Source organism: Solea senegalensis, linkage group LG20 (genome assembly GCF_019176455.1).
Source record: "Solea senegalensis isolate Sse05_10M linkage group LG20, IFAPA_SoseM_1, whole genome shotgun sequence".
Taxonomy (NCBI): Eukaryota; Metazoa; Chordata; class Actinopteri; order Pleuronectiformes; family Soleidae; genus Solea; species Solea senegalensis.
In genome coordinates, this window is record NC_058039.1 from 18,411,260 (window position 1) to 18,483,348 (window position 72,089).

At 40.2% G+C, this 72,089-nt stretch overlaps 3 protein-coding genes across 5 annotated transcripts in view; 2 read left to right on the forward strand and 1 right to left on the reverse strand.

Moving 5' to 3' along the window:
* The first annotated feature begins 22,123 nt into the window (after window positions 1-22,123).
* cacng7a (calcium channel, voltage-dependent, gamma subunit 7a) lies at window positions 22,124-43,348 on the forward strand. The gene is made up of 6 exons (XM_044053118.1): window positions 22,124-22,213; window positions 35,050-35,245; window positions 38,559-38,645; window positions 39,079-39,219; window positions 40,946-41,091; window positions 42,762-43,348. Exons 2-6 carry the CDS (start codon window positions 35,050-35,052, stop codon window positions 43,296-43,298), a joined length of 1,107 nt encoding a protein of 368 aa, XP_043909053.1. The 5' UTR covers window positions 22,124-22,213; the 3' UTR covers window positions 43,299-43,348.
* A 6,785-nt stretch (window positions 43,349-50,133) lies between these two features.
* LOC122786653 (voltage-dependent calcium channel gamma-4 subunit-like) lies at window positions 50,134-58,620 on the forward strand. Of its 2 annotated transcripts, XM_044053106.1 has the most exons (6): window positions 50,134-50,193; window positions 50,426-50,724; window positions 52,692-52,946; window positions 53,037-53,120; window positions 55,628-55,768; window positions 55,896-58,620. In XM_044053106.1, exons 2-6 carry the CDS (start codon window positions 50,694-50,696, stop codon window positions 56,738-56,740), a joined length of 1,356 nt encoding a protein of 451 aa, XP_043909041.1. In that variant the 5' UTR covers window positions 50,134-50,193; window positions 50,426-50,693; the 3' UTR covers window positions 56,741-58,620. The 2 variants fall into 2 exon arrangements, with proteins under 2 accessions (XP_043909041.1, XP_043909040.1); XM_044053105.1 differs by having other exon boundaries at window positions 52,692-53,120.
* A 10,095-nt stretch (window positions 58,621-68,715) lies between these two features.
* The window catches only part of LOC122786664 (voltage-dependent calcium channel gamma-6 subunit-like), a 12,225-nt gene continuing 8,851 nt past the window's right edge, over window positions 68,716-72,089 (reverse strand). For both annotated transcript variants that reach the window (XM_044053124.1, XM_044053123.1), the window contains 3 exons: window positions 71,191-71,265; window positions 70,152-70,289; window positions 68,716-70,083 (listed from right to left, as the gene is read on the reverse strand). In XM_044053124.1, coding sequence (XP_043909059.1) covers window positions 69,863-70,083; window positions 70,152-70,289; window positions 71,191-71,265 — 434 coding nt within the window. In that variant the 3' untranslated portion in view covers window positions 68,716-69,862. The remainder of the gene's footprint in view (window positions 70,084-70,151; window positions 70,290-71,190; window positions 71,266-72,089) is intronic.

Consider the following 72,089-nt stretch of genomic DNA (forward strand, 5'->3'; position numbering starts at 1 on the left):
CGACGAGACGGAACAAACACACACAACACACTCAACAGGCTGTGACACTATGTTAACAACACTATCTTTAGCCGCTTTAACTTTGTCACAAAGCCAGATTGTGTCCGTCTGTTTCCCTCGGTCAGTGACTCTCTGGAATAAAGATGAAGGGAAGTTAATCAAGACGTGAATTTTACACAGATAAGACTTATTTTCGTTTCTATAAAATCAGTTTTTGCAGCGTAACGTCCTCTTAAATAACATACGTATATGTATGTGTGTGTGTGTGTATACACATCCGTGTGTGTGTGTGTGTGTGTGTGTGTGTGTGTGTACACATCCATGTGTCCTTTCAGCAAACATGTTTTTGTCTCTGTGTTTTCATGTTCAACCCTCTCTCGCTCTCTTCTCCAGCACGCACACACTCCAGCTGTGCGTGCCTGGAATACGAGGCAGTTGCATGATGGGAAAAGAGGAAAAGATCGCTCTCCGTATCCAGGGGCAACGCAGGTAAAGGGAGAGGAGACGACTCCTCGTGAAACACGTTACACACACACACACACACACATGATTTATTCATGTCGCATACAAACATTTATTCATGCGTCCACATTTACATAGAATCAAGAAAATGCTGCGTCACTGTCACTTTACTGCAGGCTCTTTTGTTTCATTATTATTGTTGCACATGCAAACACCAACCGCTGATTAGTTACTTTTTTATTAAATATTATTCCATTAAAGCTAATTTTCAAGTCAAATATTTTAATTAAAAATGGCTGAACGTTGTGTCAGTGTAAAGAAGGACCAGGCTACACTGTAAAAAATGATCAAGACACAAGTGAGACACTTTCAGTAACTTTATTAGTTACGTTTTCCATAGATTTATTGTTTTGTGTTTGGTACAAGAAATGTACTATTAGGAGACATTTTTATGTCTCAGAAGTTGAAATGTGGCGTCCCTTAAGGCTCCATTTTAGGGCCCATACTGATGTTTTAACAGATTCTTTATTTAGACCGTAATGTGAATGTGTTTGACAATAATTTTAATCTCTGTCAGTACAAAGCACAAAAAAATATTTCTCTTTTGTTGGGAAAAGACAAAGTTAAATTAAAATGACGAAAGTTTGCTACATTACTTCTTGTGTCGTATTTACAAGTTCTTGAGTAATAATCGTGCTTCCTTGTCACATGAGGTATTTGATGCATACATAATGTTTTTATGATCGGGTTAGTGCTTGCTTTTGCATTTGTGGACTTGGTCATGTCAATTGATTTATTGCAGTGTCGCTTGTTCTTCTTCTTCTTCTTCTTCTTCTTCTTCTTCTTCTTCTTCTGTAGTGTTTGTTTGGCTCATCGATCACTGCGCGCTGGAGTTTTAAGCGAGATATTAAATCTCATTTATCAAGCACGCGTTGGGACGGATGTTTCCGCTGCTGCTTTTCCGGTGTAAAAACTCTCCTGTAGATAAGAAAGTTGTTTTTTTTTGTGATATGAAAAATAATGAAGGCGAAGTCTCGCTCCTTTAATGTTAATAATATTCAAAACTAAGTATAAAAACTGTCGAGGACCTCGTTCTCAGTTTGTGTTTGAATAAAATGTAAAACAGTTAAAGTTGGATCATTTAACCACTGACCCTCGTCTTCAAATATTTCCTCCAGGGTTTGATTCAGTTAATGTTGCCTCACATGATTTTTTCTCCCCATGTTTATTATATTTTATTTATTTAATTTCTGTGCCGCTCTCATTAATTATTGATGTCATTCTCAGGGCAACTGATTCTGAACAACAACAAAAGTTTACAGTAGGCTGTGGGAGGTGAAGTGTGAATGTTTTTATACGCTTTTATTACATTTATATACATAACGCATACATTTTCTTTACCACGGCTGCCACTGTGGAAATATTCCTGTTCCGTTTGTTCATTTGAGAAGAAAAACTCAAAAATTAAAGAACAGATTTGGATGAAATATTCTGAGAATGAAGTTTATGGCCAAAGACAGAATTTTTTTGATTTAAATAAAACAATTATTTTCTTAAATCTGGAATTTTGATGACACCAAATGTTAATAAAATCCTCAAATGCATTCACTGTAAAAACAGCTATACCCATGAGCCTTGAGTCAAATATCATTAAATTAATTCACATGTTCTTGTTTTAAGAAAATTCATTTGTCAATAACCTTAAGTTATTTATTATAGTTAAGAAAAACTGGACAAAATGTAAAAAAATATTGAGCGAAAAAAAAAAAGTTATTTTACTTGATGGAGCTGAATTTAAGAATTTATACCTTTTGAATTTCTTATAGTTGCACATACACCAATCTGTGAGAGTGAATTTTACTTCTGTGTTTAACACAAACCGGTGTTTTAACCTCTTACTGATAATTAAAGTATAAACTCTAACATTAGATATTTAGTTTTACTTCAAATTAAAGCAAAACTTTTTTAGGCAAATCAAATTAAGAACTATTTCATCCCAAAAAAACTAAAATAATTAAAATATTTTTGACCAAAAAAAAACTCTGGTTTTCTTTGCAACTAGAAAATGATTCAAGGCTGAAAACTCATGTTCACTAATTTTCACATCAGTTGATTTAATTATTTCAGCCCTACCTTTTAAACATTCCTGTGCTCAGATTGCTTTATTATTCTGTGTATAAAACACTATGTAGTAAAACACTAAATAAGAGACACTTTCTATTTCACATATTCATCCAAAACCTAGAAAACCTTGAAGTGTGGCGTCCCACAAGGTTCAATGTTGGGGTCTCTTACTTTTTATTTAGACCAGGAAATTAATGTGTTTGACAAAACCTGAGTAAAAAGAGAATTAGTCACAGGAGACAAAATGTTTGCTGAGGAAAATCAACATAAATCTCACACACAAATCAACGAGTGCAACACAAATGACACACACAGCACATTCTTCCAATTCTTCTTTCTGCTGCTGCAATTCTACCAAACTCCTCCCTTTGGCTTTCAGTGATATTAAGTGATAAATTCAAACATTAGCTCTTATTAAAAACCCTAACTCGTGATATTCGTCACAACAGCTGTGACAAAAACCACAGGAGCTGGTTTTTATATCCATGATTAAATCTTGAAGCTCAAAATAAAATGGAGTTGTTGTTCATTATTAGATTAAACTTCCGTACAGGTTGAAATGAAAAGTTTTTCATAGATTGTTTGCTGTTTTGTATCTGGTACCAAAAGTGGAAGTGTGGCGTTCCTCAAGGCACAATTTTAGGGCCCATACTTTTTTATTTTTTTATTTTAACAGACTCTTTATTTAGACCAAGAAGTTAAAGTGTTTGACAGAAACCTGAAGATTGAAAGTATCAAGGTTTTATGAACCTTTAGGAAAGTTAAAATATTTAAATTCCAATAAAAATTCCATGAATAATTCTCCCGTAGTAATAAAAGTCAACTGGTGGAAGTGAAGTTAATTTTCTCCAGCACAAATGTAGAGCTGTGAATATAAAGAATAAATGTTTGCTGGTTCAGGGGAAGTTAATTCAAAACCATTTTTCATTTATTCTGGAATGGAAGGAGAATAAAAATCACACTGAATGTCGTAAATATCGCACAACATCTGCGTCTCTTTTTCTTTTTAATTCCACTAAACTTCTCCCTTTGGCTTTGACCTGAAAGTGATTCAACGTGATATTAATTGATAGATTTTTCTTATTATTTTCTGTTTCAGTTCAGCGATAATCCGGCGATTTGAATTAATTCATTTGACTTACTTTATATTTCACTTTTCATACAAAAACAGAAATGAGAAAACAAAAAATAAAGATTAGTGATTCATGTACCTATATTAGTAGTATACTGCTTATATAGTATATTATATACTATTATGTTTATGTTATTTTTTTCTCTTTTTCTGAAGATATTTTGTCAAAGGAATATATTTTTAGTTTAGTATATTAGAAAATTATCAATGAATGAGTGAATTAATGAATTGATAAACGCTAAGCTTAAAATATGTAAATTATGTTGAGTTGTGGAAAAGAGGGTGGGAATAAATAAGTTTATACTTCCACTCTTTTTTAAACATGTGAATTGATAAATGTTGTGACTGTGGTTTTCTTTTGTCTGTTTTTGTTTTTTAAATGTTTGAAATAAACAAAAACAGACAAAACAACATATGACTGGGTTAAAAATCAGAAGGATTTAAAAAAGAAATTCAAAAAAAGCCCATCGGTGTAGTAAAATGAGCTAAAATAAAGAATGGTTGTATATAAAATAATTAAAACAAATGTAATAAATGAATATACACAGTCTAAAATGTAAAAAGGTTTGTGAATGAGTAATAATATTTTCATCAAATTAAATGTGGTTGAAGAAAAATGGACGTAAAACTTAAGAAAATATTCAAATATATGGAAAAATAATCAAATAAACTCATTCTCATAAGACACACAACAAAACTAAAGAATAGAATTTAAAACCTGCTTCAGATTTGAATTATAGCTGTAACTGAAGATGAGATTAAAAAAGAATGGACTGAGCTGCTTTTCCACAAACTGTGTTGCCTCTCAACACTGAATCAGCTGAAAAATGTCTCTCGGCTTCTTCTCCGGGTTCATCTGTGAGTCACAGATTTGTTTCTGCTGACGCGGCGACTTCAGAGACCACGACCACGGAGGTGAGAAACTGCTCAAGAGTCTGTGATAACGTTTGAAGTGAAAACTCATTTAAACCCGACTTGTTTTCATTAGTCTGATCTAATAATGAAACGTTCATTTCATTTTGAGCTCCAGGATTTAATAACCGATATAAAAAAACAGCTCCTGTGGTTTTTTGGTGGAGTTATGGTTTTTAATAAAAAGCTAATGTTTGAATTTGTCACTTAAAGCCAAAGGTTTGGTCGAATGAAAAAATACATCAGAAAATAGTTTTCTTTCTTTAGTCTTACTTTTTTAGATATGTTATATTCACATATTTGTGTGTATACGTATATATATATGTATGTATGTATGTGTATATATATGTATGTATGTGTATATATATGTATGTATATATATATATACGTATATATGTATACATATATGTATATATGTATGTATATATATATATGTATATATGTATATATGTATATACATATATATGTATATATATATATGTATATATATATTATATATATGTATATATGTATATACATATATATATATATATATGTATATATATATATATATATATATATATATGTATATATGTATATACATAGGGACTCCACACTCCAGTTTTGGATGAATATACGAGATTTTATGAGAAATAAAATTTCGTAAAAACAGAGCCTTTTTAAAAATAATTTTAGATGACTGCAATCTACTTCTGTAGATAAGTGATCATTCTTTTTTTTTAATAATTTTTCATCGCTAACTAACTCGGTTAACCCTTATTTCATGTTTCTCAGGTTTATGACAGTTTCACTTTCCAAATCCCTGCAAAGATAAATGTATGCAGCTCTGTTTTTAATCCTCTATCCTTTCACAGATTCTCCTCACGTCACCCAGACTCTGTTAATCTGATATTCTCTCTCTCTCTCTCTCTCTGTGTCTGTGTGGCTCTATCGTCTAACACTAAAAATAGATGCTGAGCTTCTATTTCTCTGAGCATGAAAGATGTTTTCTGATCATTTTTTCTCTGCTGAAGGAAGAGAAGAGAAGCAAAAATTAAGATTTGAAGAAATGATGCATCGATTATGACGTATATATTTCCTCTCTGCACCTTTAGCTTCTGTTGCTGTTATTTATCTTCATCTTCTTCATCTTCTTCATCTTCTCCACGCTCTCAATTATTCTTCTTGCCAGATTTTTTTATGGCTCCACATTTTCTTGTGCCGAACAAATGAGACGTGACGTTTGACTTTGGCTGCTTTTTCATCCTGGGGAAGATGAAAGAGCACGAAATGTGTCCTCCTGCTTTTATGTTTTATACATTTTCCTCAGCTCGTATTTTTGCCTTTCTATCCCTCCAGTTATGATACAATATATTTGTCCTTTGAGGATTTTCTGTACTTTCTGAAACAATAATTCTCTGAAAAAGATTCTTCAAAGTGGTCAAAAGAAATATCACAAACAAATGTTATAGTTATGAAACATAATAGTTATGTAATCATAAAATAATAGTTGTGATCAAAGTGACAAAGAGTTCTCAAAGTAAAAAGTTCATCTGAAACCTGTAATTTCAAACATGGCGTTCCTCAAGGCTCAATTTTAGGCTCAATTCTTTTTAATCAAACGCTGATTTCGACTACTGTTTTCCCTTCTTTTTTAGGTTTCTTTGCAGTGTAAGCAGTTGTTACCACAGCTGGAACTGTGACCACTAGAATATCTTATAGTTCTGATCAAAGTAGATTTAGTTTAGTTTAAGGCCAGCTCAGTTGATTGGTTCATCTAAAACCTATAAGTTCAAATGTGGTGTTCCTCAAGGCTCAATTTTGGGCTCAATTCTTTTTAATCAAGCTCTCACTTACACTACTTCTTTTACTTCATTTTCCTTTCCTTTTTTTGCTGGAATTGCGACCTTTCCACTAGAATTTCTCATAGTTCTGATCAAAATAGGTTAAGTTTTGCCAAAAAATGCAAATGTTACCACATTCTTTACCACTAAAGCTATAGCATGCACACGTTTCTCTCTCTCTAATGTCTTGATTCTCTTTAAATTCATTTCATCTCAGGATTTAAAGTGTAAAGTATTTAACTTAAAATATTGAAATTCTACAGATGTTTAGTCAAATTTGATGGAGCACACATTTTATGTAAAATGAGAGTAAAAAAAATCAACTTCTAAATCTTTTTTTACGTCTCAAATGTGTGTAAAGGTCGAAATATTAAGGGAATAGCAGTTTTATATTTTCAACGTGGATCGAAACACAATGTGTTTTCATTTTTTCAAATCATTTTAAAGTTGAATTACTTCAATTATTAACTGACAAAAGACACAAAATTCTCATCTGTTTCTCTTATTTTTATTCAGTTGACTGTAAACCTGAAGCACAGCTGTGTGTGTGTGTGTGTGTGTGTGTGTGTGTGTGTGTGAGAAGTGAAGTGAATGGGAGAGAAAAAAGTGTGAATGAGGTTGAATGAGGTTGAGATGCAGAGACAAAGATTGTTTCGAGGACCTCCCTCTTTCACACAACGCGTCTCTATGGAAACTCTGAGAGAAAGTGATGGAGGCAGATCTCCATCAGCTGCAGCTGCAGATGTAACTTTACCATCAAACTATAAAATATAAGCGCTCTTATCACTGACAAATAAATCATTATTCTCTACGTTATATTTAATTATCAGGTGTCGAAAAGGCGATTGTTTATGTCTTTGCTGAAAAACCTGAGGTTATGAAAACTCTTCAATCTTATTATTTGTGTTGGGTTTTATTTTATTTTGGTAAATTCAGAGCTCTATTTATAAAAAGTAATCCCATCGACATAGAATCTTGTGTAATCATTAATGACTGTTTATCTAAACAGCCACTAGGGGGCGCCCTTTATCTCCTCACTGAACTGCTCTGTAATCAGTCAAATTCTCCCGTCAGGGATCAGATTTCAACAAGACGGGAACATGGAAGTCTGGTCCTTTATCAGATCACGTGATTTATGTTAGAACGTGAGGATATTATGGAATTATTTACATCTATGTTACCTACTGCAGCTTTAATTACAGTAATCCTGAGGGTAATTCATCTGAGAATGATTTATCTCATATTTGCATCTAAATTACATTTAATCTTGTATTTAATATTTATTGAGACTATAATTTCTCCTCCTACTGTAACACACAACATTTACATCTTTGGAGATTAAGAAACGAATTCTGTTACATTTCTGCACATGCAAATGTTGTGATTTCAGGTTTAAAGGAAAATGATAACATGAATTCTTCTTATCACACACACACACACACACACACACACACACAGCAGAACAACAACAGTGTGTGTGTGTGTGTGAGAGACGTTGTTCTTCATTTACACCTTTTCTGTTTGATTTATGAGCCACAACCACAGGCCCTGTCACCTCCTGCTCCTCCTCCTGCTCCTGCTTCTGCTCCTCCTCCTGCTCCCCTCCTGCTCCTCCCTCCTCCTGCTCCTCCTCCCTCCTCCTGCTCCTCCTGCTCCTGCTCCTCCTCCTGCTCCTGCTCCTCCCTCCTCCTGCTGCTCCTGCCTCCTGCTCCTCCTCCTCCTGCTCCCTGCCCTGCTCTGCTCCCTCCCTCCTGCTCCTCCCTGCTCCCTGCTCCTCCTGCTCCTCCTCCTGCTCCTCCCTGCTCCTGCTTCCCTCCCTGCCCCCTGCTCCCTCCTCCTGCTCCTGCTTCTGCTTCTGCTCCTCCTCCTGCCCTCCCTGCTCCTGCTCCTCCCTCCTCCTGCTCCTGCTCCTGCTCCTGCTCCTGCTCCTGCTCCTGCTCCTCCTCCTGCTCCTGCTCCTGCTGACCCCGCAGCACTAATGTGTCTCTGCTGTGGTGTCATTTACAGTCAGAGTGTGAGGTTTGTGTTTTACAGTGTACACTGAGAAGATTAGACAGAACACAGTTGTAATATGTTGTTGGTGTTTCATGGATTCCATAAATGACTTTGTTTATGTCATATATTAAGTTATACTTATATATTATATATTAAAATATATTAAGAAGTAATGTAATAGAAAATAAATGAATTATTCTGGTTTTGCAGTTGTGTTTCATGTGTAACAACTGTTTCCAGTGTTTGCAGATAGAATATAAAGTAATAATAAAGTGTCTTTGCTCTGCAGCTGGGGTCATGATGCCGTCTCTGACCAGCAGAGAGCGTATGCACTAGCGTACCGTGGGGTTTCAGTCAGGGCCTTCAGTAAATAAAAAAACAAACACGCACAAACACAAGCACATACAAAACACACTAGTATGCACTATATTCACCAGACAGTTGATCTGCAACAACAACCATAGCGCACACGCACACCACTGCGCATCTACAGGCTACTGCATCATTAGCACCACATGTTTTTTTCACAAGCCACTATGACACAAAAACAAGCTTCCACATGTTCACGGCTCTGTTTATGATCAACAGTTTTGTCATCACCAGATGCAGTGATCACAGTTTACTTCAAAACCCGCCAAAGGTTCACACGTCGTTGATGACATCACTGGGGGCTAGCGCCAGACGCATCGCTGGGCCTGGGGCGTTCTGTCACTATGATATCACATTTTGATTGGCGGACGACACACGTCAGTCAAAGTTAGAACCAAATAGGGTTTGGTGTATTTTGGTGTATTTGTACATATACAGATGTATCTTCATACACCTTGTTTAGCACTGGGCTGGGTTTAACCTTTGACCTCCTCCCACTCCGGGAGAAGTAGCAGCTGATTGAAGGATGGAGCAGCTGATGAGGTTCTCGAGTTTCTCCGGCGACGACGCGGTGAATAATTCATGTGTAAATACAGAGGAAACAGCGTGTGATGGTCGACAGTCTGACACAAAGAGACAGGAAGAGGGAACAGCTGCTGTGCTGCCAGCAGGTGGCGCTGTGCCCCTTGACTTAGATTCCATGTGCTGATGAATCTCTGGCTGCGTCTCTCGTGTCAGATATGAAGTTTTGAGCAGATCGGTCGATGTGCGGTGAAGTTACAGGGACGCTTCCTGTTTCGTGGCAAAACGGTGCAAAACGAAATTCAAAATGGCCGACTTCCTGTTGGGTCAAGTTGGCGTGGTCGGGGGCGGTCTCTTATGTCACGTATGAAGTTTCGAGCAGATCGTTCAACATATCAGAAATAATGTGAACGTCCCGTTTTGAAAATTCCGATGGTTGCCGTGGCCACGCCCTTTTGAATCTGCAACTCCTCTCTCTTAAGTTTTCAGAGTTCACCTTTGGGGGCGCTACTGAGCCATTTTGTGTGTGTGTGTGTGTGTGTGTGTGTGTGTCTTCCTCTGTGCAGCCTGACTTCATAAATGTCATCACTGTGAGCAGCAGTGTAATTACTGCACAGCTGTTGCTCCTCTTCGTTAGCTCCGGACTGGACTGGACTGGACTGGACTGGACTCAGCAGACTGGAGGGCACATAGATCCAGTGAAGTGGACTGAACTTGGTGAGTTCGAATGAAAAGAGAAGGAGAAACAACCTTGATTCAGAAACTGAAGTCTGTCAACGACTCACTCTCCCACACCAAAGTCCACAGAGAAAATCAGTGATTTCCTGTTGGAAAGTGTCTCACAGTGAGACGTGATCATGTTCTGAAGACATCACAGACTTAATCTGACACAGGTGAGTCTTTCATTCAGAGGCTAAATTCAGTTTTTCAGCCACATTTTCAGTTCAGGTCTCACGTGTGTGTCAGTTCTTCTTTTATTCAATGACTGTTTGACAGAAGTGATGACGACGCACAAAGACTTTGTCCTGGAAAATCAATGAGATACAATGAAATGTGAGAAATAACGTCACACGCACACACACGCACACGCACTCACACACACACTCACACACTCACACACACTCACACACACACACTCCACACACACACTCACACACACACACACGCACACACACACACACATACACACGCATTACACGCACACGCACTCACACACACACGCACTCACACACACACACTCACAGTCGGCCGTGATCAGCTGACGATTTATGGCTTTTCTTGTATTTCTTGAAAAAGCGAATCGATTGTTGACGACGTGAGTCAATAATCACCTCGTCTGCTGTTAATGTTTCACTGTTAAAAATGGCAGCAAATCGTTGTGATTTTTTTCATGAGACGCCGACTGTTGTGAGCAACAACAACAACAACAACGACATCGTGTTTTTCATCGTCAGTCAATCTTAAAGGGCGACTCTGTCTTTTTTAGGTTGTGTGACACTGTCATACATCGCAGCTGTGATTAAGACATGGTGATTAGAGGCGGAGTTAACGTTTTATTCTTATTATTTAAAGCACTTACACAAAGGTAGATCTTTACAAATGTCACATACTGTCCCTTTAATGTGGTTTTCTGCAGCTCATAAATTCAGACACAGACTTCACTGAGGACTGTGGACATGACCTGCACATCAATAGGAAGATACGCTGCTGACATCTAGTGGTGAGATGGTGCAACTGCACATTTATTTATTTATTTCCTGTTATTTATGGAAATGTAAAATAATGGGACACACACACACACATGCACACACACACACATGCACACACACACACCCATACAAAACACACACACGCACACAAACACACACACACACAGCAAAATAAGTATATTTGAGTAAAATAAGCCTAAAGTTTTGCACCAGTAAAATCTTAATCTTAATTTTCAGTAGATTGACCTTTAAGAAGAAAACAGTGGTTTGTGTAGTTTGTGTTGAATCCACACTCACAGATTGGTGTGTGTGTGTGTGTGTGTGTGTGTGTGTGCAAAAAAGAAGACGTTCTTACAGAATTCAACAACAACTTTCTTACATTTTGTCCATTTTTTGCTCGTTTTAAGGAACATTAGAAAACAACATCTGTTGAGGAATATTTACGCACTTTTGAGCAGTCGCATCATTTATTTATTTATTTATAATTTATTTCATTATATTAAATTAACCAAAGAGTTTTATGAATGATTCATATGTAGATAGTTTTTATATCATGGAGGAGGAGGAGGAGGAGGAGGAGTGGGAGCACTTAGAAGCTCCTCCTCCTCCTCCTTTCATCACTGATACTGAAATGAAACTCACATAATTAAGAAAATGAATGGTTTAATTTTACACCACACCAAACTCCATGGAGAAAGTGATCAGTGATTTTAGGAGCTGCTGGTCCTCTGCTGCCTCGTGTGGTCACTTTGTGTCACTGAGGTAGATCTGAACAAAGGATTTTAAAAGAAGATGAGAAACAGTTATATGTGAGACTTCTGGCTAAAATAAAGTCTCGGTCTAAAGTCTCTGTCTAAAGTCTCGGTCTAAAGTCTCGGTCTAAAGTCAGAGTGAGAGAACAAAGTCTAATAGTCTGTGTTCAGATAAAGTCTGAGTCTAAAATAAAGTCTAAAGTCTCGGCTCCAGTCTGGTCTCTCTAAAGTCTCTAAAGTCTAAAAAAGTCTAAGTCTCCGGTCAAAGTCTCTCTCTAAAGTCTCATTCTAAAGTCTCATTCTAAAGTCTCAGTCTAGTCTCGGTCTAAAGTCTCAGTCTAAGTCTCGTCTAAAGTCTCAGTCTCTAAAGTCTCGTCTAAAGTCTCAAAGTCTCAGTCTAAAGTCTCGGCCCAAAGTCTCATTCTAAAGTCTCTCGGTCTAAAGTCTCGTCTAAAGTCTCGGGTCTAAAGTCTCATTCTAAGTCTCATTCTAAAGTCTCAGTCTAAAGTCTCATTCTCCAAAGTCTCAGTCTAAGTCTCAAAGTCTCATTCTAAAGTCTCAAGTCTGTCTAAAGTCTAGTCTAAAGTCTCAGTCCTCTCTAAAGTCTCGGTCATTCTAGTCTCGGTCTAAAGTCTCATTCTAAAGTCTCGGTCTAAAGTCCTCTAAAGTCTCGGTCTCTAAGTCTAAAGTCTCTGTCTAAAGTCTCATTCTAAAGTCTAGTCTAGTCTAAAGTCTCTAAAGTCTAAAAGTCTCACTAAAGTCTCGGCTCAAGTCTCAAGCCAAAGTCTCAGTCCAAAGTCTCGTCTAAAGTCTCATTCTAAAGTCTCATTCTAAAGTCTCGCCAAAGTCACGGTCTAAGTCTCATTCTAAAGTTCGTCTCGTCTAAAGTCTCCAAGTCTCATTCTAAAGTCTAAAGTCTCTCTAAAGTCTGTCTCAAAGTCTAAAGCTCAAAGTCTCGGTCTTCTAAAGTCTCGGCCCAAAAGTCTCAAAGTCTCATTCTAAAGGTCTGTCTCTCTCGGTCTAAAGTCTTCTAAAGTCTCATTCTAAAGTCTCAGTCTAAAGTCTCAGCCCAAAGTCTCTAAGTCCAAAAGTCTCGGCCCAAAGTCTCATTCTAAAGTCTTCAAAGTCCTCAGTCTAAAGTCTCAGTCTAAAGTCTCGTCCAAAGTCTCGGTCTAAAGTCTCATTCTAAAGTCTCATTCTAAAGTCTCGGCTAAAGTCTCTCTCTCAGGGTCTAAAGTCTCAGTCTAAGTCTCAGTCTAAAGTCTCAGTCTAAAGTCTCGGCCCAAAGTCTCAGTCTAAAGTCCTCGGTCTAAAGTCTCATTCTAAAGTCTCTGGTCTAAAGTCTCATTCTAAAGTCTCCCTAAAGTTCAGTCCAAAGTCTCGCCCAAAGTCTCATTCTAAAGTCTCTGCCCAAAGTCTCTAAGTCTCGCCCAAAGTCTCTTAAAGTCTCGGCCCAGTCTCGGCCCAAAGTCTCGGCCCAAGTCTCGGTCCAAAAAGTCTCATTCTAAAGTCTCTGGCCCAAAGTCTCAGTCTAAGTCTCGTCTAAAGTCTCATTCTAAAGTCTCAGTCTAGTCTCGGTCTAAAGTCTCAGTCTAAAGTCTTGGTCTAAAGTCTCATTCTAAAGTCTCGGCCCAAGTCTCTGAAGTCTCTCAAAGTCTCATTCTAAAGTCTCATTCTAAAGTCTCTCAGTCTCCGGTCTATTCTAAAAGTCTCGTCTCTAAAGTCTCTCAAAGTCTCGGCTCTCTAAAGTCTGCCAGTCTTGGAAGTCGCCCAAAGTCTCAGTCCTGGTCTAAAGTCCGGTCTTTCAGTCTCGGAAAGTCTCGGTAAAGTCTCATTCTAAAAGTCTCGTCTCGCTTGTCTCGCTCGTCTAAAGTCTCAGTCTAAAGTCTCGCCCAGTCTAAGTCTCGGGTCTAAAGTCTCAGTCTCCAAAGTCTCGGCCCAAGTCTCAGCTCCAAAGTCTCGGTTCAAAGTCTCGCTCCAAAGTCAGTCTAAAGTCTCAGTCTAAAGTCTCGGTCAAAGTCTCGGCCCAAAGTCTCGGCCCAAGTCTCTCGGCCCAAAAGTCCCGGCCCAGTCCTCTAAAGTCTCAAAGTCTGAAGTCTCGGTCTCTAAAGCTGGGTCTAAAGTCTCGCAAAAGTCTCCAGTCTCGTCTAAAGTTCTCGCCCAGTCTCGGTCTTAAGTCTCGGTCTCGCCCAGTCTCGTCTAAGTCTCATTCAAAGTCTTCTAAAGTCTCTCTTAAGTCTCGGCCAAAAGTCTAAAGTCGGTCTTAAGTCTCACTCGGTCTAAAAGTCTCGGTCTAAAAGTCTCATTCTTAAGTCTCGTCTAAAGTCTCAGTCTAAAGTCGGTCTAAAGTCTCTCTCGGCCGGTCTAAGTCTCGGCCCAAAGTCTCGGCCCAAAAGTCTCGTCTAAAGTCTCGTCTAAAAGTCTCAGTCTAAAGTCTCATAAAGTCTAAGTTCGCCCAAAGTCTCGGGTCTCTCAGTCTAAAGTCTCATTCTAAAGTCTCGGTCTAAAGTCTCGTCTCGGTCTAAAGTCTCGGTCTAAAAGTCTCGGTCTGAAAGTCCTCAAAGTCTTCCCAAAGTCTCAGTCTCTAAAGTCTCGGCCCAAAGTCTCGGTCTAAAGTCTCGGTCAAGTCTCGGTCTTAAGTCCTCGGTCTTAAGCTCGGCCCAAAGTCTCGGCCCAAAGTCTCGGCTCCTAAAGTCTCGGGTCTCTGGTCTAAAAAGTCTCGTCTTAAGTCTCGGTCTGGTCTAAGTCTCGTCTGGTCTGTCTCGGTCTAAAGTCTCGGCCCAAGTCTCAGTCTAAACTCTCGGCCCCAGTTGGTCTAAGTTCATTCTAAAGTCGGTCTTAAGTCTCAGTCTAAAGTCTCGGGTCTCAGTCTAAAGTCTCGCCCAAAGTCTCCAAAGTCTCAGTCTAAAGTCTCGGCCTTAAGTCTCAAAGTTCTCAAAGTCTAAGTCTCTCAGTCTCAGTCTAAAGTCTCTCCTAAAGTCTAAAGTCTCGTCTAAAGTCTCGTCTTAAGTCTCGCCCAAAGTCTTGGTCTAAGTCTCATTCTAAAGTCTCTCCCAAAGTCTCGGCCCAAAGTCTCGTCTAAAGTCTGCCCAAAGTCTCGGTCTAAAGTCTCAGTCTAAAGTCTCATTCTAAAGTCTCGTCTAAAAGTCTCGGCCCAAAGTGTCGGTCTTAAGTCTCGGCCCAAAGTCTTGGTCTAAAGTCTCATTCTAAAGTCTCCAAAGTCTCGGCCCAAAGTCTCAGTCTAAAGTCTCGGTCTAAAGTCTCGGTCTAAAGTCTCAGTCTAAAGTCTCAGTCGTCCTCTGTGATGTTGAAGACTCTTCGTCACCAGCAGCTCTTCCTCTTCCTCTTCCTCTTCCTCTTCCTTCCATTGGTGCTTCTCTTATTAATCGTCGTTCTCACTGTTTTATCACAGTGGGAACAAATGAAGACAATTGTCTCTTCTTCTTTTTGTCCTGCAGTGATGCAGAGACAGAGGATAGGAGACGATTCACAGAACGATCCTACACACTTCATTTCCTCTGTCCTTAAACCCACTTTCCCTCTCTCCTCCTCTGTGTCCTTGCATCCTTATTTCCTTCTTTTCTCAGTGACCCCCGGGTCGTCAGCGTCCAGTGACGAGACGCTGTCTTTACGCTCGTCCTGCTCCGTCCACCAGGTGTCGCCCTCGAGCATGTGACACATTTTTATCTCAATGAATTATACTTTACTACAGCAGGATAATTAAAGAGCCTTAACAACTATTTTAACAACAATAATAACAACAAATAAAAGTGAATATTATATTATTTATAATGACTAAATTATTCAAATGTTTGTTTCCAGTTTTTTGTCGTTTGTTATTTCCTCCTCTCGTCTGATGAACACTCTCGTGTCTTCACCTCAGCGTCATACTCTTCCTCCCTGCTGCTCTTCATCAGCCTCCTCCTGCCGTCACATCACCATCATCATCATCATCCTCTCCTCTCCTCCTCTAATCCCGTCACTGACTGCAGACGTTTTTTCATTTTATTATCATCTTCATCATCTTCTCTCTCTCTCTCTGCTCTGTTCCCTCCATCCTTCTCCTCTTCCTCTCCGTGTGTCTTCACCGTTTTCCTGGTGCAGTTTCTGTGAAATCACTGTTGTCACGGCAACCACGTCATGACACAGTGAAAGTATTCAGAGCGCAGCTTCAGCAGCAGGAGAAAAAAATCCACCGCACACTTTTTAAAACTCAAACTTTCATTTTTACAAAACGATTCTACATAAATGTAAAGGAAACATTCTGCTTTTCTAAATCACTATTTTTGATTATTGCAGGAATAAAACAGTAAAATGACAAACATACACACAACATGTTCTCATGTGTTTAAATCCATAATATTGTATAAGAACCTGTTGTTTGTAGGATTGTGATACGAGTGTGAATTTGTGGCCAGTGAAGACGCCCCCTGATGGCCATGAAAGGTAATACATGATATAACTTCACTTTTCTTCCTGTCCTAAGTCTTGTTTTCATGAATAATAATTTAGTCTAGAATGTTAAGAAATGAGAACATATTCACATTGAAGAAGCAGTTTGTGCAAAAGTTATATTTCCTCAGTTTGTTGTTCATCACATGAAGACGCAGGTGTAAGAAGGAGAAACTTGTTTTCATGGTTTTTCTTCATGATTTAGATTTGACCTTCACTGGAAACTATTTTCAGACGTTTGAATGAATCTGATTCATTTATGAAAACAAAAAGAGATATTTACAGAACTTCTCTTGAATCTGCAAACTCCACGTCATCTTCTCTGTGTTTGTTGTATTTCGGTCACAGCGCCACACGCAGGCTCAGCATGTGCACTACAGCCTTTAGAGTCATTTAAAGACAGTCGAAAAAAACCTTTAAATTACAAAGATCATATTCTGTGTGGATTTGTTCGAAAAGAGATTCAAATAAAAAACATGATTGAACGTACGTGAAAATGGGCGGAGCCTCTCGGAGATGAAGATCATGTATCAGCGTTTATTTTTCTGTTTTTCACTTTCAACAAGATTTATATTTTGCTTTCGTCAGAATAAAGTCAAATCCACGCTCGTAGTCTTCAGACCGTTGATGTCAGAATCTCCTCGTTTCAGCGCCATCGCTCACACGTGCAGATCAATGCACGGGCGGCTAAATATAGCTCTGCTGGCGTATTGGATTTCCCTGGCAGGGAGCTAAAAATAGAGCGCGGGGGCGAGAGGAGCCCCCCCAAAGGAATACGACAAAGGAGGAGGAGGAGGAGGAGGATGTGTTTAGACTCTTCTTAACTGTACGTGTCGCATCATTCTTACCCTTTTATAGCTGAAAACAAATGTAAAAATGCACAAACAACACAAACACATACGAGACATAAGAAATAAGAAGCAAGACGTGAGATGGATGAGGTGCAAAAATCCTGAATTACTGTAGACCCTCGTCTCAAAAAATGTGCATATTAAGCTCTTTATTGAGGATTAGGTTTCATCCAATTAATACAAAGTATTTCCCTTCACTGTCATCAACAAAACATGCGATAGATAGCTCTGGTTTGGAAAGACATCCAATAAAAACAGTGTAGGGAGGTCTACTGTCACGACTACATTTACATGGTTTATCTCACTGAGATAAACAAATACAGATACAAATAAAAATGCTTGTGTTTTTAAACAACCCTGCATGTGACAGAGACGTAAGAGGAAGCAGAAAAGACAGAATCACAGAGTTCCTCCTGCAGCGCGGCATCCTGGGAGTTTTGGGCGACAAGGTGCAGCTTTTAGAGCGAAGCCTCGGGGCTGAAGTAGTGCTTTTTTTCTCCTGGTCCTGAGGGAGATTCTGTGAGTCGATGCTGAGCAGAAGCTGCTGCTGCTGCTGCTGCTGCTGCTGCTGCTGCTGCTCAGGAGCTTCCAGCTTCCTCCCAGGCTGAGGGGAAAAACAGCACTCATCCTGTCATATTAACTGATTCACTGGGGAAGTCATGTTGAGAATGAAGCAACCACTCGTGTCTATATTTGGTACCTGGCGCATGGTTCGAGTCCAGAGTTTAAAGAGGCTAAAAATAGTTCACGATAAAACAAAGCAGCACAACTATTTCTGGTAAACAGTCAAAGATAGACGACTATAGTCTACAGTCGTCTATAGTCGGCGTCTGCAGACGCTTCAGAGACACATTAGAGAATTTAGCGGAGGCTGAACACAGATCTGCTGCTGTCTCCTGACCACGCTGACATTTGAAGCGTTTTTGTACAGTGTCCACGTTTCCCCTTAAGCTCAACTCATCAGAAGTAAAGGATTAGTTTCTTAGTTGTCTATTAAGTCCATTAACGCCTCGTCAACAGGACTGCTTATGTTTTTGGGGGTTTACATACATTACACTAGAGAATCATCAGCATAACATTCAACTCTCCATCCACACAACAAACACACCAGGCCAGTAGGTGGCGACAATGGTAAATCACCACTATTGTTGCTTTTGCAAACTGTATATTTGTCTTTTATTGTATTTTAAGTGTGTTTCATGTGCATTTTATCTCTTATTTATCAAATATTTGACCGACAACAAAAAGGGCTGAACTTGACTAAAAACAAAATTTCTGTTGATGCTTTTGTCAAAGCTCCACCCCCAAAAACACTAAAAGACATTCTCTGTCGATATAAAAGTTGTTTGTGTAATAGAGTCAAATTCCCCTCTCTCGGGGGCGCCACAGAGGATGATCTAGATCACATGTGTCAAACTGGTGGCCCATGGGCCACATGTGGCCCTCCAATCGATTACATGCAGCCCCCCGGCCCACCCACCACTGTGCGAGGTGATGGAATAGAGACAGAATATAAGACTAAATGTATTTGCCAGCAATATTTTTATAATAGTAATAAGACATTGGGTTGTAATCATAGCTTTATTAAATGTATTACACTCAACATGAAATGACATATATTTAAGCTGTTTTAATCACAATTATCCTCGTCATTATTTGCTAAATTTTCAATTTAATTCTCCGTTTTTGTGTTTTTATTGTGAATCATTTTATATCAAAACAAGAACTTTTACTTTGCAATTCTTTCTAATATTATAATGAATATCTTATATTGCCCACCGGCGACTTTTTTTTAAAGGTTTAGTTTAAAATCATCATAAATCCATGATATAACTTTGTTTCCCTTAGTTCTTCTTCTCTGAGGTTGATCTGCAGTGTTAACGTCCACCTTCAGGTGAAGATAAATCGCTGATGCAGCGTTTCTGATTGTGTCTCTCTCTTCAGTATCAGATCAATGATCACATTAACCCACCCCCCACCCCCTACTGTGCTACAGTATCCCCCAACCCCCCCGAACTCTTACCCTTTGAATAATTATTGATTATTGCTTTGTCTTTTAAAACAGACTCTGCTGCCTCTCTGACGGACGTGAGCATTGATTCTGTGATATTTACAGTTGCCGTCAGCACAAACCTTTTCTTTAAGTGTACAATACCAAGTCTGAGGGAAGTCATCAGAGAGTACTAAAGAAAAAGAGTGTTGTGGCTCCTTTGATTCTTGAGTGGATGGAGTCAGTGTTGGACTTTGGATATGAACCATCTTTGGTTTTGAGGAAGTATACTCATCAAATAAATACAATAAATCCTGTGAGAGATATGTTCAACTTCAATATTTCAAAAAATACCACAATCATCGGGTCCCTTTACATTTAAACTTTACATGCTACCAATCGCTTAAATTATCAAAAATAACAATATTTCTGATCATTTCCTTAAGAAGGTAAAACAGAGTATCATCTGCATATTGTCTAAACTAGACAAGTCTAAAAATGGCCGACCCATCTGTGCTAAAAGAGAGAAAAAAAGATTGAGAATCGAATCAAGGATTTAGAGAATCATGACACTCTTAATAGATAGAGACATAGATTTAAGTAGGGAAAACAATAGTTTAAAATACCAACATTTTTGACAGTTTTGAGTTCCCTCCTGGGACCGGGACTCATGGAATCTGATCACTTCCCTCTTTGGTGCTGAGTTGTGACGATGACCCATTTTGAAGCCCAAATAGAGTTTTTTTTTTCTTTTCGAAAGTGAAGTCCTTTTTGAATCACATGTGTGAATGTAGGTTACTGCCTGTGAACATAATTACACAGAATGTGTTCCCTGCAGACGCCACATGGCACACGTGAAGATCACAGGCTCTTGTCGCACTTTAAAGGATGACGATGTGATGACGAAGTGTTTGATTTAAGATGCTGTCTCTTCTTCTTGTATCGTGTTTTTTTAGCGATCCTTGTCATGGCAGAATCCTCTGACTGCATCTGTGACACATAAGTCCTGCAGGAAATGTTCGTCTCTGCAGGCCGTAATTATATCAGTGTCGATGCAGTTGATGGATAAATGGGAAAAGCTCCATCTGTAAGCATGTTAGCATACTTAGCTTCAACTTAAGGTTCTACTTTATCTACCCTTAACCATTCTGTAGTTTCCCTGCAAAAATATTGTAGTAACTGCAGTAGCATACCGTGGGGTTTCAGTCAGGGCCTTCAGTAAAAAAAAACACGCCATAGCGCACACACACACACACACACACACCACTGCGCATATATAGGCTACTGCATCATTACCACCACATCATCACAAACCACTATGACACAAAAACAAGCTTCAAAACTATTTATGATCAACAGTTTTGTCATCACCACTAAATGTTTTTATAAGTTTATCATTAACACTCAAACTACCGTAAATGATGATAATTTCCTTCTTTTCTCCAAACGATCGCCGTGAAAAGTGCACACGAAGGAGATCAGAAACATGATGGATCAGTGGTGTTAATGCAGTGATCATAGTTTACTTCAAAACCCGCCAAAGGTTCAAACGTCTTTGATGACATCACCATCGCTGGGCCTGGGGCGTTCTGTCACTATGATGTCACATTTTGATTGGCGGACGACACACGTCAGTCAAAGTTATAAACAAATAGGAAATGGCAGCTTCAACGAAAGGCCAGCAATACTACTAGAGCAGGGCCACGGAGCTATGATGCGTTTAATGACATCCAGGAAAATCCAGCACAGCTTCACAAAAAATTACCATATTCTTTCTGGAAATATAATCATAACATACTGAAAAAGTTATTGAATTCAGACACGTTCAGACACACATTAATTGAATTATTAAAAATAATAATAATAATACTTTTTTGATATTGTCAGGGCCAGCAGAGAAGGCCCTGCTGGCCCTGACAGCCCACCACTGAGTAACTGTAGTAGTAGTAACTCATTTGTCTGTTTTATACTGAAAAATGAAAAAGGGCCCATGATTGAACCTTGAGGTACTCCACAGTAAAGGTCTAATCAGTTTGTTGACCGTCAATGACTAGTTTTGTTAAATCGATTATATTCTCTCTCTCTCTCTCTCCACTGACGCTTCCTTCTATGACACTTCTCTGCGTTACCATGGAGACTAAAACCAGACTTAACATAAATACATATAAACATGTTAGTCCGACTGAAATTGTGATAACGTCTGTAAATCAGATTATCACCCGGATCATGTGACTGGGGCAGAATATTATAGTTATTTATTACAGGACGTGTGCCAACATTCACCCTGTCACCCTGTTATGAGTGGATGAATCAAAAATCAAAATAATAATTCAAAGTTTGAAATCCTACATTGTATCGCTTTATTTTAAAAGTTAACGGACGATGGAAAGACTCAGAATGGTCATCCACGTGCTAACAATTAGCCACCGGCTGTATTTACTTGTACATCACACTTATGAGTAGCACTTTATAGTTTGACTTACTTGTAGCTCGTGTTTGTTGTAAGTGGCTTTGGATAAAAGCGTCTGCTAAATGACATGTGATGTAATGTGACGTAAACCTGAAAACACCTGATACAAGATATCCAGATGAGAGAGTGAATGTAGCGAGGCTGTAACCTGCTTTAAAGTTTGTTTCCCTCATGTTTTCACTGCTGTCAATCATTTGTCCTTCAGTGGACACGATGTGTGTGTTTTGTCCTTTAATGTCTCACAAACTGCTCACTGTGTGTGTGTGTGTGTGCACAAGTGTTTCCTTCTCCAAGACTACACACTGTAACACACTGTAACACACACACACACAGTAACACACACACACAATAGTCCCACCTCCCTAACTACAGTGAAGCTCATTCAGTGGATTCTCCGCCGCAGTGCTGAAGAGAGAGTGAAGTACAGGAGAGGGAGGGAGAAGAGGGGAGGGGAGGGGAGGAGAAGGGAGGTACTGGAGTAAAAGAGAGAGAGCGCGTGCGTGCGTGTGTGTGTGTGTGTGTGTGTGTGTGTGTGTGTGAGGCTAGAGAGAGAAGAGGAAACCTGCAAATTGGGAGTCCAGGATTTTCCAGTGCGCACAGAGATCTCGCGTCAGTTGCTGCACCGTCAGAGCAGCTCTCCTCTCCTCGTGGTGAGTAAAAGATGCTGCTGCTGCTTCATTTTTCATTTTAGATTTAATCCTCTCATATTTTCCATCATCTTTTATTATATATTACTATTATTATTATTATTATTATTATTGTTCTTGTTATTATTTTTCATTTCCAGCAACTCTGTCCTCCCTGTTCTGTCACATTTGTGTCAAAGACGCTCAGTGCTGCTCGTCTGTGGCTGCGCACGTCAGGACTCTCAGTGATGCACGTGTGTGTGTGTGTGTGTGTGTGTGTGTGTGTGTGTGCGTGTGTGTGTGTGTGTGTGTATGTGTGTGTCGTTCCTCTATACCACCCAAAAAAAACAGAAGAATCCAGTGATGTTGTGTAAGAGAGGAGCATCCACTTCTGCTGCTGCTGCTGCTGCTGCTCAGGGATGGAGAGGTGTGTGTGTGTGTGTGTGTGTGTGTGTGTGTGTGTGTGTGTACAGTGATCATCAGTGTGGCGCATTTTGGAAGGAAGGAGGAGCAGAGTTGTGTCTGAAGGAGAAAACTGTAAAAAAACAAAAGAAAAAAGAGGAGGTTCTGTGCTCTCAGGGTGTGTGTGTGTGTGTTACTGTGTGTGTGTGTGTACAGTGAGTGTGTGTGTGTTACAGTGAGTGTGCGTGTGTGTTACTGTGTGAGTGTGTGTTACTGTGTGTGTTACAGTGAGTGTGTGTGTTACAGTGTGTGTGTGTGTTACTATGTGTGTGTGTGTGTTACTGTGTGTGTGTGTGTGTACAGTGAGTGTGCGTGTGTGTTACAGTAGTGTGTGTATGTGTGTGTTACAGTGTGTGTATGTATGTGTGTGTGTGTGTTACAGTGTGTGTATGTGTTACAGTGTGTGTGTGTTACAGTGTGTGTATGTATGTATGTGTGTTAGAGTGAGTGTGTGTGTGTGTGTTACTGTGTGAGTGTGTGTTACTGTGTGTGTGTTACAGTGTGTGTGTGTGTTACTATGTGTGTGTGTGTTACTGTGTGTGTGTGTACAGTGAGTGTGTGTGTTACAGTGTGTGTGTGTGTTACTATGTGTGTGTGTGTGTGTTTGTGTGAGTGGCGTGTGTGTGTGTGTGTGTGTTACAGTGTGTGTATGTGTGTGTGTATGTGTGTGTGTGTGTGTTACAGTGTGTGTGTGTGGTGAAAACTCTTTCTTGGGGAACCCAGCCTGTGACACTGTTCCAGCAGACTGCAGCACTTCTTCTTCTCTCTCTCCATCACTGTGGTCCCCACAAGGAGGATAATATTATAATTCAGGTCTGAAGCAGCTTTATCTGTGGTGGCCCCTCCCATGTTTGCTCTGGGGCCCCTGAACCTGAAACCATGTGGGACCTGTGTGATGTGTAATGTGCCAACTTCAAGCTCATTCTCACTTATGACGCTTTTCCACGACTCGGTTCCATCACAAACTTGACTCAGCTTTTCCATCAGTGATAGAACCTGGTACCTGGTGAGCTGAGCCGATACTAAACTGTGATGTCATCACCGTGCCGGCCTCTGATTGGTCAGAGAGTGTCATCACTGAAGCGACGGCAAAGCAACATTGTCCAACTGTAGATCAAAGTGAAAAAGAGTTACAAACACATGAACGTTCACCTGCAACTTTTCTTAGAAAAGTCTTCAAATATCACGTAAAAAGTTCTTGTATTGATGGACGTGGAAAAGTTGGAGCGCCAACAATGAAGCAGCGTTACGATAAATATCAATATAAAGCCATTTTTTTGTGTATTTTAAGAAAAACTATCATAGTAAAAATAACAAAATACAGTTTTCTTTTTTTCGTGTGAGGAGACAAGTGGTTGAAAGCCTGCTGCCACCTGGTGGTCGGAAGCTTAAAGACAGCTCAGGAAAGTCAAACATTGCTTCGAAGGATCGACATCATAAAATATCACGATTTTTAGGTGGAAGGCACAAAAGTCAGTAGTGCAACTCTCCCACACCAAAGTCCAGAGAGAAAATCAGTGATTTTAGCTCACAGGTCCTCTGCTGCCTCGTGTGGTCACTTTGTGTCACTGAAATCTAAACGAAGGATTCAAAATGCTGAATTCACTAAAATAAGACATTGGAACTTAGTGATGGAGGCAGCAGTGGATCAACAACTCCTGTGTGTGTGTGTGTGTGTGTGTGTGTGTGTGTGTGTGTGTGATGTTAAAATCACTGATTTTCTCTCTGGACTTTGGTGTGTGAGAGTGAGTGGTTTACAAACTTCAGTTTCCTGTTGTAAAGTCTGTGTAACAGTGAGATAAAGACGTGAACATGTTCTTCAATTCTTAAAACCACTCATATTCAGTGTTAGTGTTATGAACTGTTGAGGTCAGTTCACCCTGGAGCCGTTTACAGCTGGAGGTGACCTCATATGCAAATTATACAACACTCAAACACAGTCAAGAGATGGACGTGTTTGTGGCAATAGCGATATTAATAATGTCTATGCATGTGTGTGTGTGTGTAAAATGTGTATGCGTGTGTGTGTGTCTGTACATGTGTGTGTGTGAATGTGTGTGTGTCTGTGCATGTATGTGTGTGAGAATGTGTATCGTGTGTGTGTGTCTGTCATTGTGTGTGTGTGAGAATAATGTATCTCGTCAATGTGTGTGTGTGTGTCTGTGCGTGTGTGTGAGAATGTGTGTGTGTCTGTGCATTTATGTGCGTGCATGAATGTGTGTGTGTCTGTGCATGTATGTGTGTGTGTGTAAATGTGCGTGTGTGTGCGTGTGCATGGCGTGTGTGAATATACATGTGTCTGTGCATGTATGTGTGTGTGTGTCTGGCCATATGTGTGTGTGTGTGTAGATATGCCTTGTGAATGCATATGTATCTGTCATGTATGTGTAGATATGTGTGTGTCATTGTGTCTGCATGTGTGTGCGTGTGTGTGTCGTGCTTGTGTATGCGTCCATTGTGTGAGTGCGTCGTGCATGTGTGTCTGCGTCTTTGTGTGTAATGTCAATGTCTGTGTGTGTGCATCTGTGCGTCGCGTGTGTGTGTGTGTGTCTGTGTGTGTATCTGTATCTGTGGTGTGCGTGTGTATGTGTGTGTGCATCCGTGTGTGTGTGAGTGCGTGTATGCGTGCATTGTGTGTGTGTCGTCTGTGTGTGCTTGAGCATCAATGCCAATGGCGAGTGGTATGCGTCGCGTCGCGTCGTAATGTGCGGTGTGGGAGAGTGAGTGGTCGACAAACTGCAGTTTCCTGTTGTAAAGTGTGTCTCACAGTGAGATAAAGACGTGAATGAGTTTGTCTTTGCGTCTCCACTGGCAGCCATGTTTTCACTGAGCATCAGCCTCAGTCTTGGGCTAATTCTCAGCAGCAGGGGGCGCTCACAGCTCTACAGCTCCACAGTCTGTCACATAATCCTTCATCCATTTCTCAGTCTCTTAACCACTCCTGAAACCACACTTAATTCCCTCCTCTTCTGTTTCCTGCCTCCCTCTCCTCGCTCCTCTCTCCTCTCTCCTCTGACCTTCCATCCATCACAGAGTTAAATATCCTCTTCCTCTGCCAGTTGGCTCAAACCCCCTCCTCACTGCTGACAGGACGACATATTGCCTCCTCAACAGAAAACAAGCCCAGCTAACCTGGGAACGCCATCTGTGGCGTCCTGCCCGTCTCCGTGGGACGTGGACTTTTCACGTTACTCAGCAGTTGCTTTGCTTCTTCTTCTTCTCTCTCTGTCTCTCTCTCAGTCTGTCTCTCTCTCAGTCTGTCTCTCTCACTCTGTCTCTCTCACTCTCCCTCTCTCTCTTTCACTCTGTCTCTCTCTCACTCTGTCTCTCTCACTGTCTCTCTTCCACTTGCTCTCTCACTCTGTCTCTATCTTTTCACTCTCTCTCTCACTCTCTCTTTCACTCTGTCTCTATCTTTCACTCTGTCTCTCTCTCACTCTCTCTCACTCTGTCTCTTATCTTTCCATTTGTCTCTCTCTCACTCTCTCTCTCTCTCTTTTCACTCTCTCTCAATCTCTCTTTCACTCTGTCTCTCTCACTCTGTCTCTCTGTCTCTCTCACTCTGTCTCTCTTTCACTCTGTCTCTCTCTCACTCTGTCTCTCTTTCACTCTGTCTCTCTCTCTCTCTCTGTCTGTCTCTGTCTCTCTCTTTCACTCTGTCTCTCTCTCACTCTTTCACTCTGTCTCTCTCTCTCACTTTGTCTCTCTCTCTCTCTCGCTGCAGTCTTTTATCCTGTTTTCATCTTGCCTCTGATACCTGGATGTTTCCCATGATGATTTCAAAACTAAACATCTCTGACTGTGCAGCACTCGTTCATTAAAGTGACGCCTGAGTCTGCAACAAAGATTACAGCAGAATTCATAACCAAATACAGAGAGAGTTGTTGAGAGCTGTTTTCTTAATTTTTAGGTTTAATAACAGTGACAAATATTCAGATTCTGACTTTTCCAACAGGAAACTGAAGTTAGTATAGCACTCACTCTCCCACACACACACACACACACTGCTGCCTCCATCACTCAGTTCTAATGTCTTATTTTGTCACAAATCCTTCGTTCAGTTTGACCTCAGTGACACAAAGTGACCACACGAGGCAGCAGAGGAGCAGCAGCTAAAACTAGACAATTCCGTGCTTGCTGTTCTTGCTGCATATGTCGTCGGTGCAGGAGTAACATTTGGGTGGGTATTTAGACAAAGTGGTATTTTGGTGGAATCACCCCTTAAAACACCAAGTTTTAAAGGGGGGAGAGATTCACAAGTTAACCGTTAACCATTCATGTGTATGTGGAAATTATGGATTTTTGTCGCCATGGTTACTTGAAACGCTTAGAACAGTCATAGCACACAAGTCCCGGTCAAGCCGCACGTTTGGATACAACACGTGTGTGGGTGAACTGTGGGAGGAGTTACACACCAAAGTTTTGGGTGGAAGAATAACAATTCAACACAGAGCGACTCACAAGCCCCTCCCTTATTCCCCCCCTCCTCCACGCACACATACACACACCTGTCCCTAACTGTCCAAAACCTCAGAAAGCAGAGAAAACAGCATGTTTTAAAGTTGTCGTATTTCAAGAATGGTTGATGATAGAGATAAAATGTAACCTGTTTGTGAGCGTCAGGAGGCCTTCAGCAACTCCTGCATTCAAATATGTGACAAACGGGCGTGAATTGACAGAGAAATCACAGTTTTAAAATCACCCTCGTCTTGATTTTTCCAAAACTCCAAAGCAGACATTTTAACATGGGAGTCAGTGGAGGCTGAGACCAGAACTCTCTGTGCTTTGATTTTAAGAAACATGAAAACACACACAGGGTTAGACGACAACCATGGCAACGTTTTGATGTAAAACTTGTCTGTGTAAGTTGGAAATTGTGGGCACTCACTAGAGTGTGTCACTGTAGGGTCCCGCCCATGCATGTAATACACACCCATAATAAAATCTGAAAACATTGAAAGATAATACAAAACGTAAACTGCGATTGTTTAAAAAACGTAATATGTATCAAAAAGTCATGGTTACTCAAAAGTCTTAGAAAAGTCAGAGCACACCATTCACGATCAAGCCGCACGGTTTGATATAACATGTGTGCGGGTTTTCTCAAAACTGTGGGAGGAGTTACACGCCAAAACATGGAAGGAAGAGGAATAACAAGAAGAAGAAATGCGTAGGATTACAAGAGATGCTTGTGCTGCAGCAGGCACTAATCACTGGTTTTCTCTCTGGACTTTGGTGTGGAAGAGTGAGTGGTTTACAAACAGTGAGATAAAGATGTGACCGAGATTATTTTTAGGGATTTTTTGTCAGAAAAATTAAAACACTTTTCTTTTGAACTGGCTGCAAAAAACTAAATCCTTCATAATCTCTGTCAGCACTGGGAAAAAAGTAATTATCTTCTTATACGTCATCCTTCTGTTTTTATCCCTCTCTCCTCGCCTTTGTCTCTGTTTTACCTTCACCTCTAATCTCTCTTCTTCTTCTTTTCCTTTCATCTCTGTCTCATAACTTTTCTTCACATAATTATATCACTTTTTCCTCCTGTTCCTCCTTTCATCCTCACGACCAGACACAAACTTTCTCTTCCTCCTCCCATCGTTATCTTGGGCTGTTTGTTCGTAAAAGCACCACACACACACACACACACACACACACACATACCCTACCCTAACCTGAAAAATGTCCCCTGTTCAACGGTGAGTCCCTTTGTGTTTCGCCAAAGTCCCCGGTTCCTGGTTTATGAGTACACAGCACACACACACACAGCGACACAGACACACACACAGCGACACACGCACACACACACACACACACACGCCACAACACACACTGACACACACACACACACACATACCCTACCCTAACCTGAAAAATGTCCCCTGTTCAACGGTGAGTCCCCTCTTTGTATGTGTGTAATGACGCCAAAGTCCCCGGTTCCTGGTTTACGAGTACACAGCGACACACACACACACACACACACACAGCGACACAGACACACACACACACACACACACGCACACACACACACACACGCACACACACACTGACACACACACACACAGCACACACACACACCCTACCCTAACCTGAAAAATGTCCCTGTTCAACGGTGAGTCCCGTCCTTGTATGTGTAACGACTGCCAAAGTCCCACGCACAACACACACGCACACAGCAACACACACACACACACACACTGGGGAATTGTGCTCGTCTCCTCTGAGCTTCAGCCCGACTCGTTTGTTGGCAGCAAAAACAGACCTAGTTTTATTTATGTGTGTGTGTGTGTGTGTGTGTGTACTATAATTGGTGCACTGACCCTTCACAACAGTTCTCGTCCTCCAAACCCATATTTTTCTCTCCAGACTTTTTATCTCCGTGGAGTTTTTAAAAATCCTCGACAGATTCTGCCGGAGACGAAACATCAAAAACCTTTTTAGATAAATTAGACACATGAACTTTTTACAGACTTTAACCCAAACATTCAAAACAGACAGACCTCCACCACACATCCTGAGATAAACATCTGTAATCTGTAATCTGGATCAGATTGTTTTACAGAGTAGGGGTTTCGTCACCAGTGAGCATGCTCACCACAGTAACATACTCGGGTGACCAAACATTCAGGAAGTTGACGGAAAAACAAAGTTACATTTTCAGAGATTTCTGCTCGAAACTCACAGGAAATGAAGACGCTTGTTGAAAATCTTAAATATCTTTTTAAAAACCGAAACCTAAAACTGAAGAATACGCGACATTATTACACAGAGTTGCATAGTTGACGCAGTGTTTTTAATCACACCAGAATTCTAACTCACAATATTACAAATAATAATAATAAAATAATAAAAATAAACATGTTAAAGTGTTTAGTGTAAAAAAGGTACATTGTGTAAAAGTTGTCTTTTTTGCTTTCAGTGAACATCAAAACATGTTTAGTTTGTCCATCGTGGGCTCCTGTACAAACACGTGGATAATTCATACAATCAGGTGATTTTACTACATTTTACACACTGGAGCTTTTAATTTCACTTTTTTATTTCTATTTACGTCTTTTTAAAGAACTCATGGATGTTTTAACCCTGACCGGTGGTGTATTTTGAGTACTTTTAGCTCAACCCTGACCCTTAAAGTCTCTGTATAAACTGTGTGTTTAACACGTGCTCTGAGTTCTCAGAGTTAAAACTGTTTCAAGCCGCGTCTGGACGTTTAAAACAAACATGGCGTCTGATCCTCACTTTACAGCATTTTAAAGATGTCACATGACCAAACTGGAATATACATATATACATATGTTATACATATGTATATATGTATAACATATGTATAAGAGGAGGAACGTGTGTCACTCGTCCTCAGTCTGACAGTCTTCATGTTTTATATGTTGAGGTGACAGAATGTGACGCAGCATGAACGATGTGATGTAAAAGAAGGATGAGACGCTTTATCAGTGTCCTGCAGCTACTCCTGTGTGTGTGCGTGTGTGTGCGTGTGCGCGTGTGTGCGTGTGTGTGCATGTGTGTGTGCGTGTGTGTGTGCGTGTGTGTACGTGTGTGTGTGTGTGTCTGTCACTGACGCTGTTGAACGTTGACGTTTCCATCACTGAAGCACAAATCACCTGTCATCTTCAGATCATGTGACATGATGACATCATCGTGTTTGACTCTGCAGGAAGTCACTGCACTCTCTCTGTCTCTCTCTGTGTCTCTCTCTCTCTCTGTATCTCTCTCTGTGTATCTCTCTCTGTGTATCTCTATCTCTCTCTCTCTCTGTCTGTCTCTCTGTCTCTCTCTCTGTCACTCCTGTGAGAGCTCCTGTGTCCCTGCAGTTAAAGGCGACATAGACCAATTAACGCTGCATTTGTGTATCGTGTATCTGCGTCATGACCTCGTTTATGAAACCCTAACGTTTCAGAACAACAGTTCAGCCACTGCTGAGAAAATAGTGTTTTATTGTTTTCCTGGGCTCTGTGAAGCGGATCGGCACTTCTGTATGTTGATGATGTCATCAGTAAACCTCACCACTGTAGCGCCACCTGGTGCGACACTAGTCCGGACACATCCGGTTGCGTACATTCAACCGCATTCAACCTCCATAACTAACATATATATGACCGTGAAAACAAGTTAATATATGTAAGTAGACCTCCATAACTAACATATATGTGACCGTGAAAACAAGTTAATATATGTAAGTAGACCTCCATAACTAACATATATGTGACCATGAAAACAAGTTAATATATGTAAGTAGACCTCCATAACTAACATATATGTGACCATGAAAACAAGTTAATATATGTAAGTAGACCTCCATAACTAACATATATGTGTGACCATGAAAACAAGTTAATATATGTAAGTAGACCTCCATAACTAACATATATGTGACCATGAAAACAAGTTAATATATGTAAGTAGACCTCCATAACTAACATATATGTGACCATGAAAACAAGTTAATATATGTAAGTAGACCTCCATAACTAACATATATGTGACCATGAAAACAAGTTAATATATGTAAGTAGACCTCCATAACTAACATATATGTGACCATGAAAACAAGTTAATATATGTAAGTAGACCTCCATAACTAACATATATGTGACCATGAAAACAAGTTAATATATGTAAGTAGACCTCCATAACTATATATATATGACCATTGAAAACAAGTTAATATATGTAAGTAGACCTCCATAACTAACATATATGTGACCGTGAAAACAAGTTAATATATGTAAGTAGACCTCCATAACAACATTATATATGACCATGAAAACAAGTTAATAATGTATCCTCATAACTAACATATATATGTGACCATGAAAACAAGTTAATATATGTAAGTAGACCTCTATAACTAACATATATATGTGACCATGAAAACAAGTTAATATATGTAAGTAGACCTCCATAACTAACATATATGTGACCATGAAAACCAGTTAATATATGTAAGTAGACCTCCATAACTAACATATGTGTGACCATGAAGACAAGTTAATATATGTAAGTAGACCTCCATAACTAACATATATGTTACCATGAAAACAAGTTAATATATGTAAGTAGACCTCCATAACTAACATATATGTGACCATGAAAACAAGTTAATATAAAGTAGACCTCCATAAATAACATATATGTGACCATAAAAACAAGTTAATATATGTAAGGAGACCTCCATAACTAACATATATGTGTGACCATGAAAACAAGTTAATATATGTAAGTAGACCTCCATAACTAACATATATGTGCGACCATGAAAACAAGTTAATATATGTAAGTAGACCTCCATAACTAACATATATGTGACCATGAAAACAAGTTAATATATGTAAGTAGACCTCCATAACTAACATATATGTGACCATGAAAACAAGTTAATATATGTAAGTAGACCTCCATAACTAACATATATATGTGACCATGAAAACAAGTTAATATATGTAAGTAGACCTCCATAACTAACATATATGTGACCATGAAAACAAGTTAATATATGTAAGTAGACCTCCATAACTAACATATATATGTGACCATGAAAACAAGTTAATATATGTAAGTAGACCTCCATAACTAACATATATGTGTGACCAAATTGTAACTGTCACCCACTACAATTCTTTGATTTGCTTAAAACATAAAGCTCGCCTCGGGGCGAACCAATCACGTTCTGCCCGGGGAGAGTCAGACTGTGCGGAGGTGTGTACGTGCAAACGCTCATGTGCTCATGTGGTTGTAAAGTTTAAAAATAAACACATGAATGGAAGTGCACGCACACACACACACTCACGCACGCATGCACGCACACACACACACACAGAAGCTCAGAGTTTGAGCTTCGACCTTGACCAGACGGCCTCTGTGCTCATGAATCTGTAACGCGAGTGTGTTTGAGACACAGACAGCAGATTATGTCATCATCATCATCATCATCATCGTCTGAGATCACAAACATCTGAAATATTAAAACAGTCAGAGAAAAACAGCAGAAAAACAGATGTTTGTCTCTGTGTCTGCAAAGAGAACCTATCGTGGAAGTGTCTCAATCTGAGTTAGATGAGGTGAGATTAGATTAGATGAGATTAGACACACTGGAAAACTGCAATTGTTAAAATAGCAGTAGAGTCAGAAGTGAAAAATCGGAAAACTTGTTTTAATTATATCAATCACCAAAGTAGTGAGCAATTAATTTAGTAATCAAATAATTGTTTGAACCCTAAAGTAAAGAACCATTTACATTACGAGCAACAGAATGGAAATTTTCCTTTTTGGCGCAGCTTCATCATCATATTCTGTAGCAGAGGTGGTGATTTCTTGAAAAATGTATAATGTGTGTATGACAAAATAATTGTCAAACTGTAAACGGGAAGTTTCTAACAGTTTCTAACTTACAGACAAACCCACGCCCATGAAAACATCACTTCCTTGGTGGAGTTAATAAGAAATGAAATATAGATATTCAGTAAAATGAGATAAATACACTGAGTGAATCTTCAAAATCTTAATCAAATCTCTGCATCGTGAAAACAGACGCTAATTAGCATGAATGTAGATGCTAATAAACATGCTAACGGAAGGACACACTGATGAAGATGATATCATTTTGAGCAACTTACAGTTTAAACTACACTGTAAAGCAGCGCAGACATTTTTATAAGTGCACATTAAGTCTCGAGGGTGTTTTATTGAACTCTATTAAAGTGAATCAACTGTAGCTTTAATTACAGCGCGTTTGCATGGATTTGAACTGTATAATAATTCATATGCACATGACAGAAGCTTTTTTACCTGCAGCCAAGTGTCAAACAATAATGGAACACAAATATAGACCAGGAACAGGGTCCTCATAAATAGTTTTTTAGTCACGGTCCCCACAAGTCCCATAAAACCAGACGGTGTGAGTTAGCGTAGCAGCTTTTGGGGGGTCCACAGTCCAATCGCCAATGCTTCTGTGACGTCCATTTTGTTTTTTGTTTGTGTAAGATGTTGATGTGTCAGTGCAGCAGAGGCAGCACTTGTGTCACCTCGGGACTGCGTGTTAGCTGGAAACAACCGAAATGAATGAGACCGGATGAAATGATGATGTTTTAGTACCAGACAGTTTTTGACCACAAGTGGCTTTACTCATATAAAAGTTGCAATATTTTGGGCAGCGTCTTTGAGGACCCTCTTGTTGTTGTCCTTCACATTATTCTTCTATCTGTGTCTTTGAGGTCATTTTTGAGGACGTTAACGTGCATACAAACTCTTGAAACTTGGCATGGAGGTCAGGTGTGGTGAAAATGTGATATAGGATAGTTCCCAGACCTGTGCGTTGCTCAAGGGCTCTATAGCGCCCCCTACGGTGAAGACAGAGGCAAAATTGTGTTCCACCGAATTTCCCAAAAGTTGGTGGGAAGATGTTATTGAACAAGATGAACAAGTCGACCGTAACCATGGCTTCGACTCAACAGGAAGTCGCCTACATTTCAGAATTTTGGCATTTATTTTGGGGATTTGCAGCCTACGTAAATGAGCAAACTTGTGCGAGTTTCGACCGTTTGCCACGTTTACTTTACCTTTCACCTTCATCTTTTATTCCCTTCTCTCCTCTCAGACAAAGTCGTAATCAATTACTTTGATTTTCTTTTTTAAAGCTTGTTTTCTTTTTGTCTCAGCGTCACAAACTGATTAAAATTGATTATTGATTAAAGTCTGCACCCAGGATGAAGTCTGCTCAGGCTTCAGGCGCGACGACTCAACCCTCACTGGATTTGATTTACCTGAGCTTCTTACTTTTCACTATACGTGCAAATCCTTGAGCAGGTTATAAAAATCCAGCTTAAAGTTTTAGGGATTTAATTTTTAAGTCGGGTTGCAAAGAGAATATTTCTGTCAAATTGTAACTGTCTCTGAGGCTCATGTCTGAAATATCATAATAATAATAATAAAGCGTTGCCCTTCAAATTAATAGTGCTTTTGTGTTGTGCACTATTGTGGGGGGACAGTCTCGCGAGGGGGGTAACACAACGCGAGGCTGATGTTGTTGCTCTGGCATGTTGTTGTGGTTGCTGAAATGTACGACGTGGTCGCGGCCAACAGTGACCGGAGTTAATCTGTGTTTTGCTGCAAATAAATGCACAGAAGTTACAAGCCAGTAATCGCCTCCTTACTCAGCGCTGCAGCACTGGTGTGAGCGTTACTATATATATATATATGTATATATATGTATCACTCTCTTTATTGAAGGTTGCTCTCCTCGTCCTCCACCTTCTCTCCTGTAAGAATAAATCACACATCACATTCATATTTAACAGGTGAAGTCAATTCAAATCAAACTTTGCTCTCCTTCTTTTTCTTCCTCGTCCTCTGCTCATTTTCTTTATTTTCTTGCTCTTCTTCCACAGATGAGTTCGTTCAGCACGAGAGCTCTGACGCTGCTCTCGTCCATGTTCGGCGCCTGCGGGCTGCTGTTGGTCGGCGTCGCTGTGTCCACAGATTACTGGCTGCTGATGGAGGAGGGGATCGTCCTGCAGCAGAACCAGACCATGGAGGTGAAGATGGCGCTGCACTCCGGCCTGTGGAGAGTCTGCTTCGTGGCAGGTTTGTTTTCACTGTCAACTACGTGTAAAAACTGTCAGAGGAGGTTAAATATCTATGAGGGGTCGTATAGGACATAATCCAAACTCACCTCTCTATACTATATACTAGTGAAACCTCTCACATAGACTAGTGAAACCTCTCACATAGACTATTGAAACCTCTCACAAAGACTATTGAAACCTCTCACATAGACTAGTGATACCTCTCACTGTGGAGAGTCTGCTTGGCAGGTTTGTCAAATAAAACGTCAGAGGTAAATATCTGCTATGAGACAGTGAGTGGGAGGTCTGCTTCGGGGGTTTCAGTCTGAAACTCACGGTGAAAACTCTAGTGAAACCTCTCACAAGACTAGTGTAGACTATTGAAAGGACTAGTGAAACCTCTCACACAGACTAGTGAAACCTCTCACATAGACAACCAGTGGGTAGACAGTGAAACCTCTACTAGTGGCCTCTATAGACTACTGAAACCTCTCACCAGTGTCTACCTCTACACTATGAAACTAGTGAAACCTCCTCACATACTGACTAGCTCTCACAAACCTGAACCTCCTCACACTCACTGAAACCTCTCACAAAGACTATTGACACCTGAAACCTCTCACATAGACTACTGAAACCTCTCACATAGACTAGTGAAACCTCTCACAAAGACTAGTGAAACCTCTCACATAGACTAGTGAAACCTCTAGTGAAACCTCCTCACATAGACTCTGAAACCTCACATAGACTACTGAAACCTCTCACATAGACTAGTGAAATCACAGACTAGTGAAACCTCTCACATGTACTACTGAAACCTCCTCACAGACTAGAAACCTCTCACATAGACTAGTGAAAAACCTCTCACATAGACTAAGAAACCTCCTCATAGACTAGTGAAACCTCCACAGACCAGTGAAACCTCCTCACATAGACTACTGAAACCTCTCACAAAGACTAGTGAAACCTCTCACATGTACTACTGAAACCTCTCACATAGAACTGAAACCTCCTCAGACTAGTGAAACCTCTCCACACTCACTACTGACACTGAAACCTCCTCACATGTACTGAAACCTCTCACAAAGACCAGTGAAACCCCTCACATAGACTAGTGAAACCTCCTCACATAGACCAGTGAAACCTCCTATGAAACTAGTACTAGTGAAACCTCTCACCCTGAAACACATAGACCAGTGAAACTCACATCTTAAACCCTCACAAAGACTTCTGAAACCTCCTCCTCACATAGTGAAACCTCTCACATAGACTAGTGAAACCTCCTCACAGACTAGTGAAACCCTCACATGTACCCTCACAAAGACTGAAACCTCTCACATGTACTACTGAGACTACTGAAACCCTCTCACATAGACTACTGAAACCCCCACACAGACTTCTGAAACCCTCTCACAGACTACCGAAACCTCTCACATGTACTACTGAAACCCTCTCACAAAGACTATTGAAACCTCCTCACATAGACTATTGAAACCTCTCACAAAGACTATCTCACATAGACTAGTGATACCTCTCACAAAGACTATTGAAACCTCTCACATAGACTAGTGAAACCTCTCACATAGACTAGTGAAACTCTCACATAGACTAGTGAAACCTCTCACATAGACTGAAACCTCTCACAAAGACAAGACTAGTGAAACCTCCTCACATAGACTACTGAAACCTCTCACATAGACTAGTGAAACCTCTCACATAGACTAGTGAAACCTCACATAGACTAGTGATACCTCTCCTCTCACACTAGTGAAACCCTCACATAGACTAGTGAAACCTCTCACATAGACTAGTGAAACCCTCTCACATAGACTCTGAACCTCCTCACAAAACTGAAACCTCTCACATAGACTAGTGAAACCTCTCACATAGACTAGTGAAACCTCTCACATGTACTACTGAAACCTCTCACAAAGACTATTGAAACCTCTCACATGTACTACTGAAACCTCTCACCTAAACCTCACATAGACTACTGAAACATAGACTACTGAAACCTCTCACATAGACTACTGAAACCCTCACATAGACTGAAACCTCTCACATATACTAGTGAAACCTCTCACATAGACTACTGAAACTCTCACATAGACTACTGAAACCTCTCACATAGACCACTGAAACCTCTCACATAGACTAGTGAAACTCACTAGACTACTGAAACCCTCTCACATAGACTAGTGAAACCTCTCACATGTACTACTGAAACCTCTCACATAGACTACTGAAACCACTCACATAGACTACTGAAACCTCTCACATAGACTACTGAAACATCTCACATAGACTACTGAAACCTCTCACATAGACTAGTGAAACCCTCACAGTAGAAACCTCACATAGACTACTGAAACCTCACATAGACTGAAACCTCACAGAGTGAAACCTCCTCACATAGACTACTGAAACCTCACATGTACTACTGAAACCTCTCACAAAGACTACTGAAACCTCACAAGACTAGTGAAACCTCACATAGACTAGTGAAACCTCTCACATAGACTACTGAAACCTCTCACATGTACTACTGAAACCTCTCACATAGACTACTGAAACCTCTCACATAGACTACTGAAACATCTCACATAGACTACTGAAACCTCTCACATAGACTAGTGAAACCTCACATGTACTACTGAAACCTCACATAGACTACTGAAACCTCTCTACTGAAACCTCTCACATAGACTAGACATAGACTACTGAAACCTCTCACATAGACTACTGAAACCCTCACATAGACTAGTGAAACCCTCACATAGACTAGTGAAACCTCCTCACAGACTACTGAAACCTCTCATAGACTATTGAAACCTCTCACATAGACTACTGAAACCTCTCACATAGACTATTGAAAACTCTCCCAAAGACTAGTGAAACTTCACAAAGACTATTGAAACCTCTCACATAGACTACTGAAACTCACATAGACTACTGAGACTACCTCACATAGAATAGTGAAACCTACATGAAACCTCCTCACATAGACTACTGAAACCCTCACATAGACTATTGAAACTAGACTACTGAAACCTCTCACATAGACTACTGAAACCTCTCACATAGACTACTGAAACCCCTCACATAGACTACTGAAACTTCTCACAAAGACTACTGAAACCTCTCACATAGACTATTGAAACCTCTCACATAGACTACTGAAACCTCTCACATAGACTAGTGAAATCCAAACATGGCCGCGTCCCTGGAGCCAAACCATCATGACACATGTGCGTGCGTGTGCGTGTGTGTGTGTGTGTGTGTGTGTGTCAGCTTCACACTAACTCTTCCTCCTCCTCTTCTTCTTCCCTCAGGACCAGAGAAGGGCAGATGTGTGGCGTCTGAATATTTCACTGAGCCAGAGAAAGAGATCACAACAGAAAACACAGCCAACATCCTCAGTGAGTTACGTTTGAGAGTGGTTTCATCACACACTGACATGCGAGGTGGCGCCCCCTGCTGCTGAGAACATGCACAAGAAAGACTCACCATAAGTCTACGATATCTAAAGAACACGTTCACGTCTTTATCTCACTGTGAGATTTCCAACAGGAAACTGAAGTCTGTATACCACTCACTCCCCCACTGCGGTCACTGTGTGACATTGATATAAATGTTAGTGAAGATTTTCAAATGCAGAATTGACAAAATAAGACATTAGAAGTTCGTGATGGAGGCAGCAGTGGAGTTAAAATCACTGATTTTCTCTCTGGGCTTTGGTGTGGGAGAGTGAGTGGTTTACACACTTTTACACACAGTTTCCTGTAGGTAAAGTCTGTGTTACAGTGAGATAAAGACGTGAACACGTGTCTAAAGTCATTGTGTGTCTCGCAGAAATGGTGCGTACGGCCACGCCCTTCCCCATGGTCTCTCTGCTCTTCGTCTTCACCGCCTTCGTCATCAGTAACATCGGACACATCCGGCCGCAGCGAACCATCCTCGCCTTTGTCTCCGGGATCTTCTTCATCCTGTCAGGTGAAGTTCACGTTTAAAACTCTCTGTGTTATATTGTAGCTTGTAAATTAGGTTAAATTAAATGAATGAAATGCTTTTGTGATGTTATCATATTAAATATTAAATAATGTGAAAATACACAGTTAAAACAAACCATTTCATATTTAATTATTCATCATGAAAAACAGTTTGTCAATCAGGAATAATTACGTTATGTTTGGATATTTGTTTAAACAAGAAGAATGTCTTTCTTTCTTTATTCCTCAGTTTAGTTTTGAACTTTTGTCCCCTGAAGTCATTTCTCCTGAGAAAGTGTGTGGTGTGTTTTTAAAAAAAGTTTAAAGAGAGAGAAAATGACGGATGAAAATCACAGTAAACAGACAGGCGTGTTCTCTTCCTGTTCTCTCTCTGCTCAAAGTCGTCAGTCTGAGACACAACACTGCCATCTCATGGCCAAACATGGGAGTTACACCATTCTGATCTTCAGTTTTTATTTATTTTCCACTTTTCTTCTTTTCTCTCGTCGTAAACAAATGAACCTCAGTGTGTTTGAATGAAACAGCAGGAGCAGTTTAACCCTTTGTTGTTCTAATGAAGATGCAGATCCATGAGTCGTCAGTTATGAGTGAGACAGCAGCTCCAGGCGTCTCACCTCACAGGAAACGTTTTCTTTCATTACTAAAATTTTGCGACAGATCTGCTGCCGTCTGTGTTTCCTGGAGGACGAAGACAGACACGTCTCTGACTTTGATGAGTCTCCGTCTGAACTGCTGCTGCTGCTGATGATGATGATTGTGTGTGTGTAAAGATCTAAAGAATTTTTAATCCTAATCTACAATAAAACACATTTATACTTGTTTTTTCACATTTCTGGAGAGGTGGCTGCAGCTCGAGCATTTTTTAATAAAAAGTGGGAACTTGACTTAATTAAGTTAAGCTGAATTCACGAACCCTGTTCCCAAGCTGAATTTTGATTAGCATAAACAAAATGGCTGCCTAACCTTCCATTTTGACACTTTATTGGACAGGCACTATTATACCCTAAAAAAAAACCTTAAATCATTCATGTGTCCACTGATTATATGTTGTGTTAAATGCCAAATTTACATTATCATTATTATGCTAATTAGCTAAACATCAGTTTAGCTAACCAAAACATGGCATCTCTGCCTATGTTTTAAATAAAATGTGTAAATTATGAACCACAATTATCCAAAAGAAAGACACCAGGTGCACAACGTTTACTGAAAAATGCTTGTACAGTGCACATTACTCAGAAATATGTTTAGTCTATTATTGATTTTTCACTTTTGGGCAGCAGAGGATTCACTGTGACGACAGAAGAAGATTGATTTTTCACTTTAATCAACATTTGAGAAGTGAAACATTATGTAATCTACGTCATGAAATAATCAAACAAACAAAAATCCCCCACATCATTTCATAAAACAAGCAAATTGAATACAAAACTCTCCCACACCAAAGCCCATAGAGAGAATCAGTGATTTGAAATCCTTCATTTACTTTTACTGAATGGAAGATAGTGACACAAAGTGACCACACGAGGCAGCAGTGCACAGCAGCGCCTGTGTCGCTGTGAGCTAAAATCACTGATTTTGTCTATGGACTTTGGTGTGGGAGAGTGAGTGGTTTACAGACTTCAGTTTCCTGTTGGAAAAGTCTGTCTGTGAACTTACTATAACATACTATCGTGTGTGTGTGTGTGTGTGTGTGTGTGTGTCCACAGGTCTCAGTCTGGTTGTGGGTCTGGTCTTGTACATTTCCAGCATCAACGACGAGGTGATGAATCGACCCAGAGAACCAGAACAGTTCTTCCACTATCATTACGGCTGGTCGTTCGCCTTCGCTGCCTCGTCCTTCCTGCTCAAAGAGGTCACACACGCACACACACGCACACACACACACGCACACGCACACACACACATCACACACACACACGCACACACACGCACACACGCATACACACACACACGCACACACACACACACACACACGCATACACACACACACACACACACGACACACACACACGCATTACACACACGCACACGCACACACACACACACGCACACACACACACACACACACACACGCACGCACACACACACACACACACACACACACACACACAAACCTTAACCATAACTACTACTAACCTAACACTAAGCGTAAGCTCATCCTAACCATACACACAAGTAACCTGGTTTTAGAGCTTAGTGAGGACACACCATTAATAGGATGTACTCTCTGGACCCTTACACTTACCTTAACTCTTAAACCAGGTCTTAAGCCTGAAAAAGCACTTTAAAGTTGTCCAGACAAAATGTCCTCACAAAGATAGGCTTTTAAATATAAAGGGTCTTTTTAAAACCTAGGTTAAGGTTTAGGTTAAGGGTCCAGATATTTGGTTGTGATGGTTAATGTTAAGGTAAAGTTAAATCAATATATTCATACATGTTAATATCTTGAACACTAGAGGGCAGCACTTCTGTGACTGCAGCTTCATCTGCAGCACAATATTCCTCCTGTCTTTTCTCTCTGTTCTCTTCTTTTATCTTCACCTCCTTGTGCTCTTGTCCTCCTCCTGGCATCATCTTCCTCCTCTTTTCTATCTTTGTTTTTCATGTTTTATTAATCCCTCTTCATTCTTTCATGCTAGAATTAGTAGCAGTGAGCAGCCACACTGCGCGGCGCCCAGGGAGCAATTGGGGTTGAGTACCTTGCTCAGGGGCACCCCAGCCCTTTTTGACCTGGTGGGGATTCGAACCAGCGACCCTCCGGTTTCAAGCGGTTCCCTTTCCACTTGGCCATGGGCTACACATCTTTTCCATTTCCTTCCGGCCTTCCTTCCTTCTCTTCTTATTTGTTCTTCCTCTCCCTGACTTCATCTTTTCATTTCTTTTCCTTCTTGTTTTCCTCATCTCCTCTTTCTTTCACTGATATGTTTTAAAAATGAAAACAATAATTCATGTGTAAATAAAAAAGGAAAGTAAAAACACATCAGTTATTAATATTTATTTATATGTTTAGTTAGATCACTCATCATCAAGCATCATCAGAATTCTGACTTTAATCTCAGGCTTAATCTCAGAAGTCATTCTTTAATCTCAAATTCAGACTTAATCTCATAATTCTGACTTTAATCTCATAATTCTGACTTTAATCTCAGATTTTAACTTTGATCTCAGACAATCTCATAATTCTGACTTTAATCTCATATTTAATCTCAGAATTCTGACTTTAATCTCAGGCTTAATCTCAGAAGTCATTCTTTAATCTCAAATTTAATCTCAAATTCAGACTTTAATCTCAGATTTAATATCAGAATTCTGATTTTAATCTCATACTTAATCTCAGAATTTTAACTTTAATCTCAGACAATCTCAGAATTCTGACTTTAATCTCATATTTAATCTCAGAATTCTGTCTTTAATCTCAGACTTAATCTCAGAATCCCTGCTGTTGTATTTTCTCTTGTGTCTCTTCTTCTCTTCCGTATGTTAAAGCTTTAACAGGTGAACTGTTTCTCCTTGTGACCACAGGGGGCAGGAGTGATGTCCGTCTACCTCTTCATGAAACGTTACGCGGAGGAGGAGCTTTACAGGCCACACCCCGCTCTCTATCGCCCCCGCATGTCTGACTGCAGTGACTACAGCGGTCAGTTCCTGCACCCGGACTCGTGGCCTCCTCCTCAGCGCGGCCGCAGTCCCTCTGACGTCTCCTCTGACATCTCCATCCAGCTCAACCAGACTCCGCCCTCACAGGCTCCACCCAAGGGTGGTGGTGGCGGGGGTGGCGGCAGCTCGCAGCCGACGCCCTCCTCCTCAGTGCCGTCGTCCGCGGCAAGTTACCAGCTGCAGCCGGCGTCGTCCTCCTCCACCTCCTCCTACCCTCACCCACTTCACTCGGTCGCCACCTCCACTTTACCCAGGTCGCACGCACACGCCCGCCCTCAGCCACAGCCACACCCACACCCGAGTGGTCCGCCGCCTCAGTCCGTGCCCATGGGAGCGCCACCCGCCGCCGTCCCTCCTCCGCGATATCACGCACACATGAGGATGAGCGCCTCGCCATGCTAGAAGGGAGGGGGCGGGGCTTAAGATTATCACAGCAAACACACACAACTTTACCCTCGTTAATGGGGAGGAGAGAAGAGGGCGGGGAGGCATGTGGGCGGAGTCACTGCAGAAACCAAACTTTACGGGGGAGGAATGGTGGAGGAGAGGAGGTGTTAGGTCGTTAGTAGCAACAAAAGCTTTTTTCTTTCCATTTATCTTCATCATCATCTTCATCAGGGTCATGATTCACAGGCAAATTTGCCCCCAATCTTACAAACAGTAGTTTTACAGTGTACAAAGACACAGACTTACATTGATTAAAGACTTTACACTCATGTACAGTTTGTTTATGTACATTCTGTGCATTATAAAGTACTTAAATATAGTAATAATTATAATTATGAATAAATCATCGATTATTATTTTAAAAAAGATTTTTTTCATTCATGTATTTAGTTTGAAAACATTAGTTCTGTTCAATTATTACTTGGAATTTTGTTTTGAATCATGTGAAGTCAATGTGAACAAAATTATAACATAATTTTAGTTTTCCACGTTTTTCTTTGAATCGCGATCACAAACACTTTAATGTACAAAGTCACAGTAAAGTCTTTATAGATCACATATAGAGATTTATTTATATTCAAACTGTACAGAAATTGTTCTTCTTCTCTTTCTCTTGTACGTTGTTGCAGAACGAAACAAAATCCCGTACATTTTATCATGAGGTGTAAATATTAGCATACGTAAGTTTTAGGTGATTTAGACGTGGGTTTTTTTAAAAAAAGCCTCAGGATGAATGTTTGACTTTTTTATTTTAAGCACATTCTGAGACAAATTCTCTCAAAGATTTGATGAGTTTTTGATGAGCGCGGGAAAATCCAGGAAGAAAAGAATTGTTGTTATTCTACTTTTCTGTAAACCCTGAACATGAATGAGTGAACAGATCTAAACAAAACAACGGCAACAATAAAATTTAATAATGATTGAATTCAAAAAATTATTATTAAGTATTTGAGGCATCATCATCGAAAATGCTGTCGGTGCACTGATAAAAACAAAATGGTTGAATTAAGGAAGAATTATACTACAATTATTGATAAACAAATTAAATTCATTCAAAGTTAACTTAAAGTATATGAAATTTAAAAATGAGTTATGTCTGAACTGTTAAAGCACAAATGAAGTTCAAAGTAAAACAGTTAAATAAACTCAATTTAACAATTAATATATTTCATAAAAACACACAAAGTGAATTCAAAAACAAAAAATAAAAACGTAAATGATCCCAAATGTTTTTAAATATAACCTAATTTTTTAAGGTAACTATTTAACATAAATTAACAATTAAATATTAAGTAAACAAGTAAAATTAACAGTTACATAAACATCACAATCTTTTCTTAAGTTCTGATAAAGTAAAAAGTAAAAGTAGAATTAATAAGTTAAATCAACACAAATTCCAAAATCCTGTTAACATACAAATGATTATGTGAAACTAAAATTATATTTAATAACCAAACCGGTTTAATCAACACAATTTCAAATAACAATACAATTAAATGTAAATTTAATATTTTTCTTTCACACTAAACAGGTTTAATTTTAAAAACATTTTAACTCACAGAGGATTAAGTTAAACTGAAGTTAAATTGGAAATAAGTTTAATAAGTAAAATGGACCAAAACATTTTTAATAATTTAGCAGTTTTGAAACTTATTTTTTTCACACTGAACGGGTTTAATCAACACACTTTCACCAAACTACAGATAATTAAGTTAATTAAAAAAATTAAGTAATAAACAACTAAATTTAAGAAGTTAATGTAACACAATTTCATATAAATGTTTCTACGAAGTTAAATGAAAGATTTTTGCTTCGCATAAAGTTTCAAACTAAAGTTAAATAAGTTTAATCAACACAATCTCATGTAACACAAACATAAATTATAGTAAATCCTGGTCACCCACCAAACATTTTACACACATACAATTTTCTAATTTAACAGAAAAAATATGTGTTAAATAAAATAATTAATTAGGGCCCGAGCCACAAACAAACCCGTGCATTGCTCAAGGGCTCTGTAGTGCCCCACCAAGGTGAAAACAGAGGCAAAATTGAGTTCCACCGAATTTGCCGAAACTTGATGGAAAGATGTTAAAGACCAAGACGGATGAAACACTCGTTCGTAACCATGGCCTCAACTCAACAGGAAGGCGGCCATTTTGAATCCTGGAGTCACGTTTGCAGAGATCTATAATAACGACACGCCGTGGATGGGAGGTGTGTGTGTGTGTGTGTGTGTACATAACAATGATAATAATAATAATAATAGAAGCTCACATGAGAGATGAAGTCACTTTGAATCAATTCACTTCAAAAAAGATCAAAATACTGATGTTTTTTCATATCAACTTTTTTTTATTTCTGATCAGTTTTGACTCTTAAAAAAATAGAAAGTGATGATACGACCGGTGCTTCCTTTTCCTGAACAGACTGATGTGAAACTACAATCACTATCTTCCTGATTTATAGATATATAAATATATATAAGAAATAGACACAGTGTTTTCTGTAATAGACGAATGAATTTACTGCCTGTTTTAATCTGTTATTCATGTAATCAGGATTAATCAGGATTAACGAGGGGAAAAGATTTTAAATAATTTCCTTTTTGTTTTACATCCAGAATTTTTCTCTTTTAAAGACAAACGAGAAAAATAATCCCAAATTATTTTTATTGAATTTGCACAAAAGAAAAAAACACCAATTTGACTGAAGTTTGGTCGAAAACAACGACAAATTGAAACGTTTCTTTGTTTATTAAATGCGTGTTAACCAATTTCGCCCAGCAGAGGGCACCGTTTGTAGCTATTTTCAGATCTGTTTTCCCCTGGTGGTGAAACAGTGTGTAGCAGAGTGACTTTTTATGAATGTCTGACATTTTTTTATTTATTAGATAAGATTTTTATTTATTTATTTGCCAAAGCCGAGCGTTTATTCATTCATGGCGCTCACACTCATGTAGCCGAGAAACAACGACAACAACGACGTCGACGTCACAGCAGTGAAGACGGCGATTTCTATTTCCATCTGCGACGTTTTTTTCTTCAAACTGTGATTTTTTTAGTGTAAATATTCACATAATTCTGTAAAAAAAACAACGCTGGTTTACACAATAGAGAAGATTTTATTTACAGATTATCACATGAGGGAGAAACAGGAGTGAGGTTTTTAATCTGCAGCAGTTTTGTTTCATATCAATAAAGCTTTTTGCCTGCTCACAAACAAACAAACACGTTTCCTGTCGGTTTTTACACATTTATTGAGTTTAAATGAGTGAATTTTACCACTTTTATCAATTAAATCCCCTTTTTACAATGTGATACATTTATATTTTGGGGGAAAAAATGGATTTGTTTGACATTAAAAATAAAGTCTTGTTTTAAGCCTCTAAAGTGAAAGATATAGGTTTCACAAGATGATTTAAGTAACTGTGAGTTTTATGCTTTAAAACCAAACCACAAAATGTTTTAAAACTACAAGCTTTTGAATTGTAGTGTATTAGTTGCATGATACTATATATGATTCTATACTGTTCTATAACATTTCAAACTTTTTTTCATTTTTTGTTGCCCCTTATGCACATGAACCACTTTTAAAACATATATACTTTAATAAAAAGGTCTTTTCACAAATATTCTAATAATATTGTTTGACCCTAAACCTTTAAAACAATTTAAAACACAAAATGGGTCTTTGCAAATGTTATTTAAAGGTAATATTATTATTTATTTTCTCTCCTCTGCTGGTTTGTAATAAAGTGTAATTGTGTTTGTGTTTATGTTCAAAGTCGCCTGAGGTGTGTGTGTGTGTGTGTGTGTGTGCCTCTCACACACACAAGCTCAGAGCAGCTCACCTGTGTGGGTGCATTGTGGGTAATCTGGGGCCTTTGAAGAGCAAAGTCAGCTGTCCGTGATTTTTCTCTCAGGTCCAATTTGAATTTGGACCTGAAAAAAGCTTGTTTTTTTATTTCCTTGTGTGATTTCTAAAAAAAACTCTCACAGCTCTCGTTCTGAAGTTCGCTCGTCAAACTCTTTGTTCATCTGACCTGAGTCTGAGGGAAGAAACACCAGGTTAAGTCTATGATGTCTTTAACAACATGTTCACGTCTTTATCTCACTGTTACACAGACTTTTCCAACAGGAAAGTGAAGCTTGTAAAACACTCACTCTCACACACCAAAGTCCATAGAGAAAATCAGTGATTTTAACATATCAATAGGGAGTTATTGATCCTGCTGTCTCCATCCTAAATTCAAATACAGCCATTAAAATCTTCTATTCAGATTAACTTCAGTGTCACTGAACAATGTCAATCTGAACAAAGGATTTTACAAAATAAGACACAAGTTAGTGATGGAGGCAGCAGTGAATCAACAACTCCTGTGTGTGTGTGTGTGTGTGTGCGTGTGTGTGTGTGTGTGTGTGTGTGTATAGTGTGGTGGTGTGTGTGTGTGTGTGTGTGTGGGTGTGTGTGATTTTCTATGAGGTTTGGTGTGAGAGTGAACTAACTGAACCTCATACAAACAGCTGATCGATCACTTTAACGGTTCACTGATCATCATTACAGATATATTAACACACATGTGGCACGTCTGGATTATTTAAAGGGACAAAACACAGCACCATCCCATCATGTTCAGCTGCTCTGTATTCATGTGTTTATGATGCAGAACACAGCTGATTTGTCCTTGAACTTTCCTCCCCTGTGTGTGTGTGTGTGTGTGTTGCTGCTGGCAAGTCCTGACTGTGTGTTTATTCCACATCGTGCTGCGGGAAACGTTCTCCTGACACACTGTCACCAGAATGAACATCATATATATGTTCATGTAATATATACATGTTCATATGTATATATTCTATGAATGAGATATACTATCATATAATATCAGATTACGACTTTATTCTCATAAAATTGTCGTAATTTTATGAGAATAAAGCCATAATCTGATGAGAATAAAGTCATAATCTGATGAGAATAAAGACGTAATCTGATGAGAATAAAATTGTATTTTTTTGAGAATAAAGTCATAATCTGATGAGAATAAAGTCGTAAACTGATGAGAATAAAGTTGTAATCTTATGAGAATAAAGTCTTAATTTTATGAGTATAAAGTTGTAATCTGATGAGAATAAAGTCATAATTTTATGAGAATAAAGTGGTAAACTGATGAGAATAAAGTCTTAATTTTATGAGAACAAAGTTGTAATCTGATGAGAATAAAGTCATAATCTGATGAGAATAAAGTCGGGATTTTATGAGAATAAAGTCATAATCTGATGAGAAAAAGGTCGTAATCTGATGAGAAAAATTTTTTAATTTTATAAGAATAAAGTCATAATCTGATGAGAATAAAGTCATAATTTTATGAGAATAAAGTTGTAAATTGATGAGATTAAGGTTGTAATCTTATGAGAATAAAGTCTTAATTTTATGAGTATAAATTTTAATCTGATGAGAATAAAGTCATGATTTTATGAGAATAAAGTCATGATTTAATGAGAATAAAGTCATAATCTGATGAGAATAAAGTAGTAATTTTATGAGAATAAAGAGATTAAAATAGCTTTAGTTGCTGTTGTTTAATTTAAAAATGACACATTGAGGATAATTCTGTGACAGAGGAAACACAGAGATGTTACGTGAGCAGACTTCCAACTAGTTTCTGTTCCTCTGGGACTTTTTGTCAAGTAGGAACCTTTCACTGGCACAGACTTGTTCTCTGTGGGAGGAAGTGTCGCACACGTTCAGCTGCCATAAAAAAAAAAAAAAACTCAGTGTGTGAGTTTAATTCATCATGATTTCTGTGTTCAGTGATGATGTCACAGCAGCAGAATCATGATGTCACTGATTCATCTGTTCAATCACAGTGAAACTGGTTTACTCTGAACGTTAGCACAGTCTCCCTCACAGGTTAGCACTTAGCAGTGTTAGCTGCTAGCAACAGTGGCAGACACTGTCACTTCAGAGGTCACATTTAAAAGCTGATGCAACAAAACTTATTCACGGATTAAATAAGTAATAACGATGGTTTTCTCAGCTTTTAAACGTGCTGCATCACACTGTAAAAAATGCTGTGTCACACTTTCAAAACATGCTACATCACACTGTATAAAATGCTGTGTCACAGTTTTAAAACACAATGTGTGGCTTTCTAATGCATCACAGCATGTTTTTATTTTTTTTAACATCTGTTTTGTACGTTTGAAACACGATAAACGTGCGATGAAGACGTCACACCACCAGGGGGAGTAAGACGTTAGAGACACTGACGATAACGAAGCCCTGACTCTCTGTTTGTCCTTATGTATCTCACGCACACTACGTCTGTGTGCGTGTGTGTGTGTGATGTGTGTGTGTGTGTGTGCTTTGTGTGTGTGTGTGGGTAGGTGTGTGGAGTGCGATGTGTGTGTGTGTGTGTGCGTGTGTGTGTGGGTGTGTGTGTGTGTGTGTGTGTGCTCGTGTGTGTGTGTGGGGGTGTGTGTGTGTGTGTGTGTGTGTGTGCTCGTGTGTGTGTGTGTGGGGGTGTGTGTGTGGGGTGTGTGTGTGTGTGTGTGTGTGCTGTGTGTGTGTGTGTGGGGTGTGTGTGTGGGGGGTTGTGTGCGTGTGTGTGTGTCTTTACTGCGTTTTTTCATCTCAGTAAAATCCTCTCTCAGCTGTTACATCCTATATCCAACACACACACACACACACACACACACACACACACACACACACACAGACTTTGGAATCCACTGTTGCCATGGCGATGAAATAGAACACACACACTCTCTCTCTCTCGCTCTCGCTCTCTCTTGCATCGCCTCTATTTTCTCGTCCTTTATCTCTCTGTATTTCCTGTGAAGACAAACCTGTGAGTTTTTCTCCTTTTTCATCACGTTTTTCACACTCGTTTGTTCGTTTGTTTGTTTGTTTGTTTGTTTTCTCACGATGATACAGAAAAACACGTCAGGACGAGTGCCGTCTGTTCTCAAGACTCCTGTCACGTCAGTTAATCAAATCCATCCTCCTCCTTTCTCTTCTGCTCTCTCTCTGCTCTTCACCTCCCTCTCCCCCTCCCTTCACCTCTTTCTTCCCTCTCTCAGCTCTGCCATGACAATTCAATGAGAGGAGAAGACGCCAAGTGAAGGATCCATCTCTCCATCCTCCTGCTGCTGCTGAGAAGAGAAGGAGCGCTCAAGGTAAAAGAGAAGCAGAAAGGAAGAGAGGAGAAGAACGAGGGACAGAAGAGGAGAGGAGAGGAAGGGTAAAGGGCGATAAACAGTGGATGGAGGAAGCTCAGACTGAAGCTCCAGAGTGCTCTTCACCACCAACGAAGAAGAAGAGGAACAACAGAGGGAGGGAGGAGAGGAGATGGAGGCGAAAGGCAGGAACATGCCCTCAGGTAACACACACACACATGAAGACACACACCCACACCCACACACAGACACACACATTCATCTCTGTGTGCGTGTGTGTGTGTGTGTCAGTGTAAAACTAAGTGAATCAATTCTCTGGAATAATGTGACTTTAAAACTTAATAACAACTTAACCAAAGACTCAAGAACACGTAACGTCTTCATCTCACTGTGAGACAGACGTCTGTGAACCACTCACTCTCCCACACCAAAGCCCATAGAGGGACACAGGAGCTGCTGGTCCTCCGCTGCCTCGTGTGGTCACTTTGTGTCACAGACATTAGAACTCAGTGATGGAGGCAGCAGTGGATCAATAACTCCTGTGTGTGTGTGTGTGTGTGTGTGTGTGTGTGATGTTAGAGTCACTGATCTTCTCTGTGGACTTTGGTGGACAAGTCATTTTTACATGTATTACACTCTTAATTTGTAGTATGATTTTTTTGACTTCCTGTTTTATTTTGTAACGTCAGTCTCACTTCCTGGTGTTTCTCGTTTTCTCAGTGGTTTTGTTTGTTCCTCGTGTTTCCTGCTGGTTTTTGGGCCACAGATTGTTGTAAGTGTTTAACTTTAATCTTCTGCAGTTTGTTGTGGATTAAATTGGCTCTTTATTCTCTTTACCCTGGATTTTCTTTCATTTCTGCACTTTAACAAACTGAAGATGTGCAGGTTTGTAGAACACGTTCACAGTGTTTGTAACTTTACTGCTCTGCCCTTTGTTTGGATTCTTCTCTTTAACAAAGACACAACAATCTATTCATCCATGATCAAAACAGTTGCAGATTAATTGAGTGTTGGATTATAAATGGATTAAATCGGAATAATCAACAGTTTATTTTCAACATCTAATAAAATAAATGTAAAAAGAAAAACTCGTGACAGTTTTATGTAAAATCAGTCAAACGTCGTCCATGTTCCGGCAGACTCAGGTCACTCAGGGTCAGAGGACCAGTGATTTCTGGTATTTTGGGATTGGTGTTGCCATGGAAACAGCCCACAGGCCCCGCAGAATTAGCCAAATAATCTGTGAGCCCACGCTGACGCCGACGTCTCCACCGCGGCGTCCGTCCACCGTTTACATTAAACTTGTGTTTGTGACGTCAGCACCTTTTTATTCACTGTGAGCTCAGATGGAAATCCATCTTCCTCTCTCTGCTCCTCCTCCTCTTCCTCTCTTTACTCCTCCTCCTCCTCTCTGCTCCTCCTCCCTCCTCCTCTCCTCCGCCTCTTGCCCTCTGCTCCTCTTCCTCTCCTCCTCCTCTCTCTGCTCCTCTTTCTGCTCCTCTTCCTCTCTCTGCTCCTCAGATGTTTCTGTCGTTCTTCTCTGATTTCGTCTCCTTCATGATCTCTGTGTCTTTATTTGATGATCTTAGTGATTTCTGTTCATCTGTAATTCTGTCACTTCAAACCTCTTCAAACTCTAATTGTTATTATTATTATTATTGTTATCATTATTATAATATAATTATTACTCTTATTATCACTTTGTTCTTCAGAGTCATTTGGGATGCTAGAGGCTCGTTGCTCGGAGGTTAGCTGCTTGTTGCCGAGAGGTTAGCTCTATGTGAAGGATCCTGGATCGAGATAAAGACACATATAAAGACATATTGCTTAATATAAATATTTTACCAAAATGATGTTAAAATATTTATATTAAATAGAACATATTGCTTTTTAAAGTAAATATTCTGTAGGAGAAACTCATGTAACAACACGTGCAGAGAAGTGAACCACAGCTAAATCACGCAGGTTTTCGTTTGGCACAGTTTGGCACAGTTTGGCACCAGCTGTGCCGTTTGAGATTTCTTTGGTACCAAATCAAAAGCCCATTTTATTTCCATGTCACTAAAACAAACTTAAATTAGCATCTTCTGCTTTAACGCTGACATTATTGACATGAATGCATGAGTTCACATCAGTGATTTCACTAAAGGACGAAATGACTTCCTGTCAGACATCAGTTTCCTCCCGCGCCCGGCGATGGTGTGGTGTGAGCGGGGCATCCAGGTGCTGCTGACCACCATGGGGGCGTTTGCTGCCTTCGCCCTGATGACGGTGGCGATCGGCACAGATTACTGGCTGTACGCCCGGGCGTTCATCTGCAACAGCACGGCCAACTCCAGCCAGGACGAGTCCAACAGCAACAAGGACAAGAAAGACCCCGGAGCTCTGACCCACTCAGGACTGTGGAGGATCTGCTGCCTCGAAGGTACTGCACCTGTGTGTGTGTGTGTGCGCGCTCTTCACACTCGCCCCTTCTCTTTTTCCTCCTCACTCTCCTCTTCCTCCTCTTCCTCAGGGCTGAAGCGAGGTGTGTGTTCTCAGATCAATCATTTCCCCGACGACGCCGACTACGACCAAGATGCTGCAGAGTATTTGCTGCGTGAGTCTCGCGCACGCACACGCACGCACACGCACGCACACGCACATACAGGAGCGGTACATCACTGATGATGGGTCACAGGAGACTTTGTTGTGGTCAGTGAAGATTTCTGTGTTAAATAACTAAATAAAAACCATAAGATATTTTTGTTTTGAACATTTTAAGACAGAGACCAGAATGAATTCACTGTTATTAATGTATGAAAGAATATATTTAACATGGTAAATATAAAATGAAGTATGTAAGTGTGCTGTTGCTAAGAGGCTGGCTGCTGTAAGATGCTAAAAGCTAGCATCTACTGGTGTTACAAAGAAGTTAGCTGCTTGAGGCTAAAACTAGCTTGCTATATTGCTATAAGAAAATAACTACTAGTTTCATAGAAGCTTGCTGCTCATTTCTCATCAGAAACATTTATACTTTCATTCATTTTTAATGTGAGATTGAAGAGAAACAATCATTAAAATAATAACATTTACAATTTTTTAACATACATTTATATTCATTTACTGTTAATATAGGTATGTTACTTCATTACCGGTTACTGATTCAACTCAGGAAACTCAGGTTTCCGTTACATTACTGTCACACACACGACAAACACACTCAGGCATGTATAGACGTGTGTACACTGTGGCAACACACACACACACATACACACACACACACACACACACACACATGCACGCAGAGAAAGGACAGAAGGGGATGGTGGGCGGACATCAATGCATGGATGTCAGATTCAAGCAAAGTTTTTCTGGAGGTGTGTGTATGTGCATGTGTGTGTCTTCACACTGTGTGTGTGCAGGTGCATGGGGTTGTGAGTCTGGGGGTGTTCAGCACAGAACAGAAAGCGCTCTCTTTTCTGGTTGCAGACGGATTGAAAGAACAGGCTTCACTAATGGATTATTTTCAGCTCAGGTTTTTTCCACATCACATCTGTGTGAAAGCAGTTTGTGCCTTCAACTCTCTGCCTTATGGGGTAAAAGATCCTCCTTACATACATGTATACATGTTATATAACCGTCTCTATTTCTATATCTGCCACGCTGTGAAACACCGACAGAAACAGAAGTCACGATTTCTTCCCATAACAGAAAAGGGACATGCCTGCTAGACCTGATTAAATATGTAATATCAATCACATAATCCAACAAAGAAGGGGAATTGTTTCTCTTTGAAAGTTAACGTCATTCAATATAACGAAAGAAGATTAGACGTGCATGTATGCGGAACAGGAAGTGATGTCATTTCACACCCAGTCGCGGCGATGTTCTAATGTAATTAGAACTCGGGAACAGACCATGTTTCCTGTAAATTGGGGGTGGATTTTCTTTCCTTCACTGGTATCAAGAGATAAATGGATAAATCTCAAAGATTTGGAGGGTGTCAAATCGAATAGCTAAGCGATTTGCCACCTGACAACCTCATTACTGGAAAACTACAATGCCCATAATGCAACACGTGGGTATTTTCTCATCTTACCTGAATCCATCAATCCATCATCGCTTAGTTGTACAGTTTTGTCTTAAAACTGGCAGAAGACAAACTCGGCCTTCAACAAACCATAAACCGATAAATACTCTTGACTTATTTGTTCGTCGAGAGCCACAAAAGACCCAGTGTTGTGAATGTGATGTGAAAACTGGTATAAATAGTGCTGTAAGTGTTGTAGCGGAGCCAGGCTGTAGTGTCGGCTGTAGCAGGTCCTGGTAACACTCGTTCTCTCAGGAGTGTCACGAGGCTGTTAACTTTGCACCTTCAAAAGTGTTGGGAAGAGAAAACAAGTAACACGAAAGGATTTGTCAGACTTACCAGATAGAGAAAGTTAAGGTGTTTGAAGAGACTTTGGGGCCCCCGGGCAAAAGGGACCAAGAGGCCAAAAAGTCAAGCTACTGAGAAGGTTTTGAATCATGGTGTCACTTGAGGTGCTTCACACCAAAAACAAAGCAGACTTTTTTGTGTGCTGATTGCATACAAATTCTGTGTCAGTCATACCGGACGATGCGATCCTGAATTCTGCAGAGATGCGTTGTGCAGTTGTTCAGTTGCTACCTGGTATGTAACTGTCACACAGTTCAAGCTATTGCTTGCGCTTGCAGTGTTGTTGGTTGGTTCTTGGTTAGCTCCAGCCTTAGCCACAGGTGAGCAGATGTCAGTTGTGTTACCTCATGTTGCGTAAACATAAATCAGTCGGTAGAATCAAAGGTACGAAGTTAGGTACCCATTCCGAGGGTCACTGCTCTTCAAAGGTTATCGTGGCGCCGTTGCTGTGGATTATAATATGTAACCAGCTGTTCTTTGGGGCCTGATCCTGGGTCTCGGTCCCTTAAAGTCTTGGGTACCCTCTGGTCTTGGTACAAATCTGGTTTTTGCTTTATTATTGTGGTCTTGACTAGAACACTAGCTCAGGTGACCCTTTTGCTTAACTCCCAAATTTCAATTTCAGACAATGTCGGGAAACAGTCGCTGAAAGTCTGTCGTACATGTGCCAATGTCGTTTTCTGCAGGTGTGGTGCGAGCCTCCAGCATCTTCCCCATCCTCAGCGCCATACTGCTCCTGCTGGGTGGAGTGTGCGTCGCTTCCAGCAGCTTCTACAAGAGCAAGAGGAACATCATACTGGGTGGAGGGATTCTCTTTGTAGCTGCAGGTAGTCTGCCTCCCCGATGAGTAACTCAAAGAAAACAGTCCCCGTGTCCCTGGCTGCTGAAAAATTTCAAGAAACTGCAGGTTGATTTGTCTCCACAGAGACTCACAAGTCTTGTATATTTCCTCAGGGCTCAGCAACATCATTGGAGTGATCGTTTACATCTCGGCAGCGCTGAGCGACATTTCCCCAAAGAAGGATGAAGATAAGAAGTGGCACTACTCCTACGGCTGGTCCTTCTACTTCGGTGGCCTGTCCTTCATCCTGGCAGAGATGGTAGGTGTCCTCGCCGTCAACATTTACATTGAGAAGAACAAAGAGCTGCGCTGTCGTTCTCGCACTGACCTTTTCAAGAGCACAACGCACGCCATGCTACGGCTGCCCAGCTACCGTTTCAGGCGGCGCTCTCGCTCCAGCTCACGCTCCACTGACCCACCTCGCTCGCCGGAGACCTCGCCCATTGGAACGTCTAAGACCTTCACTCTGCCACCTTCTGCCCCGCCGTTCTCCGTGGCCACACTGCCCAACCCACACCACACGAGCAGCAGCGGGAGTGGAGGAGGTGGGGACATCTCTATGTACACGCTGTCGAGGGACTCAAAGCTGGGCAGTCTCGGCGGAGGCGCTCCGCCTCTCTACGGCACGGTGGACCGTGCCACGCTCTACCAACTCCACAACTACTTCCCGAAAGATTCCAGTGGAAGCGGCAGTGGAGGAGGAGGAGGAGGAGGAGTGGCGATAAGCAGTGGCACCCTCCCATCTCACTCTAAGTCCAACCTGGCAGCAGCGGCAGCAGCTGTGGCACAGAACGCAGCGCCGCTAAATACGACGACCACAGCCGCGCCGACTCAGCCGGTATCTACAGCTACCATGGAGAGAGACCGGGGCAACATGGGAACCCTGGACCGACTGACGGCAAAAAGAGACAGGGATAGCAACTCAGATACGCTCAACAGGAAAACAACGCCAGTTTAAGAGTAAACCTTGGAGGGGGAGTGGTGTGGAATGGGGAGGGAGAAAGAGGAGGAGACTGAAAATGCGAAGGTGACACATCAGCGGTAACGTCTCTGTCCTTGAGCCTAAGGTAAGACTGCCATAATTAATGTCAATCATCATAAACAGTCATAAAACATCCAGAAGTTCATAACATCTGCCTTAAAAAAGGTCATGGCCTTTGCTCTGACAGTTACTGTGAGCGTGCAGTGGAGGTTACAGGGAACTTTTCTTTGTTTAAATGTCTGAAATACAGAATTTTTCTGTTTGACATGTTAGACACGTGTGTTTTCCAGTTAAACCAGTCTCCCTGAGCAGTGCCTTGCTTGGTTTCGGTGATAAAAGTCTTTTGGTCAAATCTTTGGTGCATCTCTCGTCTTAATGTTATTAGACTACAGCGTCACTTGACTCTTCAAAAATGTGGGCACAATTCTGCCAAAATTCTGGCTGCATTCAGCCAAGCCAGGAGCTGCTCAGTGACAAGTTGGCTTTTAATTCAAGGTCAACAGGCGTGGCCTCAAACCCTGCCGACACACACACACACACACACAGTGGGAGAGTCTGACACACTGTGAGCCTGTTTTATTTGTTAAAGCGTGTCAAAGGTAATTACACTGACAGATGGACAGTCAAAGTCAGCCTGGACCGATTCTATCGTATGACTTTCACTGTCACAGTTCGGTTAAACGTCCAACTAAGCTAGTAACCTGATCTGCTAGTTGCTATACAGTAGCTGCTACAGTAGCTGCCACAGCAGCTGCTACAGTATGTTACTCGCTGCTACTGTAGCCACTTAAGTCAAAGAGTCATGCTATTTCATTTCACAACAGTAGATGTTAGCTACTACAGTAACTGCAAGCTAGCTGCTACACCAGCTGCTAAACTTAAAGGGTGAGCCTATTTCAGCTGATAACTGTAGGTGTTAGCTGCTACAGTAGCTGCTACAGTAGCCGCTAAACTCAAAGGGTGATGCTATTACAGCTGATATCTGTAGCCAGTAACCTGATGTGACATTAAACGACCAAGTATTTACTGAATTATACGGAGCACCGGACATGACAATTGTGCCCACGAAATAGCTATAACGTGGGCACAAAATACTACTTTGTGGCCACGAAATAAGTATAACGTGTGTACATTATACTTATTTTGTGGCCACAAAGTAGGTATAATGTGCGCACAAAATACTAATTAATAATATTATCATTCCTGGATACCCGAGTAAGCAAGTCGAGCAGTGTTATGTTGTTATTGCCGTACCTGTGCCGGTAAAGAAACCTGCCTCTCAATATTCTGTTTAAATGCCTCTCTGTAATAATGGTTCTTTGCAATGACAGGCTTTTCAGAATGTCTTTGTAGCTCATTCTCAGCCTAAAATAAAATTCTATCACACTATCTCTGTCCATCGTGTAGTTTTAGCCACTCTACTGCCTCTAACTTTGACCGTAGAGGAGGTGCGCTTGATTTGCTTACCCAACTGTCCAGGAATGATGATATTATTAATTAGTATTTTGTGAGCATTTTATACTTATTTTGTGGCCACAAAATAGTATTTTGTGTGCATGTTATAGCTATTTCATGGGCTCAATTTATACATTTTTCTTACCATGTCATGTCCGGGGCTCCGTAGCATTAACGGTTAGACGCAGACGCAGAAAGTCTGAGGTTTTTTTATTGCCTTAACAGAAAGAATAACAATAGGATTCTGTAAAACTGTCCAAACACATCCAAGTGCCACTTTCTCCACGAGACTTTGAATTGCCTGAAATTGATGTTGCGGGATTTGTGTGACTGTTTATGGTGATGACCAAACACCTGAAGGCTACAGGGCGTCGATCGTGCCGTTGAGTTGACGCTGCAAAGGGCTGGGGGTGGGGTCAGTTTACACTCGGGAGGGGATTGAAAAGGTCAAGGAAGTCACGCTCGTCACGTGAAATAAAAGCACATGGTGGATCATTATTATTATTATTATTATTATGATCAGCACATCACAGATTTAGTTTCATGAGGAAGAAATTACGACATGTGAGATTCCCGGGGAGATGTGAGAGAGTTCACGGGCGGAACGGGAACATTTTGGACTGAAAATTCACACGTTCTGAATCAGCGAACACTGAACTCTGCAGAAGCAACAGATTAAAAAAAAACCTGATGGAGAACTCGGCGAGTTAGACGAGGCGGAGGAAAAGAGCACACTTCTATCTCTGTCTCTCTCTTTTAGCGATAACTATATACTGTTTGACACTAGAATAATAAATGTATTATTGAGTATATTATTAATCCGTTCTCTTCAGCAGAAGCACATAATGTCTGTAAATGGTAATCTTTTGGTTGTCTTCTCATTGCGAGTGATTGATTATCATCATCTCTGCGTTACAGGAGGTTGTAACTCCGTGAGTATTAATAACATGTTGCTGGTGTTTCTATATGATCGTAATGGTTATTGCAGGGTATTTATATTTATGTTAATTCCCTTGTGTATTTTTATTTTTATATTCTTTGTTTTGGGAGTTTCTTTTCTCTGGCTTGTGTTCACTGATGTTGGTGGTGTCACGTGAAAAAGCATGTGCTCAAAAGTGAGAGGGTAAATATGTGTAAATTCATCCCTTCATTTTCATGGTTTACATTGCGTGTAAAGTGTGGATGAAACACTGAACAATACTGAATCCTAGTTTGTTTATTCTATTGTATCTTAGGCAACATTTTACACAACAGTTAGACTTATTGTTGTCACCAGAGTTTAGCATCTGTGTTGTTTAGCTACAGCATGTGCTAAAGTCAAACACTTACGTCACCACTAAACTCAAAGAGTGATGCTATTTTATCTGATAACAGTAGATGTTAGCTGCTCAAAGGCTGCTAGCTGCCACAGCAGCTGCTCGTTGCTTTACAGTAGTTGCTAAATTCAAAAAGTGATGCCTTTGAATTGTAGTACAGTAGCTGCTAGCTCCTACACCAGACGCTAAACTCAAAGGGTGATGCTATGACAGCTGATTGCTATTTTATCTGATAATAGTAAATGTTAGCTGCTAACAGCTGCTACCATAGCTGCTAGTTGCTATAGAGTAGCTGCTGAAGTTAAAAAGTGGTGCCATTGAATCGGAGTATAGTAGCGTCTACTTTATACTACTATCTCCTATAGTAGCAGCTACTGTAGCCACTTGAGTCAAAGAGTGATGCTAATTCAAGACTACTAGAGATGTTAGCTACTACAGTAGCTGCTAGTTGCTACACCAGCTGCTAAACTCAACAGATGAGGCTATTAAAGCTGATAATTGTAGGTGTTAGCTGCCACAGTAGCCAGTTAAGTCAAGAGTGATGGTATTTTATCTGATAACATTAGCTGCTAACAGCTGCTAGCAGCTACCGTAAGCAGTAGCAGGCTATTGCAGCTTAGCAGTAGCAGGCTATTACAGCTGATAGATGTTAGCCACTACAGTACCTGCTAGTTGCTATACAGTAGCTGCTAAAGACTTTGCAGTAGAACAGCCAATAGGGGGCACTCTTTCTCACTGAACTGACCTGTGATTGGTCAAAGTCTCCTGTCACTGTGGTTTGTAGAGGAGCAGAAGTGCAGTTAGCTATGATGTTAACGGTTATTTTGGAATCGTTGATCAATAACAAAAATCTATAGCTGTCCCCAGCTTTAAATTCATCGTCCTCATTTCCATATCATATTTTTCCACCGGCCCTCTTCTGAAGTTGTTTTTCACTCTTTTATTTCCAAACATGACCAACATAGCCTAATATTGAGTGTTTTTTAATGTTCTGACTAGTGTGTAACCGTAGGAGATAGACTTTATATCAATCTATTTATTTTCGTGGTGGTATGTGTAGATATTCTTAACGTTCTATTGTTTCAGAGTTCCGATACCTTTGGGCCGTGAAGGCTCCACACCTGCCTGTGAAACACAGTCAGTGGCCAAAGTCCCGAGATCGTGAGCTGAATGGAAACATTTTTACCTCCTGCAAAGTGTTTGTGTTTGAAGTGTCTGGACGTTCTATTCCCCTCGCACACTTCGTGCCCTGAAGTGAAGCCATTTTTAAAAAGCCCACAGCTGTGTTTCCCCGGAGACTTTGGCCACTGACACACGTCAGACCTGATCCTCACTAAAGGAGAACTGATGACTTTTCCTCTGAGCAGACTGATCAATGAGGAAAATGGGACACAAATGCAATAATCCTCACCGGGAAAAACAAAAAAATAAGCTATATACACACACATATATATAAATATAGATATATTCAATAAAGTTCTATATGAAAATTGACTGTGTCACAAGTTATTGAGGAGTGTAACAAATCTGGAATCAAAGGTTTAAAAGTGATTTTGAAACTATTGGGATGAAAAATTTCATTTTAAAGTTTGTCTTGTCGAGGGTCACTTTATAATTACAGTCCACACTCTTAATATTTTCACATCTTTATCTCACAGTTTTGTGTCAGGAAACTGAAGTTTGTAAACCACTCACTCTCCCACACCAAAGTCTATAGAGAAAATCAGTGATCAGTGATTTTAACATAACAGCACACAGGAGTTGTTGATCCACTGCTGCCTCCATCACTAAGTTCCAATGTCTTATTTTTCAATTTGGCATTTGAAATCCTTTGCTAACATTTTCCTCAGTGACACAAAGTGACCACACGGGGCAGCACTAGATTTCACTGATTTTCTTTATGGGCTTTGGTGTGGGAGAGAATACTTCAGTCTAACAGTGAGATGAAGACATGAATATATTGTATATTATACAGTATAAGAAATACTGATTGGTGATTATTAAACAATGACATTCTGATGGATGGATAAAGGATTGGATGAGATTAGATGGATAGATATTTCACACTGTGATCCAGGCGAGCAGAGACGAGGACAGGCTGTAATTACGACGCTTGGTTCTCTTGATGACACTGAGACGTTTCCTCTGGAGAGCGTCACAGAGGGACCGTCAGCTCGAGGGGAGACAACATGACGGCTTTTTAATCCCGCTGACAATAGATGTGCTGGCAGAGCTCAGACTGTGACCCGTTTGCTTTAGAACAGCGAGGAATGTGATGTGGTGTTTTTCATTATTGCCCTCTCTCTCTCTCTCTCTTTGTCCTGGAGTCTTCCTGATGCTACACAGCTGGTTTTTGTGTGTTTTACAAACAGAACCGTTGTCGCTGCAATTCTTCATCCTCACAATGTTTGTACCTGAAGATGTAGAAAGTTTCAAAATGTCCTGTCCTGATTTTCCCTGGACAGAAAAAATGTAGTGCTGGTATCTGCAGATACTCAAAATGTATGGTATCAGTGTCGTGTTGTATTGATAGATACTCAGTCGCAGTATTAGTACATACTAGAGTTGTTCCGATTCTGATACCGGTATCGGAAATGCCTCCGATACTGCCGAAAATCTGGGCATCGGTATCGGCGAGTACTGGAGTCCATGCACCGATCCGATACCACATAATTTATTAGAGCTCCGTTAGCTCTGACACGGTTCTTCTTCGTCGCTCTTGTTCCAACAGTTGCGCTGTGCTGTTTTAGAGGTGTGAAGAAGAACTGATCACCCGACACCTGTAGACAAGGAGCTAGTGTTAGCTCATCATGTCGGTGGTGTGGCAGTATTTACCAGTTAGCTCCATTAGCGTTGTTAGCGGCCCGTTTATTCAACAAAAAGAGCAGCGCTACAACTAACCAGCGTACCTGTGTCCTGCGTATGTACGCCTCTGTTTTTAAAGTTTAGCGTTACATAACAATCTGGAGTCATGTAAAAACTATGTCTCAAGACTGTGGTATTGTATTGGTATGAGATAAACTAGGTTGTTGTATCATTACTGGTAGATACTCAGTGTTTATCCTTGGTATCTGTAAATACTTGGTATCTATACTGTGTCAGTATCAGTATCTATAGGTGTGTGGTTGTGGTGTTGTATTGGAATGAGTGGGTTGGCTACACAAGACTGTTGGTTGGTAGATCTCAGGGTTGTAGTTTTGACACTAGATACTCAATGTTATGGTATTGGCATTGTTGGATATCCAAAGTTGTGGCATAAGTATCCGTAAATGCTTGTGCTTGTGGTATTGATGTTGGTAGGTACTTGAAATTGTGGTTGATATCGTATCAGTATATGTAAATGTATGGTTGTGTTGTTGTATTGGAATGAGTGGGTAGGGTACACAAGACTGTGGTGTTGGTATTAGTCAGTACTTGGAACTGGTTGATACTCACTGTTATAGTATCCACAATGGTAGATACTCACTGTTCATCCTTGGTATCTGGAAATACTCGTGCTTGTGGTATTGGTATGTGTGAGATAGTCAAAGTTATGGTGTCATATTGGCATTGGTAGATCCTCATTGATATTGGTAGACATTGGTAGGTCGTGGTCTTGGTATTGTAAGATAAAAACCTGTGATACTGGTAGATACTCAAGATGTTGTTATATATACTGTGTCATATTGGAACTGGTAGATACTCCTGGGTATTGGTAGGTTGTAGTGTCACACAACTATCAGTAAATACTCAGTGTTCTGTTAACGTAACTCTATGTCTCTCTGTCTATATGTCTCTCTCTTTGTCTGTCTCTCTCTATGTCTCTCTGTCTGTCTGTCTCTCTCTATGTCTCTGTCTCTCTCTGTCTGTATGTCTCTCTGTCTGTCTTTCTCTCTCTCTATGTCTCTGTCTGTCTGTCTGTCTTCCTGCCTCTCTATCTCTCTCTCTGTCTGTCTCTCTCTCTCGCAGTCCTGCAGCTGCTGATAGCAGCTGACAGACGGACGGACGTGGTGACGGACAGTCTGTGCGCCGCGGCACACACGCACACACACACACACACACACACACACAGATCCTCGAGTGAAAACTTTGAAATACATACATTCTACTACACACACACAGATTTACACACATGTACAGTACATATTAATACATGTATAGATACTGCAGTAAAGCATATTTTACAGAAATACTGTACAATGAAACACATTAAAGAGAAAACATGAAGATTTAAAGGCAGTAAAATCAATAAAAATAGTGAACACACAAATAAAAAGCAATATTATTTAAAAAACGACAAATTTTTCACTCCTAAATTCACTTTAAAGTGATCCTGTGGCAAATTATGTTGATTATTTACCCAGATATTACGTCAATTTGGCAAAGGAAATCACAAGAATTTGCAAAATACAAACTATTTGCTTTAAAATTACGTTTAAGGTGAAATCAACACAGATGTTGACATAAAATATAATTAAATCAAGTGAAATAATGTAATAATTTGTGTTAAAAATAGAATAAACATGTTTATATGAAGTTTTAGAAATCTTTATGATCTTGTCTAGACCTGCAGGAGATCTTTATTTAATCTGACACTGTCGTCATGTACGGCTGTTTGTGTGTGTGGGAACTTGTGATCTGGATTTTGGCCAAATAGGGCTCAGATATGTAGAAGCTTAATATCAGTTTTCGTCGAGCACACACACTCTTCGTACGTGGAGTTCTGCTCTGCGTTTACGGGCGGATTAGATGACGTTGAGAGTGAATAACTTTTGTGGGCGTCGCTCAGCTCTGATTCACACACATGCTCAGTATTTCACAGAGTTTTAAAACTTACACAAGGAGAACTTTAACGTCTTTAATGTTACTTATTTTTTTTCTCCTGAAAAGTGAAACAGTGATTTAGTTCTGTGAGAGGTTAAAGTGTGTGTGTGTGTGTGTGTGTGCGTGTGCGTGTGCATGCGTTTGTGACGTGTCAAGGTCACGTCAGGTCAAATGTTCCAGATTGTCTGTGTGTGAGTCTGTGTGTGAGTGGAGGAAGCAACATGAGAGCGTTTACAGCGCGGCACACAGATCGTCTGTCCACTCCTTCACCATCTGTGCTATAAAAAATATCATTTCATGTTTATTTCTTCTCCACACGGCAGCCATTTTGATGCATTTCAACAGGTGGATATTTCCGATTTACTGCATTACTGCCACCCATTGTTTGAGTGTGGAATTGTGCTCATTTGTCATTTTCTGACTCGTCGAAATGACACTTCAGGAGCCCCGCCCCCAAAGTAAGGTCAACATCATGAGGTCACATCATGTACACAAAGAGAACGACATATGTCGAGTAAAGTTTAAGAGGTGATGCGTTCCGTTAGCACCCAGCATCCATTGCTCTCTGGGCGCTGCTCAGTGTTTAATTCTCGGAAATCCTAAATCTGCGAAGGTTCAAAGTAAATGCAGAACGGAGTATTTGATTAATAAAGTACAAAAAAAAATTCAGAGATGGCTGCCACTGTACAAACACTGCTACATTTACCGTTAATGTCACCTCTGTCTTGTTTTGGGGTTGAACCCAGTTAAACACAGGAAATTACACAAAATACCCACTAAATACTAATAATAATAGTTGGCAAATACCTAGTAAATATTCAACCAAGGAAATACCCAACAAATTCCCAGTAAAGTCCAAGCAGATACCAAGTAAGATCCCACCAAATTTCCAGCAAATATGTTCAAAAAAGCCACGTTGTGACTTCCAACATCTGAATTCTGATGTGAATGGAACACAGCAGGAAACTGGAAGAAACATCGTCAGAGTTTTTAAAATGGATGACGTTTACTGATGAACCTCAGGGACGTTTTGGCAGTTTGCTTGGTTTCCTAATTATCACATACATACACACAGAGTGACAGGAGCAGGAGACTAAAGAGTTTCCTAACACACCAGCAGGAGGCGGAAGATGATGATGATGATGATGGAGGAGGAGCTGACTCAGGAGAACAGGAACACAGCAGATTAAGATCTTTAATGGCTTCTCATGTTGGTTTGAGGTTTGATGGTTTGATTCCCTGGGGTGAAGGGAAGTGGACTGAGTGACAGCAGGAATGTCCGACATCAGCTGTTTCACTTTACAGCAGATACTGTGTCGCTGTGTGTGTGTGTGTGTGATCGTTGCTGTGAGATTCATGTAAACATTTGCACACGTTCACCTGAACATGTGGATTTGAGAGCCTCGTGTGTGGTGGTCTCAGCGTCGTCTTATTGGCCACGCTCTAAATTTAGCCCGAGAGGTCGAAGCCAAACGAGCGCGGGAGAGAGAGGGAGGTGGACTGAGATGTGCTGTGAGCGGGAGAATAAGACCTGAACCTGCAGGAAAAGTCGTGAGGAGATCACACTCCTGCAAATATCCTGCAATTACCCAGTAAATACTAACTGTAAATGACTGGCAAAAATGAAGCAAATAACCGGTTAAAACCCAGGAAATACCCCCTAATTACCCAGTATATACGCAGAAAATTTCCAGCAAATACCCATTAAATAATTGGCAAATACCCAGTAAATACTCAGCCTAAAAAATACCATATAATACAGTATAGTCCCATTAAATACCCAGTATAGTCCCAGCAAATACCCAGTATAGTCCCATAAAATACCCAGTATAGTCCCAGGAAATACCCAGTATAATCCCATCAAATACCCAGTATAGTGCCATAAAGTACCCAGTGTAGTCCCATAAAATACCCAGTATAGTCCCAGCAAATACCCAATATAGTCCCATCAAATACCCAGTATAGTCCAGCAAATACCCAGTATAGTCCCAGCAAATACCCAGTATAGTCCCATCAAATACAAGTATAGTCCGAGCAAATACCCAGTATAGTCCCATCAAATACCCATTATAGTCCAAGCAAATACCCAGTATAGTCCCATCCAATACCCAGTATAGTCCCATCAAATACAAGTATATCCCAGCAAATACCCAGTATAGTCCCATCAAATACCCATTATAGCAAATACCCAGTATAGTCCCATCCAAGTATACAGCAAATAGTATAGTACCAAATAGCAAATACCCAGTATAGTTATAGTCCCAGCAAATCATAATAATACCCATTATAGTCCCAGCAAATACCCAGTATTGTCCCATCAATACCCAGTAGCCCATACCCTTTATAGTAATAATCACCCAGTATAGTCCCAGCAAATACCCAGTATAGTCCCATCAACCCAGATAGTCCCATCAACACCCAGTATAGTCCAGCAAATACCCAGTATAGTCCCAGCCAGCAAATACCCAGTATTGTCCCAGCAAATACCCAGTATTGTCCCAGCAAATACCCAGTATAGTCCCATCACATACCAAGTATAGTCCCAGCAAATACCCGTTAAATACTTGCACAATGACATCAATATCTCACATTCTTATTTTTCCATTTCACTGTAGGTTAATATATCATGTGTTAATGTTTAAAATACCAAGTACAGTAAATATTAAAACTGCATAAATTATAAACGTATAGTCCCATCAAATACCCAGTATAGGCCCATCAAATAATAATAATACCCTTTATAGTCCCAGCAAATACCCAGTATAGCAAATACCCTGTATAGTCCCAGCAAATACCCTGTATAGTCCCATCAAATACCAAGTATAGTCCCATCAGATACCCAATATAGTCCAATCAAATACCCAGTATAGTCCCATCAAATACCTAGTATAGTCCCATCAAATACCCAGTATAGTCCCAGCAAAACCCAGTAATGCAGTATAGTCCCATCAAATACCTAGTATAGTCCCATCAAGTACCCAGTATAGTCCCATAAAATACCCAGTATAGCCGCAGCAAATACCCAGTATAGTCCCATCAAATACCCAGTATAGTCCCAGCAGTCAAAATACCCATTAATGTCCCAAAATACCCAGTATAGTCCCATCAAATACCAGTATAGTCCCATCAAATACCCAGTATAGTCCTATCAAATACCGAGTATAGTCCCATCAAATACCAAATATAGGCCAATCAAATACCCAGTATAGTCCCATCAAATAGCTAGTATAGTTCCATCAAATACCCAGTATAGTTCCATCAAATACCCAGTATAGTCCCAGCAAATAGCTAGTATAGTTCCATTAAATACCCAGTATAGTTCCATCAAATACCCAGTATAGTCCCAGCAAATACCCAGTATAGTCCCAGCAAATGCAGTATAGTCCCAGTATAGTCCCAAATACCCAGTATAGTCCTATCAAATACCTAGTATAGTCCATAGTATAGTCCAAATAATATAGTCCCATCAAATACACAGTATAGTCCCATTAAATAGTATAGTCCGCAAATACCCAGGATAGTCCCAGCAAATACCAGTATAGTCCCATCAAATACCCAGTATAGTCCCATAAAATACCTAGTATAGTCCAATCAAATACCCAGTATAGTCCCAAATACCCAGTATAGTCCCATCAAATACCTAGTATAGTCCCATCAAGTACCCAGTATAGTCCCATAAAATACCCAGTATAGTCCCATCAAATACCCAGTATAGTCCCATAAAATACCCAGTATAGTCCCATAAAATCAGTATAGTCCATATATAGTCCCATCAAACCCAGTATAGTCCCATCAAATACCCAGTATAGTCCCAAATAGCCAATATAGTTCCATCAAATACCCAGTATAGTCCCATCAAATACCCAGTATAGTCCATCCCCAGGAAATACCCATTAATGTCCCAGCAAATACCCAGTATAGTCCTATCAAATACCTAGTATAGTCCCATAAAATACCCAGTATAGTCGCAGCAAATACCCAATATAGTCCCATCAAATACCCAGTATAGTCCCATTAAATACCCAGTATAGTCCCGCAAATACCCAGTATAGTCCCATAAAATACCCAGTATAGTCCCAGCAAATACCCGTTAAATACTTGCACATTGACATCAATATCTCACATTCTTATTTTTCCATTTCACTGTAGGTTAATATATCATGTGTTAATGTATTAAATACCAAGTCCAGTAAATCTTAAAACTACATAAATTATAAACTCAATTTAGTGTCAGAATATTAGTTATTATTATATATTATATTAGTTTCAGCCATAAAAAACAATCATATTTTAAGTGAGTCATGAATAACCCTGACCAATCATGACTCAGCACTATTTATGAGGACGTCTCAAAGAACCAGAGAGAATCTGACGACATGAAATATTCATGTCATGTTTAATAATAAAATCAAGTCATTTCAACTCAAATCCATTCAGTGCAGGAAAAGTTTCCTCTTCATTAGAAACATGATGAGCGACACAGGACGTTACCAAAATAAAAGCAGCAAAACACGACTGAGTGAAATCAACAAGACGATAAAACCATCTTTAACGTAGATTTAACGTCTTCATAGAAACAAGAAGAAAACATGAGAGTTTAAAAAAGCCTGGCTGAAGGTCACATGACTGACAATAATCTGGTTTCCATGGAAACCAATAATCCCACGACTGATGTTATTCTGAATATTTTCAAATTAAGATCTTTACAAGAGTCACAGAATAACCCATAATATTCATGTTGACATGTTATGGAAGATAATCTGATTATGACTCATCTCTTCATTACATCCACTGTTGTGAAAAAGCTAACAGTAATACGCTATAATCTGATGAAGACATAAATCAAATGAGGAGATTAAAATCAGATTACTTCAAAACATGTTTACATTTACATGGCAGAAACCATCAGATTATTGTCCTAATTGGATTAATACTTTTGTTTAAATTGACATGAATAATCAGATTATTGGCTTTATTCTGAAAAATACATTATTCAGATTATCATGTTTGTATGAGTTGTTAATAGAATATTCAGATTATATTCAAATAACACAGGGTGTAATCTGATTATGTTGACGCCACATCCACTGTGAGGATGCTTCATGCTGAGTGTCAGATTACTCCACATCTTAATCTGATTGGTTGTTTTAAGTACAATTTTGATCTCATAATCAGACTATTGTCTTAATCAGATTACTGAAAACTGCTGTTTATTAAAATTTTGAAAATGATATTTTAATGTGATGAAAGACGATAAACTGCAGAAATAAAGCAGATAAATTAGCAAATAAGCAAAAGAAAATAAAGTAACAAAAGGTTGATTCAAGTCACTTGTTTTAGCTTCTACAGTTTTATTAATCAGATTTAATCTAAGAATGCCGTGATTTTAGTGAACAAACAGTAAACAGTAAATTGCCAATGATTGTAAGACGACGCTGTTTCACAAACACGTCACAGGACGAAGATCGTTTTACTCAGACGTCTTTGGGAAACAGAAGAAAAGTGCAATACCACCTCCTGACCACTAGCTGCCGCTGTCCTTGTGAGGGAGACACTTCTGCCAGGGGCTGTAAGGCAGCGCCAGCAGCACGAAGAGGATCCCGCCCACGATGAGGACGGCGCCCGCGCAGCCGATGCACGACACCGACCACGAGAGCTCGTGGTGCAGAGGAACCGTGTGGTCGCTGGACAGCAGCGCCAGGACCGACTGATGGAAGACCACCAGAGACAGGAGCACCAGGACGCCTGTGAGGTCACACAGAGGTCACACAGAGGTCACACAGAGGTCACAAAGAGGTCACACGGGTACTGACCTGACAGGATGAAGCAGAACGACGCTGGTTTGAGGAAGAAGAGGATTTCTTTGCTGAGAGCCATCGTGATGCAAATGGCTCCCATCACCATGAGGAAGAGGCTGAACAGAGCCAACATGGCCGCCGCTATGTTCAGATCTGCACAGGTGAGGAGGACACGGTTATTTTTGTGCATGATATAACTTTTCTGACCGTTTTTCTGTAAAAACTCATTCTTTATAAAGATTAGTAAATTAATCAAAACTTTATTTTGAAATTGGATGCATGAAATAAATCTACCAGTGTACGGGAAAGTTCAGGAAATAACCTTCTTTATAAAAGTTTGTGTTGTGTGTAATTTCAAAGCACTCTACACTCACTCACCCACACCAAAGTCCACAGAGAAAATCAGTGGGAGTTGCTGATCCACTGCTGCCTCCATCACTAAGTTCTAAAGTCTTATTTTAGTGAATTTTATTTTTAAAATCCTTCATTCAGATTGACCTCAGGGACACAAAGTGACCAGCAGCTCCTGTGTCCCCGTCAGCTAAAAGTCTGTCTCAAACTGACGTAGATTTGATTCAGTTTGTCTTTTGTTAAGTGGCTAAAACTTGTGTTTACACTTCACCTGCAAAACCTGCACTAACCCTTTAAGACGCCAGAATGAAGGTGCGTTCAGTGAAATACATTTGAGCGGCAGATGCCAGTGATTCGATGATCTTTAATCTTAGCTGAAAATGTCCTATAATCTCAGTCCTCACTAATGATTTCATGTCCACGCGTCCGTGTTTATATTAAATGTGGACACAGCGTCGATGACACTGTCGTCTTTTCCTGGTTCACTTCTGTGTGATCTCGATGATACATTATGTCTCTGCCAGTGAAAATGAGAGGTTTGACGGCACTTGAAACGCAGCGTGGGAGGATTAGATTTGAAACACTCAGCCGAGCAGACAATGGGGAGGCAAGGATGAGACGTGGGACAAAGACAGACGGACAGACGGAGGGGCAGAGAGGGTTTGAAGAAAAGGAGGCGGGGACGACGAGGTGAATGACTCACTCTTCTGCGTCGTCTTCTGGAACATCACAGCGTTTTCCCCTGTGGTGAAAAACTTGAAGTAGGTGCAGTTAGATTCTGTGAGAAGACGAGGAAGAAGAAGAAGAAGAAGACGAGGAAGAAGAAGAAGAAGAAGACGAGGAAGAAGAGAGACACAAACATCATCAGGTCACCTGGTTTTAGCTGGAGATTATCATCTCATTATCATCTCCAACAGTGAGTTTATAAATGTTCTCATGGGCTAATAAACAGTCACTTGTTTTAGCTTCTACAGCTTTTGCTTTTATTTAAGAATACTAAGAATCTAAGAATGCTGTGATTTTATTGAACAAACAGTAAACAGCCTCCATTTGTGTCTACTTCTAAACCACTCACTCTCCCACACCAAAGCCCAGAGAGAAAATCAGTGATTTTAGCTCACAGGGACACAGGATTTGTTGATCCACTGCTGCCTCCATCACAAAGTTCTAATGTCTTATTTTGTCACTTTGGCATTTGAAATCCTTTGTTCAGATTAACATCAGTGACACAAAGTGACCACACGAGGCAGCAGAAGACCAGCAGCTCCTGTGTCCCTGTGAGCTAAAATCACTGATTTTCTCTATGGGCTTTGGTGTGAGAGAGTGAGTGGTTTGCACACTTCAGTTTCCTGTTGGAAAAGTCTGTCTCACAGTGAGATAAAGACGTGAACGCGTTCTTAAGACATCCCCGGGTTCTCTCTGCTCTCTTATAATTGTTGAAATTCCAGGAGCCTCAGAACTCGTCTCAATTATTCTCTGTAATCACGTGTGAACGTCAACGACGAGCTGAAGGTGACAATCCGACGCTTTCCAGTGAAATGAATTCATTAATATTCCACCGTCTTCTTGCTCGTGTGTTACAGTGATTAAAGTTTGATCGTC

Bases quoted from the DNA above. Each gene is read 5' to 3' on its own strand.
- cacng7a (XM_044053118.1), top strand. From the start codon at position 35,050: ATGAGTTCGTTCAGCACGAGAGCTCTGACGCTGCTCTCGTCCATGTTC. The intron at 35,246-38,558 runs GTTTGTTTTCAC...TTCTTCCCTCAG, and splicing joins GAGAGTCTGCTTCGTGGCAG to GACCAGAGAAGGGCAGATGT. The intron at 38,646-39,078 runs GTGAGTTACGTT...TGTGTCTCGCAG, and splicing joins AAACACAGCCAACATCCTCA to AAATGGTGCGTACGGCCACG.
- LOC122786653 (XM_044053105.1), top strand. From the start codon at position 50,694: ATGGAGGCGAAAGGCAGGAACATGCCCTCAG. The intron at 50,725-52,691 runs GTAACACACACA...ACTTCCTGTCAG, and splicing joins AGGCAGGAACATGCCCTCAG to ACATCAGTTTCCTCCCGCGC. The intron at 53,121-55,627 runs GTGAGTCTCGCG...CGTTTTCTGCAG, and splicing joins TGCTGCAGAGTATTTGCTGC to GTGTGGTGCGAGCCTCCAGC.